The sequence below is a fragment of the Chamaea fasciata genome, unplaced genomic scaffold, assembly GCF_029207755.1.
Source record: "Chamaea fasciata isolate MVZ Bird 193981 ecotype frontalis unplaced genomic scaffold, bChaFas1.0.hap1 SCAF_3, whole genome shotgun sequence".
In the NCBI taxonomy this organism is placed as follows: Eukaryota; Metazoa; Chordata; class Aves; order Passeriformes; family Sylviidae; genus Chamaea; species Chamaea fasciata.
The window spans coordinates 7,786,008-7,857,669 of NW_027094088.1; the positions used below are offsets into that span (position 1 = coordinate 7,786,008).

At 44.8% G+C, this 71,662-nt stretch overlaps 1 long non-coding RNA gene across 1 annotated transcript; it reads left to right on the plus strand.

Annotated features, from left to right (window-relative positions):
• Positions 1-26,317: 26,317 nt before the first annotated feature.
• LOC136287582 (uncharacterized) lies at positions 26,318-57,204 on the plus strand. Its single transcript, XR_010720177.1, has 3 exons — positions 26,318-26,414; positions 56,239-56,353; positions 56,449-57,204. It is a non-coding gene; the product is annotated as an uncharacterized lncRNA (long non-coding RNA).
• Positions 57,205-71,662: the final 14,458 nt, after the last annotated feature.

Here is a 71,662-nt window from a genome sequence, read left to right on the forward strand (position 1 = left end):
AAATTAGTTCCCTGCTGGACGAGGCTTTGCTGGCAGTTTGCTCTGCGGGCCAGCCCTACCTTAGAGCAGGTCCTGCTGGGGAGTCACTCTGGCCAGGGGCAGACCCTCTCCCAGCCCATTGCACTGGGGGAGACACCACCCTCCAGGCCCAGGGCTGCATCCTCACGTGTGTTTTGGGGGGTGTGGGGAGTGACTGGCTCTGTCTGAACTAGCTGGACAAGAGGGTTGCAGTGAGGGTGAGCACATTTTGCCCCACGCTGAAGTGTCACCCAAAGGCAGCCTGCCCTTCCCTTCAGTGCTCCGTGTGGTGGGTTCTGCTGGTTGGATTAGAAGGACAAGGAAGGATGCTGTCCTGCTGTCGTGGGTCTGTCACTGCAAAGCTCCTAGCTCTTACACAGCTGCATGTGCTGGTGCCAAGATCTCTCTGCTTTCTTGTGCTGGACAAGGAGAAGGCGCCCAAAAGACCTCCTGGCTGGAAGAGCTGGTGCAGCAAGACTTTCGATGGGGCTGTGGGGCTCCATTCCTACACATAAAGATATGTACACAGATGTATTTCTTTTGATCATGGCAACAGCAAGTTTTTTCAAGTGTTGACTCGGTTGTTTTCCTGTTAATGCTTCCCTTGCATACGAAAGCAAGGTGTATTTAGTTTCTTCTTCCTTCTTTACAGGAATTGCTGTTTTTCAGGTGCAGTTAGCAGCTCTCCAATTCCAGCGGCCTGGTGTGTGGGTGTGGGAGAATAAATCAAAGACACCCCAATCTGTAAGAGGTGTCCTGAGCAGTTAAACACGGCTCAATCATTTTCTTCTCTGTGCGTTGAATCTGGTTCTGCCACTTTCACTCATGCTAAGAAGTATCACTCTCAGGGATCCATCCTATTTGTATTTGGAACTAATGAAAACACCATGGGAAATCAGGAATTCTTCAGGATCAGCCCCAAGTTGTAATAACAGAGTACATAAGTGTAAGGGGACTGGCTGTATTTGCTCAGATACCTCTGAAATTCTGTCCCCCTACCTTAAGTTCCCTGTGTTCAAAGACATTCTGCTCTGCTAATGCAAGTCACAGCCTAGTTTGCATGTTCAAAAGTTTACTCTGGATAATACTTTCTTCATCGTCATCTATAATGTCCAGTACTTCTACCCAGTGTCTTTAACCTGTGGATCAGTTCTAGGTGTTTTCAGGAAAGTATGAAAAAAAAGTTACAGATAATTATGCATGATTTCTGTCCGACTGTTGTGTTTATATCTGGAAATATTGGGACTTCTGTCTGCTTAGAAACAAGCTGGTCATCTGCATCCTTTTATTCTTACAGTTCTTGAGTCCTGTTTTGATGGTCTCGAGGTATTTGGTCACAGTGGCTTTCTATAGCAATGCATCTTCCAAGTAGCTGTATATGGAGGCATTGCTCTTTTTAAAATTTCCTTTTTTTTTTTTTCCATCTCTCTCAGTTTCACTGAGGGTTTTTTTGCCTTGTGTTAAGGGATGCGAATTGTGCATGAGATGCTCCCCCTCCCCTTCCACTCTTTAGAGGAATGCTCCTGTTGCATGCCCACTTACTCACCCTATTTGCAGATGAAACACACCTACACTTTTCAAACTCTCCCCCGAAACTTCTCTGTTGTTTGTCATTTCATTTCTTCTCCACACCCTCTTCTGAACCCATTACTGCTGTTCCTCAGCAATAAGGGTATGTTGGCAAATACGGTGAACAGCCTCCCTTTGGTCTGAGAGGTAAATCAATATTTAAGGCTTTGTAGGATGTTTTCCTTTAGGAGGAGCAATGGATGACACAAGCCAGGTATGCACCTTGACACAACCTGTTTATTTGCAAAGAATGCTCATGACTGCTGAGCCCCAAACACAACAGGAGCAAACAGTGGGAAGTCCTGTTGCTGGCAGGAGTCTGTCCTGCCAATCCTTTCTGAGCCACAGGGGTCTCTGGTGCTCTGCTCACCGTTTGCTCCTTTCCCTGCCACACACCCACTCGTAGACCTTGCCAAGCCGTGCCCACATCCATTCAGTAACAGCTGGGTTATCCCACCTCTGCCCAAAGATTTGTCTTGGGATCAGACCTTGGCAGGGACGGTGGCTCCTATTGTTCCCAGCTACCTCCCTACATAAATGATTTTCTCATTTCCCACACAAAAAAGGAGACATCTGACACCCTCTGGCTTTGTGCAGAGCTGTTATTTGCTACAGACCGATGACCCAGTTGAAGGCAGCCATTAACTCACATTAAAGAGACCCCATTACTAGAATATGTTCAGTCTGGTTTTCTGTCACATCCTTCTCCTTCTTAATACTTTATTTATTTATTTGGCTCACTGTACCAGGTATGGAGAATTTTCTTTCAGCTCTTTAAGCTAAGTTCTCCCTGGCCACAGACAGTGACAGGAAATATGTGTGCCAAATGCAAATTTTCCATTGTGCTTTGTAGGGGGAATTACCTACACTTGTCATCAGTGGAAGAACTTTTTCTTCCAATTCACCTGCTTGTTCTGAGTTTCCCTGTAGTCTTCACCTCTACTGATGATAATAAATCACTGTTCCCATTGACAAATTTTCTATCTGGCTGCTGACCCATTTTCTAGGAAGGTATGTCTGGATGAAAATAATGCCAGGTTTGGATGAAAGTCAGTTTCTGGACAAAACCATTTTATAGGATTGCCCTTTCTAGTGTTGAGGCTCTTCTGATGTGTAATGAGGTGTGTAATGGGACCTCCTCTCTGGTCAGATAGCAGAGCAAAGCTGTTTAGTTAGCAAAGTCTGAGGGAACAGAAGTGCAGTCTCGGGAGACTGGAGGTGTCCAGCTCAGCTCTGCAGCCCGGTCCCCCTGCAGGACTCGGCAAAGCCCTGCAGATTTCTCAGCCCATTCCCACTTCTCTGTCTCACAGGGTTCTCCCGAGCTTTAACCATCACAGACACATCATCTTTCTCTTGTACTGAAAGAAAGACTCTTCAGTATGTCTACATGGCAGAGCCCTAAATGAACAGAAGCGGCCTATGTGGAGCTGTGTGGCAGCGCTGCAGCACCAAGGACAAGTTACAGTGGCTGCCTAACCCTGACAGCTGTCACACTGCCTGCTTAATGCAAGGCACTATTCCTGCTACCAGCAGAGATGGCAACCAGCTCTCCTGTGTCCTCAAAGTTGCATTGGTTTTATATTGTCTCATATCTGGCAAATCTAACTGGTACCTTCTGCTGCTTGCTTTTTTTTCTTTTCCTAAAGTATTGGTTGGACTATGAAAAATGTTGTGGTTTCAGCTGAAGGTCAGGCAGCCCACAAAGCACAGAAAGAGCGCTGCTCAAATTCAGTCCCTCACCACATTTATTGCACTGAACTCACTTTCCCTTTTGCATTGGCCACTCAGGAGTAAATGAATATCCCATTCCATAAAACAGCAATCAAGAGCACAATTTTCACCTCCCCCTAAGAGTTATAGAGTAATAGGGTACAACAGCATTTTCACAGGGTATTAGAGTGAGATGGTAAAGGCATGTTTTAGCTCTCAGTTCAGAGGGAAGAGCTAAGTCCTGGGATGCTGAGACTCATGCTGAAGGTCACATACCTTCTTGTCATAGGGCTGAGACCAGATATCCTAAGTATTGACCTCTGCTCTCTCCGTAAGAGCACTCTTCCTTTCAAGACAGGAGCTGGTGAAAGCTGATCTCACACGTCCAGGTGAAATTTTCACCTAGCAGCTCCTTGGAAATATGAGTTATTCCTGTTGCTGGGAACAACTGAGGGTAGGACCTGGATTTCATGCTGCTCTTTTGGTATTAAAGTAAAAACAAAAACCTTGGGAAACTGTTGAAGCTGCTGACTCATAACCATACCCGTTATATGACTAGCTGCTTTCATCTCAAATTTCTTTACAGTAGGGACCAGAGGTTCTCCTCAAGCCGAGGTCTGAAAAGCAAGCACTGCTAGCTAAATGGAAGATCAACACCTTTAGCAGGAGGAGCCCCAGCACTTCCAGAGTGTTCCATCAGTGTGTGCCACCTGCTCCCAGCCGCTGGAGGTGCAGCAGCTCTGCAGGGTTACCTCAGTGACTATCTCTGTGCTGACACATTATTTTGTGGTATGGCTTCACCTTGGGTTTTCCTCATTTGTGCAAAGAGTGACAGCCTCCTGGAGTGGAATTTACTTTATAAAGGCTGAGAAGTGCCCAGCTGGTGTCAGCTCTGGGCCCTGGCCAAGAGGGAGTTCATGAACTGGTGAGCTTGTAACTGGCCCCAAAGCCGGTAAAATGCTGTGCAAAAACACAGCCCGTGAGCTCCTTCCTTGCACTGCAACCACATTTCACTGTTAGAGGACTAAAGTTTCCTGTCCCTTCCTCCTCTTCTTTTCATTCCAGGACACAGCTGCACTTCTAACTGCTCACTTGAAAAGGGTTGCTTGTCACCCTGAGGTGACATTTCTAGCTCAGAGCTAACAGAGCCATCGGCTGTGACATGCACAACATTTCAGGGGCTTCCATAGATCTGTTCGTATTTGGATATTTGTTACTGGAGGACTGGACTGTCCCACAAGCAGTTCTCCAAAGGGATGCAGTAGGAGGGGTGCTCTTGAGGAGCTCACAGTCCTTGCACACCAGGTGGATTCCAGCACAGTTGTGTTGCCTAAAATGAGGCGCACTGGGCAATGTGAAAGTCTGTGACATCGGGAACTTGGAGAAAAAATTTCTGTCCTTGCATCTGACGATGTGACTGCAGCCTTTTCTTTCAAAAATCTCAACCAATGCAATAGCTTCAAAGGATAAAAGGGTATCTGTGGCCTTCCAGCTTAGACTGGAAGTTTCTATGGGCAGCACTTAACAGCATCTAAACCTGTGAGAGCTTACTTCAGCTTCTGGGTGGTAAAACAGCACAAATGTGATTTCCTGAAGGGAATCTGAGCGGCTTATGGGGAATCATGTGTGGAGGGACTGGAGGAACTCCAGTGTTCTGCTGAACTGAGATTACCACTCTGTTCTCCCACCCCCTTTTGCCACACCACTGCAAATCTAGGTAGTAAAAATAATAGCGATGACCGAGGTCGTGTCTAGGGTAGAAATGCTTTACTGTGTGTGCTATAATGGCAAAGTCCTCCTTGCCTGAACGCAGCTACCCAGGGAAAGCTGTGCTTGGTATCCACACACTGTGAAACTCCTTGCTCACCCAGCCTGAAACCCAGCAGGCTGACCGATGTGCCACAGCCACAACTGCCCTCCCTGGCAGAAGCAGGGGTTTGGGAACACAGGAAGGCAGCCCAGGTCCCTCACATCCTGGTCAATTGAGTGATCACTGTGGCAAACAAATCCCCTCAGTAGCCTGAAAAAAATCTCAAGTGACTCATTCATTTTGTCAAGAGTCGCTATGACACAAATGCTTCCTTTAACCATGGGGAATAAAGGAGGTAACCATATCTGCTCGCATTTGAAAGACATAGACACTGTGGACTTATAATTGCATGCACTCGTTTAGTGTCATTATCTCCTCTCATTTTATCTTTTTTTTTCCATGAGAGCTTGCCCCACAGTGCCTTTCCACTGCCAAATCTGTAGCATTTACAGTAGAGCACTTTAACAAGACAGAAGTATGTGTCAGGATCTGCAGCTTGGATTGAGGTGACAGCTCTGGTTGGATTGTGCTCTCTCATCTCCTTTTGTGATCCTCTGTGGAGAAGGGTTTTATATATATATATATAATGATGGCATGAATCAGCTGTGAATTTCTCAGCCAGGTCTCTGTTTTTTTCACACCTGAGGACAAGGTTCAGGATGTCAGGATGCTCCCCAGAGCATCCCAGGATATTTAGAAATTCATCTAACTTGGATTTCAGGGAAGGAAGAGCCTCATTGTTTTGGAAGCACTTGCCCCACGTCTCTTCTATGAGCTTGCTCCAAAAGGTTTCTGCATGGGGGCATGTGGAGAAGCTGATATTTTTCAGAGAGCAAGAATAAGCCACTTTTATCGCTGATTATCTTAGATTCCCTTTTTAGAGGATGGATTACGGCATAAAATAGGGCAATATTACTACTGGTTGTTAAAACAAGATGAAAAGGGACAAACAACTGTTGCTCTTTTGGGGGACAAGACAAGTTTGTTCCTAGTGATGGTAACAACTTAAGCAGACTTTCCTATGCTCACTCTACTCATACCCTTTTCCATGACCATAAAGCAAAAAAGAGCTTTTTACAGGCAAAAAGGCAAAGGGCAAGGTGAAAGTTTTGCCAGCTGTCATTTTTCACTCGATTCCCTTATTTTCAACATCACTGTGTAAAACCTGGCTAGATAAGCCTATCATAAACAAGCCTGTGTTTGCATATGTGAGGGCATTTATGCACTAGTCAAATACTGATCCTCAGAGGCTTTGCTAAAGTATGGAAGGTTTACCACAACATATCTTGCTTTTGGAAGAACAAATGGGTATACAAACTTGAATCTGCTCCCAGTCCCAAAGACCCATTCCTTGTGTCAAAGGCTAAGAGGATAAGGGCATGGATTTCAGGTGCCAGTGCTGCATGACCTCATAGGTTGGGAATCGGCACAGACACCTAATGAAACTTTTCTCCCTAATCAAGTTGGAAATTGATGTTGAGATAACAGCAGTTTCCAGGGTCTGGTTAGTATTTTAAGCCTCTCAAAAGCCAAATTCAGTCCTCCCAGTCTGCCCTTGCCACCCACTATGTCTTGCAGAATAAATGAAATCAATCTGAGAACAAAATTTTACCTCACTATTAGTGAGTCCTTTAACTTAGTGGCAAAGCCTACGACAACAAAAGTAAAAGTTTGGGTATTTTTCAAATTGGAATGCTTTTCCATTATTATTCTTTTGCTTGTTATCATTGATGAGCTTATTACTGCAGTTTGAGGGAGGAAACCTGACAGCCGTTTGAGATTGCATTCATTTCTTTGCCGTGCCGATGGGGTTCCGGGGTTGTGTGGCACACCTCGGGATGCAGTTGGTCAGGAGCTGCCTCTGACAGGAGCCAAGAGAAACCATTTTTGGGAAGGTAAGTGTGCAATAGGTACACGAAAACCCATTCCCAAAGCAGTCAAACGTAGATTCTATGCCCTGAAAATTCAAAGGTTCTCTGCATTCAAAAGCTTTTGTTTGCTCATCATTTGTAGCTATTATATTTCTATAATATTACTCTTTGTATTGATTGTGTTTATTGTTTTCCTATGGATAGATGTGGAGTTAGTTGTTTTTTTTTTTTGTTCACTGTATTAATGATGGGAATGTAATTGTAGGGTGAAGAATTACACTTCGTAGATTTCTGTTCCATAGAAAAGTATTCCTTTCAGGTTGTGAGCTCACTGTTCATGCTATACACACAAAAAAAGGATAAATAATTCCAGCCTACTTTCCCAGCACTGCTCCTTATTTTATGTGCTTATATCATCTCCTGTCACTCATCTTCTCATTCACATTGTCTCTACCTAGAAAGTTACAGGCATTTGACACTGCTGGTGCATGAAAAGCTGTGCAGTCCTCTTGGAGTAGATGCAGGGCATATTCCAGGATCTTTTTTTTTTTTTTCTTTCCTCTTGAAACATGTTATGCTGATTTAAAGGAACTAAATGTTTTTAGGAGTTCAGCTTTAAGGTATGAATCAGCTTTAAGAGAAATTATGCCAGACATATTTACATTTTCCTAATGTTATCTGCATAAACTATAGAATTAGGAAGCTTCCTCCTAACCAACAGGAACAGGAATATCTATTTCTGCTGCCAGAAGAGCAGGACAGTGCTGATTACAGTCACTTAGGCTGCAAAAGAGAGATAGTCCTGAATCTCAGACCAAGCCTGGAATAAATTGTATAAATGCATTTGAATTCGTTTTCAGGTTTAGAAATGTACTATTTATAGTAGAACTGTGAGCCCGAGCACAAACTAGTCAGATTAATTGTACCCATAAACAACACATACACACTTAGGTGTATGCATGGGTTGCACATATATGTGTGCCTCAAAATGAGCCTGGTTTTAAAAGTTTTTTAAGGACTTCCCACCTAGGGAAAGCAGCAAAATAAATCTAAAAGGTGCATGAAAGCAGCAATCACTAATAAGCACTATCACCGATGAACACGCTTCTTCATGAGCTCTGCAGTGTCCACAGCTCAGAGGAGCTACTAATGAACCTTATCTTTGCGTGAGATAATGGTTAGGACCAAAAAGGGGAGGCGGAGGGGAATTTGACCACCCACAGAACAAATACCATTATCAAAGTGCAACTTATGCCCCCAAGCAAACGTACTTGCTGGAGTGACATTTCTTCTTGGCATTTCATCATCCTTGCTAGGTGAGGATCTTGGAGGAGGAGGGGAAGGAGAGAGGGAGGGAGAGAGGGGGAGAAAAATAGCCCGGCTGACATTTGAAGCAAATAAATAACCTCTGCGGGGAGGCAGCTTGAGTGGTGTTTCCACTGCTAACGTGTAATTCCCATGCCACTGGACATGGGTCGTGTGGAGCGGGGTGTGGAGGGAGAAGAGCAGGGCACTGTCCCCGTCCCTGTCCCCGTCCCTGTCCCCAGGGTGGGCTGGGGAGGCGCTCGGCAGAGCCGGAAATCAGAGATCAGCCTTGTCAGGTCACGTCTCATCAATAGCACAGCACTGCAGAAACAGCTATTTCATTCCCACTGAAGGTGCCATCACTTCCTGTGCGCCTTGGAACATGAAACTGGCTCAATTGAGTGAAAAATGCAACAGGTCCTTTCACTGCAAAAGGCCAGGATTTGATCACCCGTGACTATGTGGAGAAGTCAGTGGAGAGCAGTGCTCACTGCTTCAGGGGCGAAAGGAATGAACAGTCTCTCTTGGAGGTCCTGTAGGATTCTGAGAGCAGTTGGTTTCCCTGTGTGTGTTCAAAAGGAACATCTGCTTGTTTGTACCAGCCTAGGAATCCACCTCTATCTTGCAGCATCTCTCGAGAGGATACGTGCCCTTGTGAAGCAAAACATTGAAGTTGTGATCGGTTACCCATAACAGTGCAAAAGATGGAGATAAAACAAGGTGTCCCTGAAGGCACTGCACAGAGCAAATCATTTCTGTCTGAGATGGATAACCAGGAATAGCCCTGTCATCTCCCCATGAGACTCCATCAGATCCCAGATCCCTTTGGCATGGAGTTTTCCTTCCTTGACTGCCATGAAGCTGCACAAAACCAGTAACAAACATGTGCCAGTAGAAAACACAGTATCATTCTTCATATCTTCTAGCAGATATGAACGAAAATGAGGCTTGAGCTCTCAAAACACCATCAAAACAAATGTGAAATTAAGGTTATGCACAAGATTACTTGGAGGTATGTTTGTCTTAAACATATGAGTCTTAATTGGTGTATGAGCAGCAATTAGGCTCAGCACAGGTGAATCTGAGGATATTCTGCAGGAATTGTGCCCAGTGGCAGTACGGTAGTGGTACCACTCACATTATTTCTGCTAGAATAGTGCCCTGTCAGCTGCAGCTTCACAGAAAGGGTGGCAGTGATGCTGCACTGAAGAAAGAAAAATGGGAATATATTGGTCCAAAAAAGAAAGTGGACTGGGAATCGCTGGTTTGTGTACTTGGTACCATATCTGTCTTCTGCCTCCCATTCCTCTGTGCTTCTTGGAGCCATGAAGTAGCTTCCCACTCCCGTATTAGAGCTTTCAATAAGATGTTAATATCAAATTAAACTGAAATTTCTGGGACCTCTTGTTCTCTTCAGACTGCAAAGCTCACTTGGTTGCTTGCACTGTTCTGGTGATGTTATAGGGCTGCAGCGGTGTGTTAGTGGCATGAAATGCCATTCTTTACCCTCCTGTCTGGACCTCAGCAACGTGCTTCCATGGCAGTCAGCTCCTGGACACCGAGGATTAATAATATTTCAAACCAAAATGTGGTCCATATCGCAAAGCTCTTCCCCTGGGCCATGGCATGCCCCGTGCTCTGTGGAATGTTGTGAGCTGTGGCACAATGTCATGGGAATTTGCTCACCAGTGGGGCTCACTGAAATGGCTCACAGTGGAAGTTGCTGCAAACCAAGTCCCCTCCATGGATTCATGCAGTCATCATGAATCATTCTTTACTTGAGTAAATGTTCGTGATATTCAAAGGTCAGGAATTATCTTCCCCATCTTGTTTAAAGTCCTGTTCTGTGACAGTTTTAGAGCTGCTCAAACTAACCTTTAGTAGAAAATAGGTCTGAAAACTGGTAGCTTTCAGTGTTTGTTTTCTCTTTCTATGAAGCAAAAATGTGCTTATAAAATATTTTCAGGCTTTGCTAAACATTCGTACAATTCTAGTTGTTTCCCATTCATTCTTTCACACATTATGTTTGTTGTCTAAAGTAATGGTCGAATTGTTTCCCACTGGGAATATATTGACCCGCATGACTTTGAGAGAGCTAAAGATCACTCTTCATCCCAATGCAAAAATCTCACTTTTCTCAGCTAAAACAACAAACACCACTAGTGTGTGGAAATACCCAAGAACTGAGCATACCAATCGATGGAGCAAATGTTTTTGATGAGGAAATAATAATCATGAAAAGTTTGCTAAAGAAGGTAGTATCAACAAGGACTGTATCCTCCTGGGAATATTTTTTAACACATTGGAATTTCATTTGTTATATCTGATAGATATTTTACAGCCTCCACTATCCCAGCAGCTGCAAGTGTGTTATAGCTTCAGCAAAAATATACTTTCACTGGACAGCTTTCAAATTAATCTCTGACTCCGAGGAAATTGGGCTTGCTGCATTTCTGCAATTCTTCCCCCTTGAAAGGCAGCAATGAGGATATAATGAAACTCTCTTCATCTCTCTAATTTACCGTCTTGTGACCAAACAAGAGAGAGGCAGGAGTGGAAATACCCAACCCAGTTAGGTAATTGCCGATAATCACAAAGCTGCTTGAAAAACTGCAGGCTGAGGGCTCCGTACCTGTGCGGCCGCCTGGGGCTGCCGGGCCCGGTTATCTCCTCCACATTCTGCAGCGGGGCCAGGGGAGCCACCACCCTGCGTGCAGCAACACGGCCCCGGGGCACAGATCCAGGCATCCGGGCGGGGAAAAGCCTCTGGGGAAGAGCCGTGGGAGCTCAGGAACGCCGGGACACCCTTGTGTTGCTGGCTCCGTGCTGACCACCCATGGGGCTGCCAAGGGGATGGGGAGCTCAGCTGTGACTGAGCAGCCGTGGTTCCAAATGATCCCACCTACAGGAACTGGAATGGCTGGGGATCTCTGTCTCGGGGATTTACAGTGCTGACCCAAGTGGTTTCCCAAGAAAGGAGGCTGTGTTTGGGTGTGTTGGCAGCCCGTGGTGTTGCAGTGGGACTCCTGGCACTCCAGGATGGTGGGACAAGGAGAGGGTTGGAGATCAGTCCATGGCTTGCGGCCAGCAGTGACCAGGAACCAGATCAAGAGACAGACAGTAGTGCCCAGTACACATCATTAGAGTGAAGCAGCAAACAAGTGAGAATGTATTAAGGGACTCATTAAAAGAATGTCTCACTGAAGAAATGACTGAGGACGTTTGGCATCAAAATAATTCATCATTTTCTCCAAACATTTTAGATCTTCAGGCTGAGGACAGTATGTTCACCTGAAGTGGGAGTAAGTCCGTAGGAGTTATGTACAGACATTCTGTGAATAAACGCAGAAAATTACTCTAGATCTGTAGCTTCCTTTCCATATGCATCTTCCCATTTTCCATAATTCCATAACAGTCACATTGGGAGGAATCACAGCTGTCCAGAACTATTCTGCAGTGCCCTTAAACGTCTTTGGGAATCCTGAAGCAGAGCTGCTAACCCACAGAGAGCTGAAAGGTTGGTGCCTTGTCAGCAGTGTCATTCTTTGAGATAAGCAGGTGAACCTTAAGAAAGTCAAGCCCTTCCCCATCGTTTCCAAGCATTTCTGAGGAGCCTGTGCCACGGAGTGAGATTTCACTGATCCCAGTGAGGGAAGGAAAAACATTGTCCTCTCCAGAGTGGTATTGTACTGGGGATGGGGAGGCAGCTCTAATCTTCTGCATAAATCAGTGTGGTTGTTAAGCAGATCACTCTCACCGTGTTAGTCTGTTAAATACCTTTAAGTCAAGCACAGAAACAACAGTGCTTGATGTTGGTGAAGATGAGAAAATACCAAAAGTAATAGTGAGGGGGGCTTTTTGTTTTCCAGCATAAATCGTTTTCATCGCACAATTGACTCAGAGTCACTTCATGGACTCCTTTATCTGCAGAATTCCTTTAAAGTTTAACAGTGCAGAACTAATTTTGATGACTCAGTAGCTCGAAAATTGTTATTTTAAGTGCCGAAAAGGTATTTTCCCTGTGGATTTTCTAGCGCTGAGGCAACGTTCTGAATGTTTTGACTGCTACTTTGTCTGACAATGTAAACAGACAGGAATAATTTAATGATTAACTCGTTATCCTTGATGCATGCCTTGATGTCTCATCTTGTTATTAACAGTTTGCCCGTGTTTTGAAATATATATAATGTGAAGCAGAGCTAATTTTGCTCTGGAATGCTCTTTAATACCATTCCACAGCTTTTTCCACCCACTGTCTGAGCTTGGTCAGCGAAGACATTCTCTATTAACATCCCAGCAACTCACCCAGGCACTTTCAGTTGTATAAAACGAAACCCACTAATAAGAAACTTCATCAAAGAGCTTGAATATGTGCATAAGTCCATCCTTATTCAACCCACTCCTGTTTGAGTATATGCTTAACTTTACTACACACTTGCAAATCTTGCTGAAAGCAGTGAGACTCAGTTTTGCTGGTTGGGTCTTTGAAACACTTCCTAGCACCACATCCTGCTTCTGTCATCTTTATTGGTTACTTGTCTATTATTGCCGCTTCCTCACACGTTTCTCCTCAAAAAGCCTTTTGCAGAAAGATAAAAGATTTTGGAAAAATGACATTGAGCACAGGGCGTGCCGCCTTGTTTTCTGTACAAACTGGAGAGTCAAAACCTAACAGAATGCTTTTGCCATCAGAGAGATTTTTTTAATAAATTTTCACCCAAACTTTCAGTGTGACAATAGTATTATGTGCTGTTATTTTTCTCTTTGCATGTCACATTTATGAGATGATGTGTGTGCTGACTGTGAAGCATCGAACCCATTTAAAAAAAAAAACAAAACCAACATTAATTCATCCCATTAGCAACAAAACAGCAGCACTAACAGAGCCTACACTGTGAGTGACCTCACAGGGCAGGAAAATCCTAAGAATTTCTTTTTCAGGTCTTTGGAAAAACATTTTTTAAATGCATCCTCTGCTAGTATTATATGAACCAATGCACCTGAAAGCAATCAGGATGTGAAAAATGGAAACTCTGGCATTAAAATGAGTAGTAAAATAACTATAAAAACTAAAATAGGCGAAGTCCTAACACAGATTTCCATTCCCAGCAGATGGTGGTGTCAGCAATCCCTGGTCCTGACCTCAGCTCTCTCACTTCATGTGAATTTAGACTGGTGAAGCAAATAATGGTAGCACAGTTATTGGCACATTTCCTCCAGAAGCCACTAATAAAAAAATGCTTCCCCTGACATTTCCATTCTACACCAACCAAGCTCACAACTGTTACAGCAAGTTAGGGAAGTAAAATGAAAACAATGACCGAGCGTGATTTAATTCCTACCTGGCAACTGCCAGCCAATGGCCATATAAAAATATTTAAAAGGTAGAAAGAGAAATGCCACCGAATTGTTGAGAATGTGCAGCATCTTCTCTCCAAACACCTTGTGATATAAGCATCTGTTGCCAAAGCAGCACCTGCTCTCATGTTGTAATGTCTCCACTTAGTGCTGCTCTTATGCTGTTAGGATTTCTCCTTTACTTTGTTTTTCTTATAACTCAGGTTGGTAAAAATGTGTCTTTTGTGCATCTGTTAAATACCTTAATGGAGAGGAATAGGCTCTGCAGTTCTGTGCTGTGTGCAGACAGTAGCACTGTGCCCTGTGGGTGGGATGGGGGTCTGACAGAGGGAAACCCAGGGAGGGTGCAGAATTCATTATTTTTTATTTTCCCTGGTCCACATTATGGAAAACTCAAAGTAAAAGAGAAAGCTAAACAGGCAGTGCCAACCCCTCCATCCACAGGTATTGCCTGTAACTGAGATGAATGTATAAATATGACTCTACTCATCAATTATACTGATAGATGAAGTTATTATATAGATAGATGAATATATAACAAATACAACATCTATTTATGTTTGAAAAGTTTGCCCAAACAGCCTTGATTGAGAAGCAGGAGTCCCGTGTTTCAAAAGCACTTTTCCATGGCAGATTTCAATATCTGCAGAAATGTGGAATCACTAAAGCTCTCCTGATTTAAGATGAAGTCTCGGCTACCTTTTGGCGAGAAACCATCAGAGACCTGATATCTTTTAAAAGACTTTAAAGGCACTTCAGCTTTGTGGGAAGTTTAAAGGAATGTAAACTGTGCAGGAACTGTGGGAAACCACATTCAGTGCATCTCCTTCAGACACAAGCTGTCTTCTCCAGTGTTAGGCTATAAGTAGAGTCTCATCCCTCTTGGCTGGCTCGGGAAGTGCCCTGCTCTGCTTGGGAGAGGGATCCGGGCTGGGCGAGGGAGCTGAGGTGCTGAAAGTGAGCCGGTGCCAGCTGAAATCCGCCTGAAGCACTCCTCTCTCCGCAGGTGGGAAGATGGTCTGTCACAGACAAAGCCAGCTGAAAATGCATCTGGGGTAGCTCAGTGTTTGTTCTGCATTAGCTTCTGGCACGGCCTCTACTGTATTTATCCTTCCGCCCACCTTCCTTCCACAGAATGGGGATGTACTCAGTCACTGATCTTATCGCCGCCACGCTTTGATCCAGCTGGGATGTTAGGGCCTTCGGGAATTCCCCACGTTTGATAATTCCTGATAGTTACTTTTAAGAAAATACCAGCTGAAGGATGGGGAGGGATTCTTCAAATTCCAGCAGCTGAGTGAATGGTGGAATTTATCAGGCATCCGAGCCAGATTTCCTTGGAAAGAACACATTTATTTTCAAGTGTCACATTTTCATTGTATTTACTGAACAATATCACCTAAGGCCAGAGAAAGCCAGTGGAACAGGACATTACTGGGATTTTTAATAAGCACAGGAGCTGGCCGTGATAGAAACATTGTGAGACATATCCAAACTATGAATAGCTGAGGACTGGCTCTATCCTGAGCAGTAATTCATTACTCCTTCATGTTTAGCTTTCGAAATACCACCTCAAGAGAAACTTGACCCCAAGGAAATCTATTTCAGGAATGTGTGTGGCCCCCATCCCAGCAGGCTGTGACTGTCTTACCACCTTTATTGGTTTTTTCTCACCATCCTCCTGCGAGATAGAGCCCAACCATTACAGGGACTTTACCAAGAGCAAATGGAAAAATATTCATGCATCTCACGCCCATTAATATCCAAATTGTGGCAGTTAAGTGACTTTCCCAAGGCTGAGGAGGAAGTTTGTGGCAGAGCAGGGTACTTGGTGCTCTCTTGCCTGCCTGAACACAGGAGTAATTTTCTACTGGCAGGGTGCGGCTTCCCGCCCCCCAGTAGTAGCCAGGTTACTTGGCTGTCAGAAGGTGTGTGTGTGTGTGTGTTTGTTTGTTTTTCCATGGGGAGCATCAGGAGAAAATATCCATCATCTCCTGAGAGCAGAGGCATTCCTGAGTGAAAGTGTGGGCGGCTGCCGTGTCCCGCTGCGGATCTGGGGAGGTGTCTGCTCTGAGTTGCTCCCAGGCTGTGTCCAGCTGGGCCTGTGCAGGTTGGGGCTTGCAGACATGGAGGATCTTTCTGTGGCTTTGTCTGGCTCTTTGTAGGGCAAAAAAGGGAGAAAAATCAGCTGTATGGCTGCTTGTAGCTGGTGTGTGGATTTGGCTTGATAGACAAGCTCCAGATGCACTAATTCAGAAGATGTGAGATCCAAAGGGATTGTTGGGAAATCAGTTTTGACCTCACAAGAAACACAGGGCTTTCTGCCTTGTAATTCCTGGGTGAAATCTCTGGTGGCCAGGGTGGATTTGAGTTGGTGTCCCCACATCTGCCTTCATACTCCTGGCTGCTACGTGGATTCTTCCTCCATCCTAGAATGTGGGGACTGGAGATGAGGGTAGGAAAACTTGATTTATTCTGATAAAGACAATGCGCTATTGGGAAACAATCGAATTGGAAGAGTTGATTAGATACCACACACAAGGAAAAAGAAAACTAAAATAAGCAAATACTGTGAATTTTTAAGGGCTCTTTTTAGTGTCTCTCTTACCACTGTTGCTGTAGGAGATTTTTAGTGCTAGTCTAAAGGTTTCTTTGGGAGTCAGTGCCTTTTTTTTAGATGATAACTACATTCAAGCTACTGAAAACATTTATTCCATCATGCATGGCAAACAAATTAGAGGTTAGAGACCCAGCAGAGGGAAAGAAGAGCAAGTGGTGGTAAAGTGGGATGGAGGGATAGGTGTGCACAAGTCACTTGGTGGTCCCAGCCAGACCAGAGGGCAATAACTGGAATATTTTCCTTTGGTATTTGGTCATATTCACCGTCAGCTCCTGCCTTACCTAGGAAATATGTCTGAGAAACTCCTCCTTCCCAGCAGGGAGCAAACACCCATAGTCCTGGTCATTAGCAAAGAGCAAACAGAACCATTTCCCTCTGTCTATTCCCACGCAATTTCAGCACTACCTGCTTTTAATTGCTTGAGAAATGTTTTACAAGCATCTGCATCAGGTGAAACATCTTCATTGTGGGAGGCTTTCCTGAGGAGACTTCATAGGCTGCTGATCACAGGCCCCGCTTTAAAGCCCACTGGAGTCCATGGGAGGGATGCGCCTTTCCCGTGACTCCAGCAGCCTTTTGATTGTGTCCACTACATGAAAATGTTGTCCAGCACCCTGAAGTCAGCTCCTCCAAGGTGTGTGTTGTGTGTGTGCTGGGCCAGGCACTGCCAGCCACCCACCATGAGTGGGGAATGGTCTGTGGGACACTCAGGAGCAGCCACATCCGAGAGAACAATGGGTGACATGGGCATGATGTATTCCCTTCCAAACCTGTGTGAGGCACTGCAGAGTCCCAGAGCTCCATGGATGGGCAGTACCAGCCTCCCTGCCAGGAGCTGGTAGCTCAGGTGCTCACATTTTCTTGGCTTCCTGTCCTTGCTCAAACCTCTCAGTGGCTCCCAATCACCGATAGATACCAGGTCAGCCTCTTGTATAGAAGAAGAGGGATTTTTCCACTGGTTTATTTCACTGTGGAGCCTTGGTCCTGCTGCAGTTGGAATCATGGGAAGATGGAGGAGTATCTCATCTCCAAGATCGTGGCCTGGATGTAGGAGAGTATGATCCATTGCATGATTTTCCACTGTCTTGGAAACAAGCAAAGCGTTCAGGATATTCCCTGAAAAGCTAAGGCACAGTCCAAAGCTGAGGTGACACTCACCTGCTAAATCAGCAAGGTGTGGCTAGCACCCCTATTAAACCTGCCAGCATTTTTTTGCAAATACCACAGAACTCCTTTTCCCCACTGGAATTACTCACGCTAAGAAAATGTATGATGTCCCAAGGACTGACTCATTTGGCATCCACAGCTTCTAGCCTAGTATCTCTCCTGCCAGGACTTTTATATTATCAGTTCCATTCATTCCTCCCACAGGCTGATGGGGTATGATAAAGCAGATGGCCAAAGTCCCAGACAAAGGTCAGGCAGGACAATTAATGACAAGCCGACAGCCCCACAAAGGCCATGGGCCCGGGATAATGCTGGCTCTGGAGGGCTGCTGACAATAACATAAAGCTGCTCCCCTCACAATGGGGAGATAAGATACAGTGCTGTAATAGGAAAGCAATCATTGCAAAATGCCATCAATTATAGAAAAGCTGCACCAGCAGGGGACTGGTTCAATATTGGCTCTGTTGATGCCTCGACATCCCTTGGCTGCGCTTTCTGCGTGGCTTCTCACGGCGAGCCTGGTTGGGCACTGCAGCAGCTGAGGCTCCCTCACCCCAGTCCTTTCATCAGTTTTTGGCTGGTGAAATTACACCGAATAATATGCTTATTCAGGGTTTTATATCTGGGCACCTATTTTATTACCTTTTATAATGCATACAGGGTCAGATCAGCTTGCAGCAGAACAAAGCTAATTATACCTTTCATTACCTAAATATAGCATAATGACAGAGTGTCATTCAAGTGTGGCATTGAGCTGAGAAACCTCATGGCAGGCCAGGACAATGACAGAGGTTATTGAGCTCCACCTGAATTGCTGCCGGTGCAGTGAGAGTGGGGCAGGGTTAATAGACAGGTCATTCCATAAATTACAGTATTGAATGGGAACTGCAAAGGCTGAACGCTGCTCCCATCAGCCACTGGATCTCCAAGAGTCAGGAACCTCCAGAGCCAGCGTTAACCTCTTGCCTTCCTCTTGTTACCTCTGGAAGTGGGCACTCAAAACGTGTGTGTTGGTAGCCGTGAGAGCTGAGAACAAACCACTTGTTGAGGTGTAAAAGCAGCAGTGCTATGCTGAACCCTTTAGTTTTGGATCATCTTACCAGGGAGGCAGGATGGTTGGTTGCCATTTCCGGCATCTGCTCCCAGTCTGTTATGGTACTCTTGAAACTTGGTCAGAAGCTCATACTCCTGACCTGCACTGCAGGAGGTTCTGTGACTGAACTCCCTGCTGCCACCTGAATGCTGTCCCCAGTGATATGGCAGGGTCTCCCTTTGATTTTGGTTGGAAGCCACCTCCTCTACATCTCCACTGTCACTTAATGCAAACAGAGAGGTGATTTGCTTTTAGCTTATTCCTTTATATGTCTTTTAATGAGAAGCTTCCCTAGATTTTAATAAAGGGATGGTGAGAGCAAAGGCTGGTAAAAGCAGCGTTCATGAAAATTATCAGAAACTATTTAATGTCTGCCAAAGCAAGCAAATCACAGAAAGTTTCTGCTTTCCTTGGAGTGTTTCTGTGTTTCATCAAACCCAGAAAATGAGACATTTTAATTTGCAGATTTGTTCAGGAGTCGGAGAATATTCATTCCAGTTTTCTTAGGTTCTTACTGAGTACTTGTGTTGCGGTTAATGGGATTTTTTTCCTTATCTTTTTGGCTGAACAAAAAATATTTCTATCACAAGTCATCCTATCCCTCCCTAGTTTCTCCCCAAAAGGTGAAAGGCATTGCTGGGCTCTAATTCCACTGTAGCAGTACTGCCTACATGAAAAATTATCAGGGCCAAAAACCTGCAAGAGGAGACAAATGAGATTGTCTTAAGCCTTGGATGAATTTCTAGCTACCAAGAAGAGACACAGAATCTCCAGTACTTTGAAGGATGAGGCTGATACTGGTTTCATTTCTGAGTGCAGCAGAAATGTAGTTTATTTTCTTTTGACAGACTGATTGTTTTTTGACAAATTTGTTAGTGTCTGGTTTTCTTTACATTGGTTGAAGTCATCAGTTCCCTCTTCCTGTCTTTCTGATGTACTCACACTTCTCTTTACCAGGAGTTATATGCATTGGGAGACCCTTGAGTTAAAGGAGAGCTTGATGTGTTAAAATAGGTGCTCTTCACCCACCTTCTCCTTTACAAAGGTGAGGTGTTTGAAGAGTCGCAAGTAGAGATTGAACATTTAGAAATGTCTTCAATCCTTTGGTCCAGGATATCCTTCCAAAAGATGGAAGATAAAGTTTTCAGTGGCCACAGGATTATTTATTAATATTGATGTTATGCCACCTGTAGTGTCCATCAGAATAGACCCGACCATGGCTTACATTGAGATTTTGCTTCTTGTGCAAGTAGCATCTTCTTAGGCCACCCTGGCAGTTTTTGTTCTTTTTCATCTCCAAATTCCTCCTTGTTACTCAAGTTGTGCCTTTGCTTAGGGCTGGACACAAAGCAGCTCCAAAGCCCATGCAAAGACCTTCAGCTTTTGCTGGGAGCAGGGCCACAGCTGAAAGACAGCGAAATAGAATTTGCAAAAAACTGAAATCCAAGGTTTGGAGGAGCCAAGTGCTTTGAACAAGGTGGTAGGAAAAGTGTGTGATGGGATAAAAGCTGAACACGGTTTCCAGAGCTGTGGATAGCAACCCAGCAGCTGCTCCCATCTGCAGGCGATGCCAGGGCCATATCTCTGACCTGATCCAGCTCTAAGTGTTGCACAAATCTCTGCTGCCAGCCAAGTCCACATCTGGATGCAGCTCCTCCCTGTCCATACCACTGCGGCCTCCACCCTCCCTGAGCTGTTTGTGAGGCCCTGGGAAGGATCCAGCTTGACAAAAGTAGAGGTTAATCTCCTTTGGTGACTGCTCTCTGCAAACCAGCATTGTTTCTCACTCACTCACCTCAGTGCTTCCTGAGGGCAGCAAAGAAAAGTCTTACGCACATCCTTACAAGTGAACTTTGAAAGAGCTTCAGGGTGAACTTCTTAAGAGACCCTGGAACTGTTAATTACAGGGCACTTGGGCATTTTTTTTCAGGAATAACAAACTGAGAGGGTCCTGCTCAGCCCTGCTGCACGTCTCTGAGGCTCAGCAGGGCTGAGCTCCGTGCCCCTGTGAGCAGAGCAGGCACCCTCCACCCTCCAGCCTGGGATGCTGCTCTCTCTGGGTCCTCTCTCAGTCCCTCCAGCTCTCACCCTTGCCTGCTCCAAGGTCCCCTGTCTCCATGTCAAACCGGGACTGACTTTGCAGACTGGCTGGATCAGGGCATGCTGGTGGGGTTGGCAGGTTTTCACAGTCACTCTCTGAGCTTTAAATCAGCCAGGGAAATCCCAGCGGTTCCCAAAACACACATATGCTCTCTTTTTGCCCCTTTCTTTCCTCCTTTTTTTCTTTCCTTGGTCTGTGAAAGCCTCCCAGCCTCCTTTTTCATTTCCCTTTTTGCTCTCGCCTTTATCTCTCCCCACTGTTGTTGTTACATCCTCTGGTGATAACGGGAGTGACCCCGTGGGGTGACCCTGGAAGATGATTACATTGGCTGTAAATTTTGAGCCTGGGCCAGCCAATCCAGTAGGGATTGCAACTCCCATCCTCTAAGTGCAGGAGGATTAACGCTCGCCAACATAAGTCCCTTAAAGCACTCCACAGACACCAGCGACCATTCCTTTCTGTGCATATCTTTGGATTTCTGCCTTTAAGACCAGTTGGGGAATAGAGCTTTGCTGTTCCTGTTGAGGTGGTGAAGGGGAGGAAAAAGACAGCATTCATGACAGTTGGGGCAGAGCTGCATTAAATAAAGCCTCCATCTTTCATTCTTAAGCTCAGCTCCAGGTCCTTGATGAAGACAGATTTTTCAATTAGACAGGCAATGTTTGTTCTAATATTTTATACACGAACAGCTCAGCTGACATCTTATCCAGATTTATGAAGGAAATTGAATACAAATGGGAGGTTTAATATAAATTTATTATTCAAATTTATCACATATTTCCGCAAATAAAAATTATAGTCACCTCAAAGAACTCATTTTTTTTCCAAAAGAAAGAAAGAAGTTGATAAAGTTTCTTTCCACCCAGTGAATAACAATATTGTACGTTAAGAAAGATCTGTCATAATATAAATTATAACACACATGGAATACATTTCCCATTGAAGACAATATTTCTTTCTTATACAAATGTTGCACTCCTTCGTTGAACTGAAAGGAAGTTCAGGAAGGTTGGCAAAACAAAGTCCCCCGTTTTTAACACTCTACAGAACAAAGTGTATTCTGCTGCCAATTACCCTTAACTGAAAATGACTGCAGCTTCTGGGAGACACAGCCAAGGGTCAGGGGGTGCAACTGCTCCCCAAAGGAACAGAAATGTCAGGTGACATTCACACTTCTGCTATTTAAAGAAACGATGAAGAGAATTTGAAGGAATAAATGGCCCTGCAACATCCATTTTAGCCATGGGGAAATTACTGCAATTAATGCCAGGCCATTTATAGCCCACAATTCCATACTTTTCAGAGGGCATATCTAATTTAGGAAGGGATTAATAGGCCACAAGTTTTCATCTCCAGTCAGACTGAGAAGGAAATATGGGAAAATGCTTTTTTTTTCCTAAATCAAAATGAAGTACTAGACTGAAAGATTTATATATTTTGGTTTCTGAAAACCAAATTTTTGCTTCCTTATTCAGTTGTTGCATTGCTGTGGTTTAGCTGCAATTCCAGCCTCCTATTTTTCATTTAATTTTTTTCCTGTTTTCCCACTTTTTTTGACTGGAAAACAGGATGAGATGTGAAAGGTGATCAAAACACATCAGAATGCTTCCAATGTCTCTCCATTTTCAAGTAGGGAAAAAGTAAAAGAGGGGAAAGCCTGAAAGGTCCTAGTAGTAATGTCAAAACCATTTGTGTGTTCAGTGTTTCAGAAACCTAAAGGAAATAGAGAATCTCCAAGAATGTGTTTTGACTGTCAATGTGTTTCACTGGATTTCCGGTTTTCCTTGAATTCTGTTCTAATACACTCACTTATATCTGTGAATTTACCAGTTGTTCAGGTATTCCCATGAGAACTTGTGATGTTATTTGGTGCCCCAATGAACCAAACCCCAAGCAGATGCATACAAAGACGAAAGGTCGTATACTAATGTGTATAAGAGTTAATGTGTATTCATGAATATATAAATCAACAGCAGAAACTGCAGGGATAGCCAAAGCACAGGTGTGGCTAACCCTGCAGATTTCACTGGGATATGACATCCCTTCGGGAGGGAGAGGATCTGTCTCACCTAAATTTATCCACCTACAGAGGTTGATGTTCAGAGCCACATGGGAACCAGTGGTGCCCCTGATGCTCCCGTGACAGAGAAATGGGCTCTGAGCCCAGAGCTCTCCCTGAAATGGGACAAAGGAATCAGCTCCTAACAAAAGCATCTTTAGGTGGCCATGAAGTTGGGTGAGTTCAGCTGCAGAGCTCTGTGCTGGGGGTGGTGGCTCCCATCTGATTTTCCTATCTCTAATTAGCTGTGTCAGCAGGCACTGAAATAAATTAGCAGGCCCAAAGTTCCTGTCCCAAAGAGTCCAGATTTTAGGTCAAAGTGAGTGTTTTCTCCCAAGTCCCTAGGTCATATATTTGGATATTCCCTGCTCGGTGCTGCTAAAGCTGAAGGCCACCTTTCCTCACTGGGCAGAGGAAGATTTCCAGAAGGCACCTAAAACCCTTCCCAGAACCAAGTCTTTGAGCTTTTTAAGACAGTTCATTTCAGGATTGAAGTGTCCTCATTCAGTTGGAGGAAACACTCTCAGATCTGTATTGATGTGGGCACTAACTCCTACTGAGAGTAACAAAAGTATTATTTGAGGAGCTTTTGAAAATCATATTTACCTTCAATTTACAACTGTAGTGCGTCAAACACCTTTAAAAACACCACCTGAAATATGGGCAGCACAGAGCTGAGCCCTGCTTAAATACCTGTAAACCCCAGAGCGTGCTTAACTTAGAAGAACAGGACTATTCACAGGGCAGGTTTAGTGGCTTGAAATTAATTTCTACTGACTATGCCACATTTTATCACATATTTTATTTTTGTACAGGAACCACTTCTAATGTCAGTTGCAGCCATAAATCAGAGGAAGCTGTTGCTAAATCAATACACTGAGGTGTGACATGCAATGTGCGGGTGCAAAGCCAGACCTTCTGCCCTGAGATAACGGCATGGAGGAGCAGCAGTGAGGGGATTAGGGATCTCTGAGCTGTTTGCTTTCGTGCTGAGATGTGCTGTAAGGCAAAGCAGGCAAACAGAATCAGAAAAAAACAACCACAGGAAAGTTGCCGTGTGTATTGCAGAGTCTTTTAGATGAGTCTTTGAGATGTCCAGTTGTTTCCGCTTAGGCCATTGCGTGGCCTTGGGGTTACAGGCTTGGCTGGCACAGTCAAGAGCCTCTGTTCAGCTCAGACTGGGTATGCAGAGAGCTCCAAGGAGGAGAATTCCCTGGGAAGAAAAGGTCTGTAACAGCACTCAGGGCATCCAGCTGGCAGGTAGGGCTCCTGGCTTCTCATCCCAATTCCCAAGATTATTTTGCTAGGGTTTCATTTTGTTTTGGTTTGTTTTATGCCAGGGTTGTTTATTGTAAAATATGCGAACACTCCTGGGAGAACTTCCCCCACGCAGCTGAGAGCTCTGACCATGGGATGGTTGTGCAAAGGGCAGGGCATCCCCACCTGTGTCTGCAGCTGGGAGAAAACAAGCCATGAACACTGACCCTTCTGAGAAGGTTCTGGGCGTGAAGGGGCTGGAGGCACCTCCCCAGCTGCTCTGACTCAGGTGTGTTTGGCACACCAGTGGGGTGGCACTTCACGCACATCCCTGCTCAGCACCCTCTGAGCAGTGCCGCAGTCTTGGGCACCATCCTGTACCCCCTGCTCTGAGCAGGAACAGTTGGAGCAGTTTCCCAGACTCTCAGGTTTTCAATACCTGCATGGGTGGAGACTCCATAACCTCTCTGAGCAACCTGCTCCAGTGTCTGGTCACCCGCTGTATTCCTGGTCACCTGTAATTACCTGGACCTCTTGTATGCTTCCTTTTTATGGCTCAGTTTTGTCAGGAGCTCTGTGTTCCTCCACGCAGGCTCCTGCTGCCATTGTTTTGCAGATTGTTGGTATGGATAGTTCCTGAGTTTGAAGAAGGTTGTCCCTGAAAATCCACCAGCTTTTCTGGACTCCTTTCCTTTCCAGAGCCAGACAAGACCATCACTACTGAGAGAACAAGGCAATTACCTTTCTTGACCAATTTCAATCCCCAAAAAATCAGGGTTGAAGTAGTGGGTTTTAATCTCAGGAAGGATCTAGTTTGCTCCTGAAAGACATGAAAATTAGGAACGCATCGATCTTGCTTTGCTGGGCCGGTGCCTTTGTGCTTTGGTGGCAGCTATTTGTTGTCCAAACAAATGTAATATTTTCACGTGTCATATGTCCCAGGCAAGGCAAGTGGCTGAGGACAGGCTGCAGGAGCTCCCAGCTCCCATCTGTCTGGGGGCAGGAGTTGTTTACAGCGCTGCTCTGGCTGCCGGCACAGCCCCGGCCCTCACAGAGCCGTATTTTACTGCTGCTGGATGAATGGTCTTCAAAGCTGTGTGACATTCTGTGCTTTGCCAGGCTGCTCATCTGCAGGATTTTTTCAGTGTCCATAAAATTCATTATCATTGTAGCTCTGCCTAATTAGCCCATAAACGTTCCAGCGTAGTCCATAAATTACCCGGGCCTTAAAGGGCTTATCTGGTTGGTGTAATAAGTAGGTCTATACACTGGGGTTTTTTCTATTATAATAGTCAGAGTATTATTTATATGACTGGGACTGAACTATGCCTGAACTGTGAGAGAAGCACTACACTATAAATAAAGAGTATTTTACTGTCCAAAGACTTTAAACCTAGTTCAGGGCATGTTAGCATCTGCCTGAACCTTCTCATTTTGCTTACTCTCTGCTCCAAACAAGTAGAGAGTGGACAGACAAAGTATATCCAGAAATACTGAAGTACAGTGATCTACTGCACAGAGAGTCAGTGTTCGAGGTTCTGAGGGCATTTTGTATTTTGACAGGTCAGTGGGTGCACAATAACATCTTACAAGATTCCTGGAGCTCAGCAGGGGTGCTGAATTTTGTTGTGGAGCCACACCAGGTATGTTTTAACATATATATATAATTTTTTTGCCATGTTTTCTAAGTTGATCTGTAACTAACATGGGAGGAAAAGGAGTTTTGTTTCTAAAAATGTGAAGGAAAAAATTATCAGTGTTTTTCAAGCAGACTGATCTAAAATTGACACTTGTTAAGTGGTTAAAGTATAAACTCAGGTCAAATACAGAACATCCTGGCATTTTTTTATTTGAAAATTAGCACATCTAGCCAATTCTATTATTTTCATGTTTTGGTACTTTATTGGGAAGTCATTTTAGAGGGCTTTCACTTTTTTATTTGTATGAAAACAGCCTTGCAAAAGGGAGTTCCTCTGAGACATTCAAGGCCCCCTCCGAAGCCCAAATGCAGGTGGATGTCCAGGAGAGCGCACAGGGAGGGAGGCGGCTGGGTGGTGCCCCGGCTCCTTTCTGATCTCATAAGAAACACCTGCACACTCCATGAAAAGAGCCAGGGCACTCACCTGCACACTAAACAGGCTGAAGGAAAAGCTTTGGCCCCCGGCTGTGTTGCTGTGCCTTTAGGACAAATGAGCAGGGTCCAACCCAGCAGAGCAAATGCCCCCAGCTCCCAGATTCGGGGCTAACTCAGCAGCTGATCTCAGAGCAGTTGAGAAGTCGGCAGCCAAGGCTTGTGCCTCGTTAACTGCTCCAGGTGATGCACATTAAGGCGATTAACGGGCCCAGAGCAGGGAGTGCTGGCAGGCCGTGCCCTCCCAGCCCACCCGCAGCAGCTCCCGCGGCCATTTCTCCTCTTTGCTCCCGGAGACGTGTCCAGTGCTGGCGGCGGAGCGTGGAGCAGACCCTGGGGCTCGAGGTACAGTGCTGGAGAGGGGATGCCACCAGCCCTTGTGGCAGCTGTGCTGGGAAGGGCAAAAGGGGGAGACACGCCCTTGGCAGGCGCAATCTTAGAGTAAGGGGTGCTTTGGTGGCGACTGAGTGGGGTGGAAAGGAGTTTGCCTGGCTCTGTTGATGTCTCCAGGTAAAGCTTTACCTCAGCAGCTGGAAGGAAGCTGGGAGAGCCCTGTATTGAAATACAGGCCTAGTTATGTGTCTTAAATATAGGGAATACATGTTGCTCGTCTGAGGAATAGGCTTTGCTCTAGGTGCACAAATAACGCAAAGAGATGGGTTTTGTGTGAACACACGTCTGGCACCTGAGTTATTTCCCTACCTAGAAAGCATTTGTCTTCTGTGGTGAAGACAATTTGATGTGCAATAGCGGGCCCGGGTGTTGCTCTTGTTTCTGCCACAAGCCCCGTTTTTGACCACAGATAAGTTATTCTTTATCCTGTTTAATTTCTCCATTGATGAGCTGCAAAGAGTGGTGCCTCCCTGCCTGGCTGGCTGCTATAGGTGGTGAAAGCTTAAGGTCACGTGTTACCTGGGTTTGCTCTGCAGCATCACCCTGGGCTCTGGGGGACTGGGGTGTCTGCACATTAGGCACAAATAAAAGCAGGTCTCCTCAGCACCTGCTGCCAGTTACAACTCTCTTCCTAAGTTCATTTTGAAAGGCTGAAAAAATGGGATTTGTAGGGATGCTCATGTGGAGGTTGTTTCGCTCTTTAAAAACAAAATCAGTTTTGAAAGTAGCTCAACTATTGCTTCCTCAAGTGTGTTTCCTCTCTTTCCCTCCTTCCTCCTGACAAACTCACCCTCAGCTAACCCAAAGGGAATTAAGTTTTTCAAAGGAAATCTTTTTCTTTCGACTGGTGCTCCAAAACACGCATATTTTTGTTGCTGTGCGCACAATTATTTTACAACTATGAGCACCATCTCTGCAACCCAGGAGGACTTGTGGCCACACAAGTCTTGTGTTGTGGCTTGTCTGAGCCAAAATCTGCAGAGGAAGCTGCATCCAGCCACACACCTGCATTTCCTGTGCTGTTACCACTTAGCTGGGTGCCTTTATCCCCGTGTTAGGGCAGGATGGATATGTGTAGTTTGAGACTTGTGGTGGGGTTTTGTGAGTTGTTTGTTGTTTTTATGCAAGGAGCTCAGGAGAAAGATTGACACGCACAGGGTGCTTCTAACAAGCACAAAGAATTCTACAAAGAATCCACCTCAGGGGTGGAGAGAACTTGATGTGTTTCTCACCGTTTTTTTTCCTGGGTCTAAGAGGGCTGGGTTGTTACTGATTCAATTCAACAGCCATCCTTTCCTCCAGTGTAAACTACCTGTAGTTCTGGGGAGCACAGGATCATCCCAGTGTTCAGGAATAATTTTAACACACTGGAATGTCTTTTCTGGTCGTATCTATTAGCATTCCAGCATCTCCCACCTTCCAAGATGAACTTTGATTCTGCATGTTCTTGCCTGTGTGTGTGTTGGACTAAGGTGATTGTATATTGTGTAAGGTCTTGGGAGTTGTTGACTATAAACATGCAGAACTTTTTTGACTTCAGGCCTCAACACTACAAAAGAAGTTGGGTTAGGAGAAAACCATTTGAGCAATGTGAATTCACCAAGGCAGATTTTAAAGGTGGGGCTTTTAATTATTTGTAAACAAAATCAGACAGCATATCCCTGTTCAAGTATGCACCAAGTAGTGAAGATTCACTGTGGTTCCGCAGTTGGTGCTGTTTAAATCACCCAGCTGTGATTTTTGGTAACTGGAAAGGATTTATTTTCTTGAAGCAGAGTCTGGATTCTTCAATGAGAGGCCAGGTCGTGGCTCATTCAAGGCTTGCTGTTGTCTTGTCTGAGAAGTTGGTAGGTGTTAAGTTTTCATACCTTGGAATGAGGAAGACTTGTTGGGGATATGTTTAATATTCTTTGCTCCAGGGATGTGAACTATGAAGGTGTATGGTTTGAAGTTTAGATGCTGGATTTTATCTACTGTCTGGCAATACTTTTCCTGTCAGAGCTGAACCAAACATTAAGTTTTCGCCTCAAATCCTAGGTTTGGATCATAAAGACAAAAGTATTTATTCTGTAGGTAACATGGCCAGCTGCTGAACTGGCTTGACTGGGAGAAAATTATACTCTTGGTTTAATTTTCTCCTGTATCTTGTTAGCAAACCCGAACTCTGTGTTTTCCATCTGCTGCTCTCCAGCAGATCCATTAGCAACTTCTCCCAGAGAACAATTGTCACCTAAAAGTGGTTCTAAGCAGATGTTTCCCAACCTGTCTTCAGCAGTGAATATGTGTATGATTTAGAGAGTCTTGCTTCCTAGGAGGTGTTTCAGCTTTAAATGAGTGGCAAACCAATACATTAAAGCTACATGCTCTGATTGTGGCACCAAAATCACCCTCATTGCCTTCAGCAGGGCATGGGTAAACCTGTGGATTTTTGCCAGAGGAGTATGAACTGACTTTAGCACTTTGCTAACCTTTGGATTCCTGCAAAGACAGTACCACGGGACTGTTCTGTAACAGTGTGGATGGGTTGATTTCCTGGATTTCATTTCCCTTTGTTATTCCCTTCAGGATATCTTTGTGCTGAGCATCTCTCCTATCTGTTCTCTTCAGGTGCCATTGTGTGGTCAGAAGAGACTTTGCACAGGACAATGAGTCCCCCAGCCTTTGCTGTGTTGAAGTATTTTTGTTTCCAAAAGCCTTCAGCAGTGTCCCTGCTGCTGCCCACCAAGCGCACAGGAGTTACTCTAAGTTATCAGATTTCTCCCTCTGCTCCATTTGGGGTGACACTTTTATGGAGACTCCTCCATCCTGCCTACCTCCCCCGGGCTCACCAGCATCTTGTGAGCCTGCTGAGGAATGGATTGGTGCTCTGGAGTGGTCACTGAACCTTGACAAGTGGCTCCACACAGACTTGGGAGGCTGGAATGAGATCTGGTACTCGATTGCTGCCCTGACATTTAAAAATATAATGGGTGAGATCCCAGGCCTGCCTGAAGTCAGTGGGAATTTTGGCACCGACTTCATCACTGCCAGGATTTCACCAGGTTTATCTTGCAGCCTGCCAGTGCACGAGTGTGCCAGATCAGGCTCTCATCATGGTCCTGCTGTGGCACAGTCTGGAAGCCATTTGCTGAGTCTTGTGGAATTGTTCCTTGTTCTCAGTAATGAAATGCAGTGGGAATCCTTGCCTGTGCCTTCATAGGTTAGGAATCAGCTCTCAGCCACGTGGAGGGTGTACTGGGAAGCTGTGGAGGTGTTTACTTCTTGCAGAACGTTTGCTCCAGTGGGGATTTTTTGGGGTCTTACTTCTAACAGCATCTTTTGGAGCTTGTTCTATGTGGAGAAGAAGAATTTGGCCTTTACCACAAACCTGAACTCTGGCAGGGTGTGTGCACGTGTTAATGCCTTTTTTTTCTTTAGATATGCTTGATCCAAAAAATGTGGATTCTGGGATTTGGATGCTGTAAGTGAAGGATCTGGCTTGGGAGGCAGTGTTGATCCTGCCTGCTCCATGAACAGCTCTTAGCTGCCTCTTTCCTTGCCTCGTGGAGATGTTCATGAGGCCCGTTTTGTAGGGTCATTGTCCAGGTCTTGCTGTTGACTTCTTTAATAATACTGAAAATGCAGTTTAAAACGTTGTTACTTTGTCTAAGGAACTAGAATCAAACTAAACCAACAGAACCAGGAAAGTTCACTCTGAATTTCTGGGATGAGAGCCAGCTCTCAGCCACATGTTTTAACTGTTTTATTTATGTCCTTATTTATTGACTACATTGGCACCTAGAGCTCCCATCTCGGCCTGAGGCCCTGTTGCAGTACACATGAAAAGCGTAGTAAGGGTGAGTCCCTGGCTGTGCAGACCGTACAAGACACAACAAACACAAAAAAATCTTCCCATAAATCCCATTTTTCATAGCAGGAACTGAGGCTTCTCTTTGGCTAAGTTGCACAAAGAAATGAGAGTCCTCCTGCATCTCAGGTAGGGGCTTTATTGGAGTTCCAGCTCTAATAATGCTTCCTTGTCTCTTCTCTTTTCATTAAAGACATTCTCCTTTCTCCTGGATTCCGCTCTCCGTTGTCAGAAGCAGTGCCCCCTCTGGCACTGAGACTGAAAGGATTAAGGGAAGGGCAATGTCCCATTCCACATTTCCCTTGCTTCAGTGGTTGAGGGAAAATGTTAGTATTATATAAAAATAGTTTCTGGAATCAAAGCCAATTTGTTTCAGTCAGGCTGCAAATACATTCGAGAAAAAGAAAAGATAGACACCAGTTATTGTGTATTGCATCTTGGATTAGTATTTCCTACTGCTCAGGTACCTGTCATTTCTTCTGCCTTCCCTCTTCCCTGAGGCATTCAATCCCTTTCAGCCCCAGTTGAAGGTATGAACTTGGGTTTTCCCTAATAATGAAACACAATACCAACTTGAAGCTTCTTGAAGGGCTCACGAGGGAAATGCGCGAACATCTGGTTGACATTTAATCTAGAAATGTCAGGTCTCAGCATTTCCAGCCCAGGCTGACAGCTCCTTGAACACCAAAACGTGTTTTTTGAAAGAAGTGGGTGTAAGCTCTGTGTTTAGAAAGCTTTGTGTATTCCCGGTTGGAATGAGCATTACCGTGGAAAGAGGGCAGTTCGCTGTGGGGAAAACCAGGCTGAGGTTCTCTGTGAAGGTGGGGGTGTCCTCCTTCAAAAGCAATCCTTTTGTCATTTGACTGGGTCAAACCGTGCAGCAGCTGGCCAAAGCTGGCTCCAGGGCTGTGCAAATGGCAGGAGGTCCCCAAATCCTCTCTGCCACACTCAGGCACTTGTCGTCATAGCTGCTTCTGTCCCAGAGGTACCACATTTCTGCCCTGGAGCACACTTGACTTCTCAGAGTAGCAGAGGGTTTGATAGGATTGCAGGACCTGCATTCCACTGGCTCCCAGGATTGTCTAAGCCCAGCCTAATGGTACGTTGTGTCTTCCCAGAGCCCAGGATGATGCTTCCTGTGGGCTGGCTGTGGGCTCCTTGAGACTCATGGCCAATGCCGGGCTCAGCTCTCTTGGTGAGACTGAGGAGATTTAGTCGCCAAGTCCTGGAAAAGCCCAGGCTTAAATGCATGTTTAAATCCCAGTTAAATAAATGAAAATGAAATATCTGCCTAGAAAACGCACCTAGAAACTGCTCTGGAGACATGACTTGGACTCAAAAAGTCAGGCTTTAGTTCTGAGTGAAAAGTTCAGCAAAAGTTTCTCTGTCCTTTTCTAAGACAGAGGTTTTCTTTTCTCAAAAAGTAATATAAAAGCGAGAAACAAGCATCCCTGGGAAAGTACTGTTTTTAGCCGAGGTGATGGGGAATTTTTTAAGAATTTTTTTTTTTAACATTATCTAGTCTTTTGACTGCTTTCTTCTAGTTTTCACTTTCTTTATACTCCTCCATGTCTTTAATTCCTTCCAATATGCTCCATCTTAAGGAAAGAACGAGCAGATGTTCACATGTTATTCCAGGTGAGGTTCCACCATCTGCCTGTGATGTAACCAGGTTTGTATTACTTTACTTTCTGACCTCACATTCTCCTGGCTCTTTTCTCCCCTGCTGTCATGGCATAGCTGCTCCTCGTGCTGCAGGCAGGGATGACGCACACAATGTCCGGATTTCACGGTGACTCTTCATCCCAGAAGTCAGGCCCCCCGATGTGCTGTGTCTAGCAACAACCATCAGCGCTTCTCCTCCTCCACTGCCCATTCACCTTCCTTCAGAAAAGCTTTCCACTTAATGGGGTGTCCTGGTTCCGAGTGAAATAAATAATTTCACGTCCAATTTTCTTCTGCCCAAACATCCTGCTATAGAATGTCGTGTTTCTGATATCCAGCCACGGTAGATACAACAGGCAGGCTGGCTTTTGGAAGCGAAGATATAGGATCTGATCTGGTTTTTATTGGAATCAGTGATCAAGTTCTCACTTCAGCAAAACTCATGACTCACACATGGCTCACAGCATCTCATTTGCACCAGTGAATGCTCTGGGTTAAAACAAAGGTCATTAGAAAATGTACCCAAGAGATTAAGACCTGTTTAAACACACATTAAGGAATGTAATGTTTGAGGGAAGTGTTGTTAAACTGAGCAAACCTGATAGGAGACCATGTCTCCTCAACTTTTAAAGGATGCATCAGATTTTCTGGGCCTTTCTTTATTGTTGGCTGATCAATAAATGGGCTTGGCTTTGCTCTAGCAGGAATAGTGGGGTGGAGAGGGAATGGGAACAGTTTGTTTCAGGAAACAGTTTCATGTAAGCTCAGCTTGTAAGAATCTCAAATTGAAGATTTCACGTGACTGGAAGGCAAAATCTTCTGGCTGAGGGCCGAGTAGGGAAATGAGTGATGTTTGCTGGGGGAGCTTAACCCCGCCTGGGGACAGGAGGAGTGGCTGGTTGGGGAGATAAGCAAGAGAAACCCTCTAGAAAGGTTTCTACCTTTCTGAAGCCACTTTGCCTCTCCTCCTCCTGAGAAGACTGGATCTGTTGGTGGTGATCCCCAAAGTCCCTGTTTTCATTGTTATTTGTGCCCATGTGGAGGCTCTTCCTAGGAAAGGTTACTTGAGTACAAGCCATGAACATTGCTTTTGGTTGCTTGAGAATGACCCTTTCTAGGAGATACAGGAAACTGGGATGCGCAGTGCTGGGAGCTGTGGGATGAGCTGCTGCTGCTGCGGCCCTGTAGTGCTCCTGCCCATCTGACCGAGGCAGTGGCGTGGTGTTTCAAGGTGTGCAAAAGAACTTTTCCCTGGTCACAGTCATCCCCTGTTGCACAAGGCATCTCATTCTGCTTCTCCAAGAAGGAAAGGCTGAAAGGGATGGAGAACAGAGGGACTAATCCCTCTTTTTGTACCCTGGAGGGTGCGTTATTTAATTAGGTACAAAGGCTGTTAAAATCAAAAAATTAATTTGAAGGTCTGCTTGATTTATTACAGCCTCCAGCAAGAGGAGAGAGAGAAATTCTGAAAAATGTTCAGTTTTCGTTCTTATCTTTCAATCTGGGACAGAAAAGAAAGAAAGAAAGAAAGAAGCAGGAACTAACTTTCCATGTAAAATTCAGGGGTTTTTAAAGTTTTTCACTTTGGGATTTTGTTTTCATTAAATTACCAAATTACTGGGTTTAGTCAAACCTCCAAAGCTAAAAGGATTTAGAAGCTAATTACAGAACGTGGAAGAAAATATTTTTTGGTGGTGTTCTTTTCTTTGTATCTTTGCTAACTTGTTAAAAAAGAATTCCAAAATGAGAAATGTCTCCTTTTATCCATGTATATATATAAAAAAATTCCTTTTGAACTTCCATGCAAAATAATTGTAATTTTCCAACAAGTTATATGTCAGCTATTGGAAGCATTTTTTTCTCTTTTACCCTGAATTCCGTGTATATGTTAATACTCAGTCTGCCCTTTAAAAGTCACGTAGACCCAGGTTTACGTTTGTTTTCAGAATTTGGATGCGTTTTGGTGGGGAGCCGGGTTGAGCCCCAGCTCCAGGCACTCTCTTCCATATGGAAGCGCTTGCAGATGCGTGCTGGGGAATGTGCAGCTGAACCATGGCTCATCATCGAGGAGCGGTGCTGCCTGCTGAGCATGTTTGGAAATCCAGGGGTTTAGTTGAGCAGGATATCTATTTTCTAGGTCAAAAAGAGCATAATTTGGCACTTGGCTCTGGTGAAAAGTCGTGGAGAACTGGCTCCCCACCCGCCCTTTGTGACACTGAAAATGTGTTTCTGAATGAGTGAATTCAAGGGTTTAATGTTGGACATATGGGGTTTTACGGTCTTGGCCGAGCCTTCTTGTATAAAGAAACTGGAGGGTGGGTGCAGAGCTAGACACCAAAGCGGCAAGCTGTCACAAAAGGAGCTGGAGTGTCAGCAGTGGGTACAGCCACAGCAGAGAGAGCCTCTGCACATGGGCTGGTCCCATCACACCTCCTCCTCTCCATGTCCATCTCCATGAACTGCACACAGGGAATGCAGCTGTGACATCAGGAAGCCCCATCCTTGCACTACCAAAGCATCCAGCTTTGCCGTGTGCTAAGTGCAGGATGTTATCAGGCCCTTTATCTTTCACAAACTCTGTGCAGGCACATCCAGAGAGGCTCCCTGCAAGCCTCAGGCTCCCCAGCACTATTCATGAGGGCATGTGATGACAGGACAAAGGGGAATGGCTTAAAACCGGCAGAAAGTGGGGTTAGGTTGGATGTTAGGAAGAAATTCTTTGCTGTGAGGGTGGTGAGGCCCAGAGAAGCTGTGGCTGCCCCATTCCTGGAAGTGTCCAGTGCCAGGCTGATGGAGTTCTGAGCAACCTGGGATAGCGGAAGGTGTCTGCCCGTGGCAGGGAGGTTGCAATAAGATGAATTTTAAAGTCCCTTCCAACCCAGGCCATTCTGTGATTCGGTGGTGAAGGCTTTTTTGATTTGTGAGTCCTTTGAAATGCACAGACCGGAGATTCTAGAAGTACCACCTACGTGTACTGCTGGGCAGCCTGGGAAGACTTATCCTTTCAGTCCCTTTTGTGGGCTTCAAGTGTGGGAACATGCCTTGCCCTGAAGAGCTGCTGCTTTAGCACAGTGATACGTGGTGGTCACCTGTAGGGTGGGAGGAAGGGGCTTTTCAGGAGTCCAGCTGCCTTGAGTACACAGTGCTTCATCGTTTCGTTTGCTTAATTGAAAATTACCTTAGAAATGCACAGTAGATATTGTTAATGCTACTGCAAGAATGCGTCCAAGTTGATTCAATCCTGAAACCAGCTGGAAAAGCATCGGCACTTATGTCAGCCATGCTGGTGACTTATGCAATCAGAGGTGGTTTGCAGCACGCTTAGCAAAAGGTGGAATGAAGAATTCAACCTCTCTGGCTAAGCTAGGTCTAGATACAGCACTGAGCTCTTAAATGCACAGATATCAGGATTACATAGAAGAGCCCCACAGGTTTTCACACTTACGTGTACAATTTCCCCCCTTCTGGTACACTGAGGCTTGTGCTGTTTGACAACACGCACACGTGCAAAATCACCCCGCACTGTGCAGAATCAATCGGGGGATGCTGCTTGTGTCTGGACAAAAGTATTTAATCATTTTCCCAAAGATATCCCCCTGATATGAATGGTAACAGGATGTTTATAACAGAGATAAGGCTGGGATGAAATCCTATCCCTCTCTGGGAGCTAATAAAAGCAAAGATTTGGAATTAAGTATCACTTTCTCTGAGCTGCACACGAATGAGGAAATGGGGTCAGAAGGGCAAGCTGCAACATTGTAGGCACTTTATCTAAAACATAAACATTACTAGAGTGCATTCTGGCCAAATTAACTCTCTCAGATCTGCCATGTTAGCATTCCTGTAGTACTTAAGCCTGCCAGCTTTACTGCTCCGCTGACTGAGCGTTGAACTCCAAGTTGGGGTTGACACTTGGAAACAGGGCTCTGAGTGGGGAGGGTCTGTTGAGCCGTTCTGCAATTAAATATTCTCCAAAGAAATGCCAATGCCATTGTAAAAAAGAAAAGGAAAAAAAAAAAGGTGGGGTGGAGTCACAGAAATGTGATCTGCTCTGCTCAGTGCACAAACCCCTGAAAAGTGAAGTTTTCTTTGCACTAGCAGGAAAAGCAGGAGTATTTGCTTTGCTACTGTTCGCTCCAAAGCACTTGGATCAGAGAGGCAGGGCTTGAAATTGCAGCCTCCTTCAAGTCCCAAGTGAGCCTTTTGATGCCACACTGCGTAGGTTAGCCCTGGGGGATGTCAAAATCTGCCGAAAATCAGGATGCAACTTTGGAGTGGGAACACTCCGCAAAATCAGCATCGTCTGTGTTTGAGAGATGTCACACAGTTGCTGCAAGAGCTGCTCGCAGGTGCTGCAACCCAAAGCAAGATCCCCTTATGCCAGGCAATGTCCAGATGCCTCTCACAAAAACAGAAGGGCAGGAAGCACGTGTTACCCCTGCACGTGGTGGAGCTGATGCTATCTCCGCCGTGAAAGCAGAGGTGCAAAACTTGCAGAGAGGAGAAATAATATTAAAATTAGCACCTTCCCAGGATCAGATGAGCACTTGGGAGCTAAATTACTTCCTTGCTGTGCGAGGAGGAAGCAAAAGAGAGCAGAATGTGCTCCACACCTTTCCATGGAGCAGATGGCTCCTCACAGTAGTTATGGACCTCAGCCAGGAGGGATGGAGAGAGCTCTGCCCCAGGATTCTGTTCAGGCCTGGCTGCAGCTGGCTGAGTTTGGAGAATCTGTTCCACTTGAAATGCTGCCTTGTTTTAATATTTTTCTCAAGTTTTCATTCTAATTTGAGATTAAAATAGTATTTTCTAAATATACTGGGCAAGAAACCTTCTGCACCTTTTGCACAAATCAAGTCTTGCCAACTGCTTAGAGTAAAGGGACTGCTTTAGGCTTGGGGTGGGTTGGGTTGGGTTTGGTTCCTTTGGGTTTTTGGGGGGTTTTTTTGGTTTTGGGTTTTTTTTTGTGCGTGTGTGTGTTTTTGTTTGGGTTTTTTTGGAAGGAATAGACCCTCAGGATCTCCTAAATGCCTCCGTGGTAGTGTGACTTGCTTTTCTGTCTTCAGTTTTACAAAATCGTAAGGTTGTCCTAAATATCCTGTCTCTCTGGGAGTCTTATGGCACGGAGGTTGATGGGGCAGGGATTGCCACCTCCAGGGCACTGTGTACCATGAGGATGCTCTTGCAGGTACAAGACTGAGGAAACCTGGTGTCCTCGTAATTCCCTGGTAGGAACCCAAAGCCCTCAGCAATTGCCCTCAGCCCTGCAGGATTGTCTGCAGTTAATTATTCCAAAACCTATTCTGGGTATCAGAAGGAAGGCTATCAGTTTGAAATTCCATCTGTAAAATGGCGTTGTGTCAATAGAATGAGGCTTTGTGATCATAAAAGCATTTCTTAAATTACTGTTCTCTAATTTCCAGTCACAGAACTGTGACATTCAACGGTCCAGAGTTAAATGGATTGTCCAGAGTCTCGCAAGCAATTGGAAGGGTGACAACCCAGACTCAGAGTCCCAGCCCTTGCTTTTAGGACACCCAAACTACCTTTTTACCCAGTTCCTTCCTGAGAAACCTCTTGAGTTGTAAACTGCCTGGTTGGGTGCTTTTTTTTCCCTCTCTCTCTCTCTCTCTTTTTTTTTTTTTTTTTAACACAATCTCTTGAATTCTTATCATAATTCCTTATCTATGGCAAAGAGCAGTGTAAATACCTCAAGTAAAATCTCAGCTGTGCTGGGAACAGCTAGTCCTTGTTAGCTGATGGTGGTTTATGTTGCAGATAGCAGTTATCTGAGGAGGCTTTGCGCAGCAGTGTAAAGCCATTCCTTTGTCAGCTGAGGTCCATCAAAGTCCGGTGGAGGATTTGGCCGCCGGAGCATCCTGGTAGGGCACTGCTGTGCCACTGCAAGGTGCCTTGGCAGGAAATGAGGCAGCCATTCCCTTGAAATCTGAACTCTGTGTTGCTTTGAATTAGAGGGGAGTGTTGTCTCCAGCACCAGCTGCCAAGGGATCGTGCTGCCAGCTTACTCCTTTCCTCATTTTATTTCCCAGTGGACCAGCTTCCAGCTGGATCCCAGCCCTTCAGAAAGGGGAGGAGAGTGGAGGCTGTGATTTGCTAGGATCATTCATATAGGGGAAAATGAGAGTGGGTAAAAAGAGTTGGAAGAAGTTCCTAAAGTAGCTTATAAATCCACGTTGCTGTCTGGAAATGCTGCTGAGCATCCCATAAACCTATCCTTTTCCTTGTGCTGTTCCCTCTGCTCCTAGCATTGGACACAGAAACCATGTCAGATAGGTCACTTCACACTGGCCTTTTATTTTTTTTTTTAAGCACACAAGAGTTCCTAAGGTTTAAAATCATGCAGTGAAAGTGCATGTGACAAGGCTGTCAGTATTCGGGAGGAATTGCCAGCAGTGTGTTAATCCCAGCACTCACACGGATCTCCTTGGGTGAGATCTGCTCCCCTTCCAACACGTTCCTTCCAGTTTTCTTTCTAAACCACAATCAAAACTCTCCTGTATTTTGTCTGAGATTTGAAACAGCCAGAGGTTCATTGATTTCGCATAAAGGGCTTCTGTGCAGGGGATCGTGCATTCGTTAAACTCCTTAGAGCCAATCACCCTTCCTCATCCTAAGCCCTGCGAGGAGCTGGTGGGGTTTCCATTCCAGCCACCCTACGAGGGGAGGGGAGCAATGCTGGTGCTGCTGACTCTGCTGGGGCTTTGGGGTCTCACTGGGGGAACTCGTTGAGGCTGCTCAAATAGGTAGAGTCAGCCAGACTGGGGAAAAGGTCTTTATCCCTTTAGCCCTGTGGCTGCGGCAGAGACCTGGACTCCAGACAGACGCCCGTGGAAGTGTCCACCTCCTGCCTGTGGCTCCTCAGGCTGTGACATGTCCGGTGTGTTCTGGGCTCGATATCTGGTGCTCAAAGTGAACCTGAGGACTCCAGTCCTGTGTTACATCAGTTGTCTCTGTTAAAGTATCTTATATTTTGCAGCCCCCACTTTAAGAGAGGGGATTAAAATAGTCCAGTACAGCTTCCTAGCTTGCCTGGAAGCTGTGTGCTTGGTGAAGTCCCTGTGCCTTCACTTCCCCGCTCCTCTCTTCTCTCCCAGGGCAGCTCTTGTTCCCCATTTGGACCCATGTGGCTTTGAGGTAGCACAGCCTTGCTGGGCTGGGGTCAGAAACATCCCCTCTTCTCCACCACCTCCGAGGAGCTGTCAGAAACCTCTTTTAGAGCCTGGCAGTGCCCTGGGTAGGACGCCAAGCTCTGTGTCTGGAAAAATCTATACAGGATCCTGATAAATTGGTCTGTCTGAAGGTGCTTCTATATTTGGGGTTCTGTTCCTTGTGGTTGCACAGAAAGGTTTGAAAACATGCACTGGAGAGACCAGCAAAACATAAATCTATCTTACTTCGAATTTGCAATGGGTAAGGCAATCTCATCCCTCAGGGGCCAAGCAAGGATTTTTGAATGTGTCATTCTGGCAAAAATTAATACCTTATTATAGCTTCAGGGATAAGTTTGCACCAGCTTACCCTGAGTGACTGAATTAGTATGCAGGTCTGCAAAAAATATTTGGATTTTAAAAAATAATTTAAAACACTGTGTAGACATCATAGTTTTATTTGAGTGGGGCTGTGTTACACGACAGGCTTTCTACCCCAGCCACCTTTATTGCAGTAGCAGTAGGGCATGTTGGTTTCACTATGACTTGCAGGTTTTTTTTTTTCTCTTTTTGAACTGCATTCATGCACAAGTTTATGTGTATGGAAATCTCTCATTCTAAGCAGTGGTAGAAATTACAAAATTATAAATTTTAAGCCTTCTAAGCACCTTGGACTTAATGGAAATTGGAAAACAGTTGGGAACTCCAGCCCTAAGTTCTCACTCTACCAAAAATGTTGAAGACTCTTGATGGGCAGGAGCATCCAGTGAAGGTAACCAAGGTTAGTCTCAAGTGGGACCTGCTTCACTGTCACTTCTACAGAATCACCAGGTGACTTGTGCCGAGTCGAGTTATATCCAGCCTGGAGTCTGTTTTATCCCACTCACTTGTGGGCGTTTTCCCTGCAATATTTAGCCTGCTCTTCATTCAGCCCGAGAATGAGCTTTGGTCTCCCTGGCCTTTGGTTCTCCTGGTGCAAGAAGGTACTTCCTATCCAAAAATGCATTTTGACTGTAGGTGCTGGAAATTGTTGGTGGTTTGTCTCTGGATTTCTGTGCTCACACAGAGCCTGGCACAGAAGGGATCTCATGGGGGCAGAGAAAACTGAGTCCTGCCACTGAAAGCAGCAGTAATGATAACATGGGAACTGAGAAGTCACCATTTCCTCTTCTCCTGAGCTATTTCCAATTCTACTGACTAGGAAAAAGTCATTAATGCGTATCTATTATGTACAGTTTTGGATCCATTGCTTCTCTTTGCCTAAATGCACTTTTTATTTCAAGTCAAACCCTGACATGTGTTCCTACTAAATGTGTTTGAACATTTCCCTAATATTCTCCAAGGTGCCTGTCTATGAGGACTTTAGAACAGGTAAGCTTCCCAGAAAATATTGTAGTCGATGAGTTTTACATCACAGGCTCCCTCTTGCACTTTTTTCCTGGGGTTTTTTTTTTTCCTTTTGAAGTGGAAACTGTATTCATTTTCAAAGTAGACATGTACAGTCAGCAAGAAAGAAAATGAAGGTAACTGTCAAAAATCCTGCCAGAAGGGATTTCTCCACTTTAATTCCTGCTTATATTATTAAGACAAGTAAATTATCTTTTCATGGAATGTTTCCTTTTTTTCTGGAAACACTACTGATAAATGATGTAATATTCAAGGCCCTTCTCCACAGCTGCTGGAAGCCCAAAATTTCTATTTCCTTCACCACAAGAGGTGCAGATGCCAAGTAAAACCTTAACCTGACTTTCATGATGAAATGTGATGGTATTGCAGAGGGAAATGAGGAATCTACAAATATTATTCTGAAAGTAATGGACTGATTGAGCTCCTGTATTTTTTCCTGGGTATTTTTAGGAGCCTGCTCTTGTTGCTACAGGGATTAGGAAGAAGCCAGGCAGAGTTCTGAAATGGTAGCTGAGAGGGGCTTTCTCTGGCTGTGACCCGAAATACTATTTTAAAACCACCTTGACAGGAACAAGCTATAGCTGCTGTGTCAAAGCAGAAAGCTGCTATTTTTATCCCTGAATTTTTAACCAGTTCTCAGGAACGGCTCGCTTTCCACGCTGCTTTCAGGTTGTCACTTTCAAAACCGAGAGCGCTTCTTTGGTATCGTTTAGGAAGATGGAGTAGCTCAAGCAGAAAAACCTCGTCAACTGACAGGATAGTATAGTGCCTTTTTGTGAAAAGGGATCCTTTTTCTTCTGGTTTTTATCCTCCCCTAAGCTGTCCACCGAAACTTGAATAGTAGAGGCCACTTTTGCTCCATATCTAAAATAAATTAGGTCAGTTGTTGACATTTTAGCACAAGTAGCTTATCTTAGGGGTAAGAGCTGCTTAACCCATTGCAAGGGGGAATGAATACTTTTTCCCCCACCCCAACATAAACAGTTCCTGGACTTTCCAAACAGTGTTTGGGAAGGTCTCTTGACATCTGACACCGTGCAATTTACTACTCTTGTCAGGTGAGTGGTTTGTCTCTGGTGACCAAGGCTGGTCCCTGCTGCACTGGTGACCGGTGTTCTAATACCTCTAGCCAGCACCCACTGCTGCTTCTTTCCTCCCTCTGTGGACAGAAGTTCCAGCTGCCCATGAGCCATCTCTCATCTGCTAGAGGGCCATGTCCTTCGAAGATGAGAAAAATTACGCTATTTCATCGTGTAATTGGTTGGAGCCTCCTTGTTGCACTCTTTTATGTCTAAACGAGCAACCTTTAAGCGGAAAGTTGCTTTGTAAACTTGTGGCATTTTGAATTTAGGAGGTTATGGACACAGGGGAATTGAAAGGTGTCGGGTCACCTGAAAATTCTCATATAGTGACAGGAGGAATCAGCCCAGCTCCGGCTGTTGTTTTTCATGCTGAATATGCCACCTTCAACATCCCATCACTATGTACACAGCTGTGGATTGTCAAAGGGGATCTGGAAGGACAGGGAATTTTAGACCAGGATTCAATTGCATAAGGAGTGTGAACTTTGGATAAGGACCCAAGTATCTTGTACCTGGTACTTGTCTAATTTTTACTGCTGCTGCTCTTTGACTCCATTCCTCTGAGCAGTGCTTATTTTAAAAGGGGGTATTAAACTTGAGGGAAATACAGAAGGAATAGGTGAATCTTAAAGGTTCAGGGCTAGATAAAATTTATCAGGCTAACTAACAAGAAGAAAAGAAAGAAAAAACACTCTTTTTCTCTGGTATATGCATGGATGATTTGCAAGTTCCCAAATACCCTGGTGAGGTGTGTGAATGAGAAAATTTGACAGCAGAAAAGTATCTTTTAGAAGTACTCATTTATCCGAGTGCTATTTTTCAGTAAGAAAACATCATTTAAATGGGTTCAAGGAGGAAGGCACAGGTGGTTATTGTGATGGGCCTCTCGGAAAATATCCAAATCATACTTGTAGCCCAGTGAAAAAAGCCCCAGTGCTGCCTGAGTTCAAAAGCAAGTACCCGACTTGCCAAGGCCCTGCAGAACCACCTTCCGACCGGTGACACCCGGAGTTCCTGTGCCTCAGGAAGCAGTGGCCTCCAAAATGCACAGCCCTGTGTAAGATATACTCGGGAGAAGTTAGACACTGGGTTCTCCAGAGCAAACCAGAGAAGCTAAACAGGAGTGATTCACTGCAGTGAGGGAGGCTGGCTTTAGCTCGGGCTTGGAGGCGGCCGGCGTGGCTGCCTGGAGTGACCGTGCTTCCCAAGAAATCCTTACGTATTCTAGGTGGAGGTGCTGATTGCAGAGCATGAAGTCAAGCCATGTTTAGCAAGCCTTTGATGAGAGCACCATCCCTTCTGTCGGATCCTGAAGACATTACCTAACCATCTGCTTTCTGAATTCCTGGGAACTGCCCAGCTCAGGGCTAATGGAACCAACCAGACACATGCACACACCAAAAATGAGTTTTGCTTAACACCTGGGGCCAAGGCCTCAGCTGATATAAATGGGCAGCAGTGACACTAAGCTAATTTATGGCAGCCCTAGATTTGGCCCAGGAATACTATTATTTTTCTATTTAGAGACGTGCTAGCAGTTTGCAGGAGCTTGTTATTAGGAATGAGCCAACTATTTCAGAGGAAATTACAGAGTAATAATAACCACAGAACCTAAATTAGTTGTTTTTAAGTTATGAGAGCATAAAATAATAATATCTGACACCACTAACCACTATTCTTCTTTGCACTCTTTAAAACTTCAGCTGTGCTTTGCCAAACCAATTGTTTCCAGGTTCTGTCAAAAATATTGTCCTTGGGCAGAAAGCTTGGATGCTAAATTTCAACCCAGAATGATTTTTATGGCGGAGCGACAGAAACCTTGAAAAGGGGATTTATAACGAATACAACCTTAGCTACTGTGGCATGAATGGTGCTGCATTTCTCATTAGCTGAGCTTTTTTTTCCCTTTTTTCTCAGAATTTCAGAGGGTGGGGCTGGCCATAGGAAGTAGTCGACTTGTGTGTACACTTCTGTCATGGCAGGAAAGGAACTCGGCAGCTTCGCTTCCCCTTTCATCCCTGAACATCTGTCAGGGTTCAAAGATTCTGAAGCAATAGGATTTCGGGATGGTTTTTCATCTTGTGGCTGTGAGCGTGGGCAGCTGGTGTGACTGCGGTGTGTGAGCCGAGGGGTTTCAGCGTCAGGAGTTGACTCTTCTCCTCCTCTTTAATGAGGTTTATTCACTGGGGCACTGTGGAAAGGCTTTGAACCTGAAAAGAAGCCTCAGCAAATAATAAGGAGAGAGAGAGAGAGGAGCAAGTAGAGGATGTGCCAGGTTTGTGTCCTGCTTGGCTTTACTGCTCAAGTCCAGACTTTGGGTTGTGGGAGAAGGTGAGAGGCTCCTCTGTGTATGTTAAACACCAGGTGTGCAGTGTCGGGAAAGGGGAGTGGAGAGCTGGCTGGAGGATTTTTCTGTATGTTTGGACTTCTGTTTCCCATGAGCAGAGAGTTCCAGTCAGCAAGCTATTGCAAAAGGGCTTCATGGGCAGGAAGGTGCCCTTGGAAGGGCACCTTCATTTAAGGTATTTCCTCAGCACAGTGCAACATCCAAGGCAAAAAACCAAACCAAAAAACCCCCTTTAAAACCAGTTTGTTATAGAAACAGAGAATTTCTGACTGCACGTAGTCCCGAGGCAGCATTGTGCCCCTTGTTTGAAATTTCAATGTAAATATCATCTAAAGTATCCAACTCCCAAACTCTCGGGGTGGGATCTCGGCTGTGGTGGTGGAAACCACAGGGAAACCAAAAGCCCTAAAATAAGAAGTGATTTCTCTAGCCCACTGGGTCTCCCCAGGATGGTCTCCTGGGGCTGAAAGATGATACATGTGGTGAGTAATGTCATCATCATCCCAGAGCAGAAAACAAACCCAAGTTAAAGGTCTTAGAAGTCTTTCATCTCCACTTTCCCAAGCCACAAATGGCAAAATCTCCACATGGCTTGCTCAGATTCCTTTTGAAAGATGAGAACTGTCCTCCATGGGAGAGGCAGAATGGGAATGAAGTTGCTCTGTTAATGAAGAAGCCATTAATAATAATTGACCCTGCTAGAAGCTGTTCTTGTGGTGCCTTCTCTTGGTGTCTTTGATAGGGAGGGGGAAGATTTTGATGAGCTTACAAGATCTCTCCTCTCTCCCTTTGAAGCTGTTGAAATTCACTTAAGATAAAGAAAGAAGGTTCTTCCAAAATGAATATCCCAGTTGGCAGCTTCATTGGGCACGGGCTTTGCAGCAGATGGTGTGAAATGCTCTATGTGGTTGCTGGCGCAGTGACTTTTAGGAAGCATCTTTTTTTTCTGAATTGCTTTTTTTGAAAAAAGATTGAATTTCTTAAATACACACACACACGTATATGTGGATGTGGAGGTGTACTGTGTTTGAAGGTGGTGAGTTGAGTGTCATCACCCAGCCCTGGGTACCTAAATTCGTTGGAAGTACACAGGAGACCGAGGCTGGGGTGTACTCTGGCAGCCCACTGGAGGTTGTGCATACTCTGCTGCCATCTGGCTAACGCGGAATCCTTCCTCCCTGCCTTGGCGCTCCAACCAGGAAGTGTTCCTTGCCTTTCATTTGTGAGTGGCTGGGATATCACTTCATGCAATTATGTGAAAATGCTTGCAAATATCACCTCTCTGCTGTAGTGAAGCATCTCCCAGTACAACACTGATGTGCTCCATTCAGAAAGTGTGGTTTTTTGGTTTGGCTTTTTAGGTTGGGGGGTTTTTTTAGCCGGAAATAATAATTTAACTGTTTTCAGCGATTTTCTGTCTTCAGGGCTTGACCTACCATTTGGGGGGTTTAAATATCTGCTTGACTCTTCCTAAAGGTAGATGAAGAGAAAACACCTGCCAGCCCAAAGGTACATGCACTTTGTCTGGCCTCTTCTTTGGGTTCTCCTTTTCCATCTGTTCCATGTTTGTATAATCCAAAGCAAAGGCTGCGCCAAGCCAATGCAGGGCAAGGGGAAGGGAATAAACAGTCATGTTTGTTTTCCATCCTCTTGCTGTCAGATACAAAGGACAACTTCAAAGCAATACATAACGAAGTTGGGTGATACACCAACCATAATTAAAACACCCCTGCAGGAAGTCATGTCATTGAAACAACAACTGCTTCAGCACGCAATAATAGTTTTGTGCCAAAGGCATGTGAAAGAAACTGTTGTGTCTGGGCCGAGACTCCAAAAAAAAACCAGCTCTTGCTTTAATCCATCCCTGTGCAGGACAATTGAATTTAATTCTGAGACTGCACTGGTTACAGTGGGGCCGAATTTAAGCATGGACTGGCACAGTGTCAGTGAGCCTTCTCTGAGCAGAGGGACTTGTGTGAGGGAGCAGAGAGGTTGGAGGTGATCTCTGTGCCCGGGCAGAGTTCAGCCTCTCCAGCTCCCTCACACTCCATGGCTTTATCAAAGTTTGTGTCACTCACTGCCTGCAGCCAGGTCCTGCCCTGAGGGAATTAAAGCAGGGCATGGCACTAGTGAGTGCTGTACCCAGCTCTGGGGTCTCCAGCACAGGAAGGTCCAGGGGCCTGTTGGAGCCAAGCTCAAAGGAGGGACAGCAAATTGATTGTGGGATGGAGCACCCCTGCTCTGAGAGAAAGCTGAGAGAATTGGGATTGTTGAGCCTGGGAAAGAGAAGGTTTTGGATGACTTATTTATGGCCTTGCGGTGCCTGAAACAGCTAACAAGAAAGATGGAGAGAGATTTTTGACAAGGGCCTGGAGTGACAGGACAAGATGGGGAACAGCTTCAAACTGGAAGAGAGTGTGTTTAGATTAGATATTAGGAATTCTTTATGGTTGACGTGGTGAGGCCCTGGCACAGGTTGCCCAGAGGAGCTGTGGTTGCCCCATCCCTGGAAGTGTTCAAGGCCAAGCTGGATGGAGCTCTGAGCCACCTGGGATAGTGGAAAGTGTCCCAGCCCATGGCAGGGGTTGGAAGCAGGTGATCTCTAAGGTCCAAATCATTCTGTGACATGCAGGAAGAACTTGGAGTCAGCAGAAGGGTGGTGTGACCCTGCCACAGAGGAGAACAGTGAGGTCCCTTATGGTGCTGCTGAGTGTCTGTGTTATAATTCAGTGACACCCAGGTGGAAATGGTGAAAAGTTGCCCACACTCGGCATCATACTTGTGATGACTTGTGCAGAGGCAAAGGCATCCCCATCTGGACCAACACTGTCACTTCAGCACCGTACTGATTATTGGTGTCTTTGGTACAAACAAGGCACAGGGTCCACTAAAGCCGGCAAAAAGACCCTACTTGGCTCTGCGTCGTGCTTTGGTGCATTTCTCATCACTAGAAGAAATGCTCCTTCTGTAGTTATTGTGTGGAGGTTTTTAAATATTAATTAACGTTTTTGTGGAGTTTTTAAGTGTTAAATAATATCTGTGGTGCTGCTTTTTTCCTTTTCCTTTATGGCCAGGGTTGGAAAGGATAAATGCTGCCAAATGATTATGAAGTTGACTTTGGAAGACTTTATTTTAAAAGTCAAGTTACACTCCTTTATTTAGAGAGTAGTAATTCTAAAGTGGAAGCAAATTGTTGAATAGATTTACCTGTAGGAAAAGGGGAAAAGCAGCTGCTGCTTTCTATTTTATAAAAGTACCTTAAAATATGGATGATTAAAAAAAACCTGCAGCCCAAACCAAAAAAACCCCAAAACTCTCAGTGCAGGTCATTTTGAAGAGAGAAGTTATTCAGAGCTCGAGCAGTAAGCCCCAACAATGAATTTAAGCTACAGACAAAACCCATGTTTTATCAATCAACCACTACTTTCAAGTTTGACAACTTTTGTAAGCAGGAAAATGTCAATTACAGAAGATATTTGAACCTGTGGAAATAACCCATGGAAACACAAAATGTCTGTTCACACATCAAAATGATCCAGACTCGAAGGAAGTTAAAAACCAGAATGCACTAAGGAATTATCTGACGGAAAAATGGAAACTTTGTTATGAATTTTCAAGAAATATTGGCTAATTAATTTCTTTGGTGAGTTTATAAGGTTATTTAGGATTGGAGAAAATGAGGTAACTTCCGTATTTTTCCTGATGTGTAACAGCTATGGAAACACTTTGAAATGAGTGTCCCATCATTATGAATTCATTTGGTTATCCTTTTAATAACAATGATCATACTCAGGCATTTTATATGGATCTTACATCCCATCTCCTTCAGGTGCTGCTTGGTCACTTCACTGAGCACTTGTCAGCTGGGTCTTATTAAATTCCCATTAAGGAAGGAAGAGCTAAATACCCAGTAAAGAAGCTGAAAGGGGAAAAAATCTAAAAAACACGTAGGCTCAGGCCTGGAAAATTAGTTTGCGCAGAGCAGAAAATGTTCTATTTAAGCAAACAAAACACTGAAATTGACTGTTTGACATCCATTGCCGTGATAAAAAAAAAATTGTCCGGAACCTGGTTCTACAAAGCAGAATTAAATCAATGCTCACTTTCTGCAGCAAGATGTGCCCTTTGGTGATGTGTTTAGTTAAATGCAGCCAGTGTACCTGGAAAAAATAGACACAAACTTCAAGGCTTATGGTCTCCTCGGGTCTGAACTGAGTGATTTAATGTAGTGAGTTTTAGAGAGCCTCTTAAACCAAAGGCCAGTGTTTCCTAGGGCCAAGTAAGACCATCCACGTGGAGGTCTGATAACAAGTAGCAAGTTTGCTTGGACTTGAGTTCAAATGTCCCTTCACATTGCCTTTCATTTACAAGTTCAGGTGAACAAATTAGAATGATTTTATACCTGCACAAATGCCTGTATTGAGTTTTGACGCTGTTTTACTGGTCTGATGAAACTAAGCAATCTCCCATTAAAACTCCAGGCATATGAATGCTAAATTAGAGCCCAAAATTATATGGGCAGAGGAATGTGTTTCCAACAGTGAGGAGCACAGCTTGTTTCATAGATACATTAATAAGAAACGCTTTATTTTTTTTTCTCGTGAAATATTTAACATGATCATTAAAGACTAAACATTTTTAGTCTAACCCGGAATACTTTCAGTGTGGGGTTAAAATGGGCAAGTTTTCAGTTAGAACCTTTTGTGCTGTAAAAATTTCCTTTTTGCATTTTCTGTGAAAGGTTTCATTTAGTTAAACCAGACATTTTCTGTTTAAACCTAGAAATATTTCATTGCTTAATAAGGATTATTCTGTTTATGGAGGTAATAACCTAGATGGGCTAAGGAACCTCATGTTGCATGGGGGCCAAGCTTCACTGTTCACCCAAATCCTGCAGTCTTGCCTTTTCTTTCTTTTTGCTTCAAATTCCCCTCCTGCGAAGGGAGCAGTATTACATAGCCAAAATCCTTGGAAAGCCCCAACAGCCCAATGCTGCATGAGTAAGTGAGCATTAAACAATTAAAATACCACGTTGTTAACACCAAATACCATTTCTCAATGAAATTAAGACATTCCTGGAGTCCAACCGTGACTGCCCAAGACATTCTTTCCTTCATGCGGAGCTGGGTGTTGCCTGGGGCATGTGCAGTGCCCTTCCAGCAGCGTGGGGCCAGTGTGGCTTTGGGCAGGTGCTGCCAGGGGCGTAACGCCGTGGGTATCCGTGCTGTGCCCACCTGTCTCTTGGGCTGTTGGAGATGGGGAGCTCCCAAAGGCTCCATATGGCATATTCCTGCAGCTCCCCGGAGCATCTGTTGGAGCTCCTGGGAGAGGAGCACCAGCCCAGCCCTGTGTTGTGTCAGCCTTGATGGAAGGGTGGGCACGGGGCCACCCTCAGCCTCTGGGTTATGTGGGAGGTAACTGAGAAGTTATCCAGGGAGCCTTGGGACAGCTGATGCCGGGACAGCACTGCCACTCTGGGACCTCTTCTGTTACCTCTCGAGCCCATGTGCTGTGCTCCAGGAGTGCACCATCTCCTTCAGCGTGGTCCCAGCTCGCCGTGATCCCGGGTGTTCCAGCGGGAAGGGAACACCCAGGGCCACTTGCTTGGGACACTCGGTCATGTGAGCAGAGCCCTCCTGTGGAGCTCCAGGAGCCGGGCACGTGGCCTCATTAGCAGAGTTTGCAGAAATAACCCCTTCAGTTCATGAAATGTTCCTGGTCCTTCCTGCTGTCCATGGTGGCATTAACCACACCTCACTGTCTCTGAGGTGGATCCACTGGGAGGCTGTAGCTCCCCAGGGAAGAGCCTTTTTATGATCCCAAAGCACCAGCTCGAATAGTTGTCTTAAAATGAATTCCAAGCGAGTGGCCTGACACCACTGGATAGGATTACTGACACCTGTTTAGTAAACAGCAAAATTACATCACATCTTTTCAGCACCAGGTTATTAAAAGAGAGCTGGAGAGCAGATGTAGCCTCCAGAATGAATAGGAGAATTCATTAGGCTTCAAGGCCTTTAAACTCATCCGGGTTAAACAGTGATTTACCTCACACCATAACTGTTAGCAAGTGATTTAGTGACAAGGGATTGACAAGGTACATTTCCCTGGAGGGCACAGTAAATAATTTTTTCATCCCGAAGTGTTTTTGCAGAAATGTGTATGTATTTGAGTATTCAAAGTTAATTAATTTCCAGTAGTGTGACAGAAGGCACTTTTTTTTTTCTCAATGACCAACAAAATCTTGTGTGAGTTCATCTCTTTTTACAGTAGGATTTGGTGAACTTTTCCTGGATGATCTAATCTCACAGTGGAAAACCAAATAAGAAGGTGTCGGTAAGCAGGAATGAGTTCATCAGCCTGCTCAGCTGGTGTTATGGGTGAAGACAATGCTCTCACAATCTGGAAACAGTGCTTTTCCTTGGACCAGGAAACCACCGTGCTCATATGGATAAACCTGTGCCACGGGTGTCCTTAGGCAGGCCATCAATATGACCTTAGCTGTCTTTCAGACCCACTGTTTCTATTGTGGGTATTTAAATGGAAATATATTTAAATGGAAAAAAGAAACCTTCATCTGTTCTGGTTGTCTCACGGTATCTTTCCATTAGAGTTTGAAGTTGTGCACTGCCACCTCTTAGAGTTCTCCGGGGTTTTTTGGGCTTGTTTCAGTGGGGATTTGTTCAGGTATGAGTGATAAGGAGAAGCGACCATCAGAGAAGAGGCACATTCCTCCAGACGTCTTCCAAACAGCTCAAGGCCGTAGGATTTTGGTGTACTGGGTAGTGCAAGCAAAGAGCCCAGCTCATAAAAAAGAGAAAAAAATAAATTCAAGATTTTAGTGATCAAAACTTAGATTTGCATCAGGCAGCATGTCATTAGAGATGAATATGCTTGTGTGGGGTTTTTCCATTACTACTGAGCTGATTCAAAATGAAATATTTTGCTTTAAGGTGTTTTTCCATGATCTTTAGAGTTAACAAAGCGGAAATTTTCATGGAGAAATTTTTGGAGCTTTTCTCACTCCAAAATTTCTCCCAGTGGAGCATTTCCAGCAAGCTCTAGCTATTAATATATGTTAAAGCTAATGGCTGATTGAAGGGTATTTTAAACAGTCGTGTCAAGTTTTCAATGCTTAATTAAACAGCCCTTTGCTGTGTGCCCATTAAATTCAAATAATGCCACTCCAGCACTGATCTAAGGTTTTTAAATGGCAAAGGGTTTGGTCTGCAGCTTGACTTGTGGTTTTTAGTGACTTTCCATGCTGCCTTCCCTTCTCGGAGTTGTTTCAGTCTTCAGAATTCAAACGTTTTGCCTTTTCCGTTTTTCTACCTGTCCATGCTCCTGGCTAATACGTGAAGTCCTTTAGGAAAAGGACACAAATTCTCCTTCATTTCTGTCACTTCTGACACTGATTGAGGTTTATTTTCTTTTCTGCCAGGGTGCAAGCTATGCTGATTTTTTGCTAGGATGTTGGCATAGCAGCTCTTCCCATTCCTGGCGAAGGATTTCAGTCTCTGAGTTACAATAGCAAGGAGCTGGAAGATGGTAGGGGCTCAGGAAAGGGTCTCTTGCACATGGCTGGAGTTTTAGCAGTGGTAAAAGTCTTTCTGAAAATAGTTGCCTTAAAACCTTGTGTGGATTCCATATTAGAGCAGCAGTCTCCCACAGCAGGTCTAAAGCTGTTGAATGGCTTAAACAAAACACAAGGAGAGCCTGATCTTGTTTAACCAATTTTAAAGTATCTTGTTCTCTCTAGGACTGGTTGTTGAACTGAATCAGTAATTTTCTTGTATTATGTGAATGTCTCATTTTTTGTGTGCAAGTTCGGTGTTGGGGGTCGTGATTTTTTGGTGTGAATTTGTGTGTTGATTGTTTTGTGCACATGCAGTAAGTCACTTGTCCTAATGTGACCACTCCATCGCGTTGTCCCGATCTCATTTGGGATCTCCACATTTCCTGCCTTTGTGGTTGTTATCAGGCTCAGCTGCTGCTGTTTCAGCCCACTCTGCCCAGGAGTGGAGGTGTAGGGGTTGTGCTGGAGGACGTGGATTTCACAGGAGCATTCGCTCTCCTGCAGTATCTGTGCAGCAGGAATTTCCCTCTGTAAAATTCATCACCAACGACTCATTTCCACGGAAAGTTGCACTTCCAAGGGCCAGCCCCTGAATGTACCGAGGTACTGAAATCACTTTGCGGTGACTAAGCTCCTTTGAAAGCAAGATTTAAGCTTTTAAGGCCGTGTAAGTGTTTCTGCAAATCACATGTTGGTTCATGAAGTAACGGGTGCTGATGCTTTCTTTGGCAGTCACGCTGACGGTCGTGTTCAGAAAGCTTCAGCCCGGTGTTTTCCAGCGCTCACTAATATTTCGGGTCAACAGTCACGTCTGTCAAGCCTATCCTATGGCACTTGCAAGCCTGAGATACTTTGTACAATGTTAATGAGGATGGGAGAGGACTTTTCCTGTCCTGGGAGCAGGCTTAGCATAATAGTTTTCTTGTGTCTGTGTGAGATTTGTTCTGCCCACGGGGCGGAAAGGAAAAGCGCTCTGTAAAAATAGTGGTTTGATTTTGCTGCTCTCTCCACACGCATCCCAGTGTCAAATGACTTCTCTCCAGGTGAAAGCTCCTGGTGAAAGAAGAAAGCAAGAGAAGCACTGAGGTAATTTAGAGATGGTGAGGGAGGCATTCCTCCTTCCATGAGGAATTCCTCCCCCTGCCAGCCTGTCCAAATCCCTGCTGAAATACGGTGTATCATGTTTTAATCCCCAAAGGCTTCCTGCACTGTGTTATTTGTGTAGGCTGCGTTTTTTCCCCACCCACAAAAAGGAGGCAAGAAAACACAGGCTCCAGCCCTTACACAGATTGGCTTTTCCCAGGGATTTGGAGATTTTGATGGGACAAACTTCCCGCTCAGCTGACAGCCCCTTATTTGCAGGCCAAGCGCTTGGGTGGCAGGCGAAGGAACTGGCAAGTGAATGCAAATCCCAGCACTACCCAGAGTGGATGCTCCCGCTCAGCTGCCTTCTGAGGGTTGTTTAATGGCTTGTTTCCCAAGTGTCCTCCCAGGCAGGGACTGATGAGTACCTGTCCCATGATACCTGGCCTGATTTGTTTTCTAAGGTACACAAGCCCCAGAGTGAGGTCTTTTGAAAGCCTCTGAGGGGTTTAGCAACATGAACTGATTTTCAGCAAGATTTTTTTTCCTCTAAAGAGCGCCTGTAAAGGTAAAGTGAGTGAGTGACAAACTGAGTGCAAATATTCTTTCCAGTCCTGGGCAGCTGTTCGAATTGTGCACCTGGACCTTGGCTCATGAATGTCCATGGCATTCCCACCCAAACCCCTTGCCTGTGGTGCTGTGAGGCTGCTTCCTATGTTGGCCAGCCAGGAATTAGTAACTATTAATAATAATGAATAGCCAAAGTGAGCAGTCACTAACATGCCATAAGGTGTAATAGGTGAAATAGCTGATAAACTTGTGAATGAAATAGGATTTATTTTCTTACTTTTTCTAAGGTGGGTTAAAAAAAAAAGAAGAGGAATGAAACATCTAAAATACTTCACTTTTCTCTTTACTCTCATTTTTGTCAAATATTTGAATCGCATATAGACTTTACCTGGTGTTTTGAATATTCTGTTAAATAAGTGGGGGAAAATCATGCCTGTTTTAAGCAAGTTGTTTCTTTTTATTGCTTGCTTTTAAAAAATACACAAATTTATATTTTAAGAAATAATAGGTGGAAAAGGGCAGAATTGCCTGATTTTAAAGGAAAAAAAACCCCCAACCCTCTTAAATATACAATTGATATTCTGTGTTTAGGAAATTATGTTCAGATATATTTTTTCCTTAAAGATACAAGATTTATTTCTTTCTCTTTCATAAAAACACAGTTACAATATATTTGCAGTTATATGGGCCAGCAACCAGTTCATATCCCTGGAAGTTAAAATCCTGCGACTGAAGAACTTAAGATTAGATTTGCCCTTCATGGACATCGTTTTGGAAACCTGGGCCGTAACTGCAGTGCAGCCAGGCTGTCACCTACCTGTGCAGGACTTGGTGGCCCTGGCTTAGGCCTTATCCACAGTTTTTCTGTACGCATACAGGCACAGTCTGGTGCCTGGGTGACTTTATTGTAACCGGGGTCATTGTCATTACAGGATTTACTGGTGGTGTTCACCTCACATGCAACTTCCAGTTCAGCTGCAGGCAGCAGTAGCAGGGTTGAACAAAGGCCAGGTAGGCCTGCAGATCACACAAGCTAAAGGATGCTGGGTTTGAGATGTAGTCAGGCTTGTAAATGAGAAAGGAAAAGAAAAAAAAAGCCTAAAGAAACACCAAGCATAGATTATTTGCTACTTCTGGAGCGATGTGGCAATGGAGCACCATGAACACCTGCAGTATTTACCACACTTTGTGCGTCCATCAGGATTGGGCCACTGTGTTTGACTCTGGGGCTCTGCATCCGCTCTGCCCTCCCTTCGGTGATCAGTCTGTGACAGAACCTGGTTTAATACAGCAGGGTTTGATGGCACTTATTTTTGTAAAGCAAAAATTCTGCCATAAACAGGTTTCAGTCCTTGCTGGTTCCAGCCACAGTTGAACATTTGCTCAGCAATTGGCTCTGCTGCCTCTCAGCTCATTTTATCCAGCGCTGGTGAGGTTCAGCGCTCGTCTGGGTTATACCAGGTCAGCTTTTCATTTCTTTCTTCTTCTTTCTTTCTCTCTTTCCCTCTCTCTTTTTTTTTTTTTTTTTTTTTTTTTTAATCAAAAAGATTTTTATTGGTGCTCTGGAAAAATAAACACGACACACCGCTGTGAGTTTTGTAAGTGAACCAATAAAAAATGAAATTCACTGATGGATTCTTTAATAGCAGAGAGTGAGCCCGGGTTCCAAATGGATTTTATATTGTGTCATTATGTATAAACAACATGCAGTGTGATAGCCCTGGGCTGGGGCGGCTGTGCTCAGGACAGGGTGCCCCTGCAGGCCTCTTGCTCCCTGTCCCAAGGGGTTCAGGTGTGTTTTGGGGTTAAATACACTGAGGAAGGGGAGCTCTTGGGCCCAGGTGCCCTAAGCCTGCCTCAAGCCTTAGCAGCCATCCCATTTGGTGTCGCCTTCAGCGGTTGCTTTCCAGTCGCCCTGCTCGTGTCTGCTCCAGGTATTGCTTTCAGAGCCTCAGCCATTTTTATAAAAGCAGTTTTGAACGCTTTCATTTAATGAAACAGTCCCAGAGAAAACATTCAAAGCAAGGTTTTCAATTCCACTTAGGAACCTCCAGGCAGTCTAAGGTGCCAGCTTGGACTCCTGAAAGCATCGTAGTTTTTTCTACTCCCCATCATTTCTTTGAGGCCCTTCCCAGAGCACAGTGAGGATGAGGGACAAGCTCAGTCTGGCTTCAGGGGGAAGATCCTTGGGACCAATGCAGAGCAACACCTTCACTTTTTACTGGGCCTTGTCTTTGGCCAGAAGGAGCCCACAGGGGGCTGGTGTGCCCGGGAGCTCTCCTGCTTTCCCTGTGTTGGAAAAGGCCCTTCTACCTCCTAGCAGGCACCAGGACATGGAGCACAACAGTAAGTTCCTGAACATGTGTTGTCTGGCTCCAAAACAGAGAGATTTTTGTAGCCTTTAAAAACCAGTGTAAGATCTTGCTCCACAAAGTGCAGTGGGAGCTGCAGAAAGCACTGGCTGGCTGTTGGCAGGGCTGGTTTATAGGAAAATAACCGGGGTAAGTGCAGCTGTGAGTCCGTCTGTCAGTCCTGTGGTCCGAGGCTTGGCAGCATTGCCCTGAAGTGCAGCGTCAGGGCTCGTGTCTGTTCCCTGTCTCGGGTTTTCTTCCTCTACGTGTCTTGTGCTGAGAGGTGCTGAAAGGGAGCTGAGGAGGCCTGGTGGAGGGCTGCCCATCTCTCCAGCACACCTGGGGAGCAGGTGGGAAGGGGAGAGGGATGGGCAAAGGGCAGCGTGCTGAGAGTGGCTGTGTCGGGTGGAGGAAAACGGCTGTGAGAGAGGAGAGAGGCTCATCTCCCCCAGAGCACACTCTGCCAGCAAGAGCAGAGGGCCCTTGATTCCACAGCCCTGATCTGCCCCAAGATGTTTTGTTATCTGCACCGCGTTTTGCTCGGGCTTGGTCTGAAAAAAAATCCACAGAACAGCTGTGGGGCTGTGAAAATTATTTTCATCTGTTTGGCTTTTAAAAATGAATTTGCATCAGTCTTTCCATGGCTCCCTCCCACCCACACCCTCTTCTCTTGTCTCAGCTGTTCTTTCAGAGAGGTGAAGCAGAGTTGGTCCAGGGTACGTCCCCATGCTGCTCTTTTTCTGTCTCCTGTGTCACACCCAGAAAATGCCAAATGCTTTCCTGCGGTTGTTGAGGTGAGAGCTGTGCACAGGCTCTAGCAGAGCAGAGACTCTCCTCCCTGGTGAGATGTCACAGCTGGTTTTGGTCTTTTTCACTTTCCCCTCTGCAGAGAGGAAAGCAGGGAATTTATTGAAGACTTGCTGATGCTGCAAGCGAGAAGAGGTGGGGGAAGACGTTGCTGCATCTTCCATCTCCCTTGTCAGCAAAGAGATGTAAACAATGCCCAGAGGAATTTGATAGGTCTGCTCCTCAGGAGATGTTTTTGGGATCCATTGTGCCCTGATGGGGTGATGTGAGAGCTCTGGTGTGTTACACTCCTTCCTCTGCAGCACCCTGGGGCTGTCCAGTGTCTTTCTAAAGGAAATTTCCTGTGGCTTTGAGTTATTTCACAGCAGTTATTTATCTTTTATTTTAACAGTGTATTTTTCTTCGTGCCCTTAACCCAGTGAGAGCAGAGTTCTTCTCTCGGGTTCCTGTTAAAGCTGGCTGTGTGTGTATGTGTGTTTACATGTGTGTTGCACAGAAATAATCCCAGCCTGGAGAAGTTCTGCTGGCTTCAGGCAAAGCCATGTTTTTGCTCATGGCATTATTGAAATTCATCTCCTGTGGACTGTAATTCCTAGGGAGGGAAAAGAAAAATAGTATCAGGTGTTCTTTTTTTTTTTTTCCTTTTTTTTTTTTCCTTGTTAGAAGACTATTTAATCTTTGTTGTAGGGTGAGAAGGTGAAGCACCAGACCTCAAAGTAGGCTGCAATAGGATCCTGGCAAACTTCCCACGTTATAAACTCTGTCCATAGGCAACACTCATTTTGTGCCAAGTTTGCTTAGCTAAAAATGACTGGGCCTGAGTTTCAAAAGTGGATATTTGGCAACAACTAGCGCTGTATTATTTTTGTCCTAGCAAGGAAAGAATCAGATTGTGAATGACAAGGGGAAAAGTGTTATAAAGAGGTTTTCTGTGTCCAGATGAGATGTGTAAGGTGACAGCCTGGTACTGCTATCACAGGGCAGTAAGAGTAGCAAGCTCTCGTTCTTTATGCCACGCTCATCACCCTGCTCTCTAGGATCTGTTGAAGTCCGTGGAATTGTGCCAATTTTCCTTGGCTTATCTGTCTTCCTATCTTGTTTCTCAATTAGAGGAAGTAAATGATCCTTTTGTTTTTGTCTCCCCTTTCTTTGGGCAATGTTAAAGAAAGGTTTGGATTGCAGTGGAGCTGCATCATCACGGGGAGCCAGATGGTGGATGGGGGGACCTGGAGGCATTTCAGGAGCTCGGAGCTGATGCCTGGCTGGATGTGCACTGGGATTTCTTGTCTGCCCACTTCACTGTGGGGCTCCAGCTTTGCAGCCCTCTCCTGAACCAGAGCTCTGGAAGTAGGGGAGTCAGGTTCAAATCCCTTGCTCTCCTCACAACAGCACCTGTCTGTGATGCTCAGTAGGCCCGAAGAGTTGATATAATTAATTATATGTTATCTCTAGTCTGCCTTTGCAGGTGTTTTTATTTATTGAATAAAATGAATGAAAAAGAGGAATAAGTAAGTAGCAGGTTCTGGCCCTCACCCCGCATCACCCTTGGGTTATGCCGTCTTCTTAAATATTCAGTGCAAGCCTCTCAAGGTCACAGAACCTTTTGCCAGGCTTCTCTGGAGTGATAGGTGAGCTCAGGGAAGGAATGGAGGAGCAGGATAAATTAGCTCCAAGTTTCCGTGGTGAGATTGCTCCCAGTACCAGGCGGTCTGAAAGGAACTGATGCGCCCCATCACTGCTCACATTGCTGAACAAGGCACTTCCAGTTGTGGTTTCTCCTTATTTCTGATCATAAATGACCTTCCCAGGGTGCCAGCACATTGTGGTGGATGCTGGGAGCTTTCCCACTGCCTTGAGTGGGAGTTTGCTCTCAATGTGTGGAGAGGGATATGAAGGCCAAGACTTTCCATGCCTGGAGATGTGGGGTACTTTATTTTAAGGCACCAAAAATCCAGCTCTTTCAAGAGGCACGACCTGGGGGAGGGAAGGCAGTTGTTCAAGTTTTGTTAAAACCTCATCCTGCTGTAGGGTCTCAAGTCTGGCATTCAAAATCATTAGCACTCTTTAAATTTGGCCTAAAAATCCCTATGAAAAGTTACAGCACGTGCTGAGTAACTACTTTTCACAATGTAATAACTTGGCCCTTTCAAAGAGTAGGTTTTAGAAGCATATATTACTGACTAAAGGCTTGCCAAATTTCTTTTTTCCTTTCCAAACTCCACGTAATGACTCACGGAGACCTATCGATTTTGTTTCTAATAAGGTGCTGTTCTCCGGTACGTGAAACTGAGGGGAAACAGAGCGACGTTTTGAGGAAATATGTTTTGTCTAGGAGCTGAGGCATCCAAAGAAACACAAGAAAAGCATTTTGAGATTAAAAAACCCCATGTGGTGTTATGTTAAAAATGAGATTTTAATGTGAATTTAGCATTTGCAGAAGTTTAGGGCTGATTGCACTGAAGTCTAATGTGCTCTAAACAAAAGTAGATGAACCAACTATTTGCGTGTGTACACAGCACACTCATCTGACACCAACAGAGGGCTGGGCCCGCTGACGGGACTCAGGGAGTTCTCAGCCAGTGAGTTCATTCATGGTTTATTCATTAGTAAGAAGTTATTCATTAATAAAATCACTGCACCCTCTGATAGAACCTAGGACCTGCCCACTCGGAATGAGGACGGCAGCACTGCTTCTTGGTGCCAGCTCCTGGCAGCACTTACCTGCTGGGATGTTTCTTGGAGGCATCAAGTGTTGGAGCGTTGCATCCACATGGATCAGACTTGTCTGCTCACCTGGGCTGCATTTGGTGCTCCAAAGGAGAGTCCAGAAACACAGCAGGGCCAAATTCAGGGAAATGTAAAGTTCAAAAGTCCCTTCTAGCTTCTGTGTGAACCAGCTGAGGCTGTGGCAATGAAGAACTCTTCTCTGTCTCAGAGCCTTTTCTGATCCTCTGAGGGTGATTACTTGACGCAACAGCTCAGCTCATTATCTCTTCCTCATTCTTTGCAAGGTTCTGGTAACAAAACCTGACCCGAAGCTGTGTGGCTCCCTCTTCTCTGCAGTCTGCAAATGGCCAAGTCTACCTCTCTAACCATATTTTTTTGTGAAGTCTGTGACCAGCCAGGCAGTTTATTTCAGGGTATGATCAGATTCCAAGCCACAGTGTGAAAATGTCAAAGGTCCCTGGAAAATATGTAATTACATTTCAGATTTGGAGGAAACAATTAATGAAATGGAATTTCTTGGCCCTTCGCTCAGTCGGATGATATGTAGTGGCTTGCCTGTGAGCAGAACTCTGAGTACACTTATGGCGCAGAAGAGTTTTTATCATTTAAAAACTTAATTATATAGGCTGTAATTAAGCTATATACAAAATGTCTGGTTCTTTGAAGTATATTAATTTTGGGGAAGTTCTCAAGCACCCAGTAGCTGCAGAACAATCATGAAAGAAGACAAGGCTTGAATAATGATGACAGTTGCAAGCCACAAATAATAGGAACAACCTTTCCAAAACAAAGGGTTTCACATTTTCCAAAAGCATGAGCATTATTATTTGTGTGTATTTGCAATTTGTACATGCCTTGGAGGGACTAACCTCAACTATAGTGCTCAAAATAATTGTGGGATGACATAAATGGGCACTTCTCTATTGAGGCAATCGCTTTTCTTGCAGCACGCCAGTTTTTGTTTACTTTTTAAACAAAAAAAAAAATTCTCTCTAAATCTGCAATAATCAGGACATGATATGGAGCATAAATTAATTTGTTGGCTTTTCTTCTTTAGAGGAGGATTGGTTTTCAGAAGATGTTTCATGTATGGCTGGATGGTTGAGGGGCTCAGGAGGGGCTGCCTGTTGCTCTTTTTCTACACAGTGCCCGGCAAGAGTGATGTTCCTGTAAGTGAAACAAATATCTCTAGTCAATTTAGCACTGGAAACAAAAATACCTTCTCAGTTGTGTCAGCCTTTACTGTGTGGTCCGTATTTTAATAATGAGTTCCCCCACAACACTTTCATGCTTAGGTCTATCTGCAGTTGGAGATGAAGGTTTTTATTTCTTCATTTAAAGGGCTGCTGTGAGCTTTAAAATAAACACAACTAACTGTCCCTAGGAATTTTAACTATTTCATGTTCTCTTGGCCTGTGCCTGTAGCACATCTGGTGGGTCACCACGCCTGGGCCAGAGTCAGGATTTCAGGGTCTCGGTTTTCTCTCTCACCTGCTGCCCTCAGGTGCCCAGCACCCACCCAAGCACCTCTTCCTTTTTCCAGGCTGACTGACACCAGAGCTTTGCAGTCCCACAAATCTGCTCGCAGAATAAATGAGATGTGTTTTTCCTATGCTGCTTCAGGCAAAATCCTCAAGCTTCTGTGGCAAACAAAGATGGTTTGCAGACTCTTGAATGGCTCCCCCTGTGTGAGGAGGCTTTCCAAGTATGCCAAGGATCCTTCCAAGGATTCAGTTCCTGTCATCGACCCTTGTTGTGGGGTCTCCTCTTTACCTGCTTTTCTCCAGAAAGGTTGGCTCAGAATAACTTGTTTTTATTTGACTTCCTCAGAAACTACAGGATAAGTTTGGTTGAGGTGTGGCTTTATGAATAGTTCCCACTGTAAAAGATGTTCAGTCCAACGGGAGTCTCCCTAAAACTGAAGCAAGGTGTGGAGTGGGGAATCATTCCCCTTCCCCTCTGTCTGTGGAAACCACCACTCTCCTGCTTGCTCACAGCAACAGGGGAGTTAATGGACTGGCTTTCTCAGCCACATTTCCTAAAGGCAAGTTATAGCCTGGGAAATTGGCTGTCAAGCCAATAAAATCATGTGGTTGCATTTCACCTTTTTGCATTTACCAGGCTTAGAAACAGTGATAAACCCAGAGAAATGGAAAATTCTGTGGTTTAGAAACAGCCATTGTTATTTTTCTATCTTCTTTTCCTTTCTAAGGGAGTTTTCTGGAGCCTACCTTGATGTAGGAAAGGCAAAATCCTACCCAAGACTTTGACTTTAAACTGGAAGGGGGAGATGTTGAGAGTGCCTGTGGTACTCAGGTCACTGACTTAATCTGCACACTTCCAAAGTGCAGGAATGTTCTCAAAGCAGCAACTTAAATGGTCTCTTCAACCAGCGATGCCCTTTAGACAGAGTTCCATGCATTTCAAATCCATGCATGTTACCTCTGATGCGAGGAAGTCTGCAGGACCACGCTGGAGGTTTATTGTACGTGGAGTCACATCAGGGCAGCGCTCCGAATAGGAATGCACTTTGTTTCTAATTACAGACAGTGAGCAATTAATGCCCTCAAATGGAATGAAAAGGAGGGGCTCTTTGCAAAACCCCTGCTTTTTTCTCTCCCTATAACCCATAAATCACTTTTTAAAAAATCAAGGAACAGTTCAAAAATTGCCAAGAAGCTGGAGGAGATTAATAATAATGGCTCTGTTTTCATGGCGGCAAGCAGGAATTCTCCAAGTCGGGTCCATGTCCACCAGCGGCATCCTGCCGTGTGTCACTGGGGCTGCAGCAACTAATCCAGTCTTTTAGAGGAGTGTATAAAAATCTAAACCTTTTTAGTTCCCTTCCTAATTGGATTTATATAATTTTAGTTTCAGTGGGGGAGGTTTTGAAAGGGACAAATAGAAGCCAAGCACCCTTTTTTTAAAATATTTTTAATTGCCTCCAGTATGTTGTTACTTGCAGAGGTAAAACCCAAGCTGAAAGTCTCGCTGTGCCAGGAATGTTGAAAAGCACAGTTAAAGCAGTGGTGCTGCAGGAGCCTGGACTGTCTGTGGACATAAGGCAGACAGGGCTCTCAGGTACAGGTAATCTTCTTTGTTAGGTACAGCTGGAACAGTTTTGGGCACACAGACCCACACAGAAAAGGTTTGTGTGCCTGAAAATGGGATTATTTCTTCCAGCCGTTACAGCTCATGTAATTAAGGTTTGTGGGCAGAGTTACCTTTTTGCTCTGGCAAACAGAAAGAAAGAGCAAATAATACGTTTTTAAAACATTAGGAAACACTTAGCTGGACAATCCATATTTCTGGCCTACGGAATTTTGTTAGGTGTCGTTTGATTATGGAGCCCCATCCAGAAATCACCTCCCTGGTCTTGCCTCCAGATGGGAATTTATCAGCCCGTGGCAGGGAATCCTGGGCCATTGGCTGTTTGTTCTCATCACTGAATATCCCCGTCTCCATCTCAGTGTGTCTGGTCTCGACTCCAAACGTTGCCTCTCCCCCGTCCCACTGACAAGGATTAGTGCAATGCCATCTTCAGCTGAGGAGATGAGCCTATGAAAACTTATCACAAAATGGGTGCGCTGCTTTTTTTTGAGGGGGGGGGAGGAGTAAGATCTGAAATCTTTCCTACTTTCTTATTTTTTCTATGTGTTTCTTCTCATTTTTATTGAATGGCATAAACTTAACGTGGCTTCACAAACACCTGATCTGAACTTAGAGCTGGTCTGGATTAAAAACAGTATCAGTGCTTCGGAAGAAGGAACTGTTTCTAATGGCTCTACAGCAGATTAATTCAGGATTTTTGCAAAGACTTGAAGGACAGGTTGCTGACTCCACCAAGTAGGAGGCTTGGAAGTGGTTTTTCTGTGAGATGGCAGCTTGTGTTTGGGACAAAGGGATACCTGGCATATGGAAACCTAGTGTTGATCCATCCCTAATGATCTCAGAGGTGGAAAGGAGCAAGCAGATTGTAGAAGTTCACAGGGACTGTCCAAGTTGGGTGAGTTTTCTTCAAAGTGTGCTGTGGTTGGAAAATGCTGATGTGTCAAATCTGAAGTATCTTACAAGAAGAAGGTCAGTTTCAGTCATTTTTTCATCTGAAGAAAGAGCAAGGTAGCAAAGCTCAGAGTTGTCAAACAAAATTTTCTTGCATTTTTTAGACAAATATTATGCCTTTCCTGTCTAAAACAATATGGTGTATAAAACATTAATTCTCACTGCAATGAAAATATTGGAAAACGGTTGTGTGTTCAAATCTGAAGGAAACGTTACAGAAATGAAACATTTCAATTATTCTAAATTATGTCTTAAACTTCCACAGCACACAAAATTGCCAGGGTGGGGGTGGAGCTGTCGCTCGCGGCAGCCAATTGCCCTTGAAATTGGTGAGTGGGATTGAGGCAGGATGGACCTTCTGAGGCAATTCCTTTCTGTTTTACCTAGTGGGGAAGGAGAGTCTCATTCCCAGCAGGATCTGCCTGAAGCTGCACAAAACTCAGCTTTAGGGGAAGCTCCTTGCAGTCTCTCCCTGTCTAGATCACCAGGAAAGGGGTGTTTGTGTTCCACTGATGACCTGGTAAATTAACAGCTCTTGATCTGAGCCTAAAACAGTAAAGGTTAAACAAAAGCATTGTAGGGGAAGAGTGTGTTTGGGATGTTTGCTTGCTTTTTTAATGCCAAATTTAGTTAGGACGGACACTTAGTGGTTGTCTTAAGGAAAAGTGGTCCGTTAAAATATCTCAGGAACATTGTTTCGCTGTCATCAGTTACACGAGTTTAATAGCTCGAAGTTGTTTCAATATTACATTTTTTATTTAAATAATAAAGCCATGTGGGAATGGGATAGCATCACAAGGAGATAATTTGGTGCAGGGAACTGTTACTTTGTTTTGGAATGAGATTAAGCCATAAATAAACACTGCTTTGTCTTTAAGTTAGAAAATCGTTCCCATCCAAACAGCCTCCACAGACATTTTCCACCTGTTAGAGGACGTGTAGTATTGAGAGTCTTTCATAACAGTGGAAACTGGCTCAAACTTTCAACGGGTTTGTAAAAAATAAACCAGCCTTGATTTATGAGTTGAACTATGACAGGGAACATGTAAGCAAATAAAAACAATGAACTGAGAAAAAAGCAAATATACTGTTGATTTGGCACCGCATGAATCATGCAGGCAAATCTGAGAGGAACAGGAGGAATGAGCTCCAGAGTGATAGATTGGGAAAGGGGATCCGATCCCTGGGTAATGAAATGTGAGGGGGTCTTGCCTTATGCTGTTGACCCAGAGGTAGCCTGGAGGAAAGTGATTCCTTCTGACTATACAGTGTTAGTTAAAACAATCCCCTGGGCTCAAATATCAGCTATTAAAATAAATTCAGGAGACAGAGGAAGCGATGTTTATAAGTTGGAAGTTTGAGCTGCTTTTTAAACAATTGTGGATCTACAGATTCTGAACTGGAAACGTGATACGGCGGGAAGAGGGCAAGAGGAAATGACAAGAGGGTAAACTGGGGGTGAGGTGGTAAAGAGCATGGAATTGGGAGGGAAAGCAGGCTTTTTGGGGCTGGAGGGAAGAGGAATTCTCACAGGGCCGAGCAGAGAAACCCCCTACACATATTCTTGCTCCACTTCCTGCGTTCAAGGTGCCGTGGCTGTATATGAAGATGCCAGAGAAACTCAGACATCCCAAAGACAACAAGGGTTTATGGTGCCTCTGGATGTGTTTGGATTTTCAACTATAATTATAAGAGTTGGTCACTATTTTTCAACAGAACATTTTTCCTCCAGGAATGATTTGCATTGAAACTGAGATCTTCCATGGAAAAAATGATGTGGCTTAGCTCTGGAGAAAAAAAAAAAAAAATAGAAAAAAAAAAAAAGTTGAACTATTTATTTAATCAGTAATAAGACCAAGGATGTTAATCATCATAATAGAACCCTTTCAATTTAGTTGCAGCAGCAGCATTACCACCACTGAAAGAAATCTAACAACAAAAGGAATTTTTTAGTTGACCACTGACCAATTTTGGGTTTGGAACAAGAGCGTTTTTTATAAGAGTGACATTTCCCTTAAGTAATCACTTGAATTTCTGCATTACTCCGGAGCATTATTGGAAAACTGAGACTCTAATTTGGGTAGCAGCATGACCCAAACATTATGGCAATGCACTTCAAATAGCTTTGCCTCTGCTTTCCGGCATTACTCTGTGATACTAAAACAAGATGCTGTGCCTATTGCTTTAGCCTGGAATTTGGTTAATACAGAGGATTTCTTTCCTGCTGAATGAATGTTACGCAGAACTGGCCTTGTTTTGGTTTCTAACTACCATAGTTGTTTATAAATTTGTTACATAAGTTGTAAAAATGTAACTAGGAAATGTTATTGGTGTGTCTCTAGCAGGTGGATTTGGTTGTTATTCCTAATACAGTGAGCCTCTATGCCACAGCTTTCTTTTTCTTCTCCTCGTGCTGCTGGAGGTGTCCTGTGGCTTTTCCAAGTGACCTTTCACCATTTAACTTCTTGCTCGTGTCTGATAATGACACACAAGCAAATCCCCATCTGTTCCCATGCACATCCCTATTGGATCTTTTCTTGTACTTAATATTTCCACAGAGCTGCTCCAGTGGGGGAGTCTCATGCTGAGACTGTTCCTCTGCGATTTATGAGCAGGATTGGTGCCTGGAATTTCCCGAAGTGCCGGGTGAAAGACAGGCTCAGAGACCCCTTGTATACAATTCTGGAAAAAAAAAATGTGAAAGGCAATGAAATCTGAGCTCGGGCTTTCAGAGACAACTTGACAAGTCAATTGCCCTGTTAGGAGTTGACAACAGTGACCCTGATAGTAGAAATGATCCGTTTCCTCTGGTTTAATTTATCACCAGCAGGATTCTGAGTAGCTGCTCAGTAGCACAATTTTCAGATACTGATATAGCATCAATCCCAAATGGGACATTTTGTGAAGGGAGTTTTACTTACAGTCCTAAAAAGAAAAAAAAAACCCAAAACCAATCTCCAGGAAAAAAAAACGCCCCAGGAATGTTCAACACATTTATTGTTAAGAGCTGAACCTGATACACGTGAAGCCTCACGTTTTAAAATTCCTTATCCGGTATTGGATGCTGGTCCGTGGTGTTGCTCTCTTTTCTTAGGCATTTCAATGTTCTCAAATAATTTCATTCAAGAGATATAGGGAGCAGTGGTCTCAGTCATTCAGAACTAAAGATGGAAAAAAAGTCCTTGCAACCCATGTCTGGGGAAGAGCAAGAATAGAAGAATTTGAATTTACTTCAGTAGCATACGCGGCCTTTTCTTCACTTCAAAAACACTGACAGGAAAGATGTTTGGTTTTGGGGGCCTACTCCTGAAGCTCCAAAATTTTGTGACAATATTTTCACCAACGTCATCACAAGTACTTTTGCAGTGATGCTGTGTTTCACAAGATCCCGGGGATGACCATTGGGAGAGAAAAAAAGGCGGGGGGAGTGGAAGCAAATTGATTAAAAATATACTTGAAATATTTTTATTTTATAACTTTTTTTAATACCTGAAATTTGATAAATCACAGAAACCAAAGGAAAATTTTAAATCCAGGCTTTGGTCTCACCTGGTGCATCTCCTGCATCTGTCCTGAGCTCAAGCTCGGTTTGGGCACAACTTTCTTCTTGCCACTAATGCAGAAAATATTTCTCGGGTGAGAAACTGAACCCCAAGGATGTCAGAAGTGCAGAGGTGATATACTGGGAGCCTGTGCTCCCTGTCCAGCTGGGGAGTGCAGCTCTCCTAGAAGTGCACTGGATCCCCCCTCCAGCCCATCTCACTCCTCTGGCTCTAATGGAAGCCTGAGCTCTTTAATAGAGCCATTGAAATTCGATGTTTTGAGTTAGGTGGGTGAACTCCCCCCCGGAGCAGCACGTCCAGATTTATACAGGAAGTCTGTGGCAGAGGCAAGAATTGAACCCAGCTTTTCTGTGACTATCTTTTTATTCCCAAGCTTCCAGTTAAACTGTAATCCATCTTGAACCACTTACTGGAAATAGTTCCCTAAAAATAAATTGAAAGTCTAAGTGATCAGGAAGTTTACCTAAACTTCAGAGGCAGGTTAATGTGAGAGTACTTTGGGCTGATTCCTTGGAATGGCTCTTCTTGGAGAGGGCAGAGCATTATGGGTGCTCTCCACTCCTCCATGGAATTGCCTCGTTAGTCTGCTCCTGGAGATCAGTCATTCCTACCAGATACATCCTTCCAGATGTCATGAGAAAACAGGCATTGGTGAGGTTTGGGCAACTGATGAAAAAATTAAAATCGAGGGTCTCAGATAGGAGAAGGACACTTTGCGTATAGTACTGAAAAGCACCTTATCCCAACATATTGCCAAGTTGGATTTAGTTTCCCAGGAGCTGTAAGAAGGAGCATTCCCAACTCCCTGCAGCCAGCAGGAGGGTGATGTTTCTCATCAAGCCCTCATGACCAGGAGGGAGGCTTGCAGCCTGTCCTGGTCTTCCTCTGGCAGGGCTGAGTGGGAGCCAGTTTCCAAGGCAGCGTTTTATGCCTGTGACTATCCATAAGTGGCTTTGGAGTGGGTTTGCTGGGAGAAATGTCAGAAGTCTGACAAACTAGAGAAGTAATTTGGCCTCTTATATTTGAGCTGAATTACTCCTGAGCACAAAGTGTGTGCTGCTAACGAAGATGAGACTGTTAAATAAGGTGACAGGACAAAAGTCAGCTGATGTAATTAAACTGCTAAGATTTTGGCAGTTTAGGGGTTTAAAAAGAAAAAGGCCTCAGTTTGCAACAGTCTTGGAGGAGATGCAGGGAGGAGGGTGGGAGCAGCAGAAAAACCTGCTCTGCTGTGGAAGGGACTGGCATTGAAAACACGCTGATTAGGTGACAGTATTACTATAATGCGTTTTTATATATTTATTACACACATATATAGATATATACTTTTGTGCATGCATGTGGGTACAATATATTAAGATTATTGACTGTGGAAATACACGAAAGAGCTTCAGTTCCAGTAGGGTCATGAATTTCATTGCATTTTGTGGCTTCTGTCTGAAATAGCACGTTCCAGCTGTAGAATGGGCCAAAGGAGCACTTGGGCTTCATCCAGAGGCAGAGCTGTCCCTTTGAAAAGGAAGATCCTTAAACCGACTGAATCCGGTCTGGGTAAAGTCAGACATTGCCTAGAACTGGTCAGAAAACAACCACAGGGGGTTTTTTCACCCTAATGTATGTAAAATCTCCATGGGAATGTTTACATCAGACAAGTGCCTGTCAGCTTTACGAGGACAGCTAAATCCCATTGGGGACGTTGAATATCCCTGAGCCTGAGGTGAGTTCTCACCAGATCATGGTGCAGAGCATCCTGTTTCTTAAGGATGGTGAGCAAAGTAGTTTCGTTTTCAGGGATGCTACATCTTGGCATCCCGAGGAAATCTCAGGCCAGGAAGGTGGGTGGTTTTGCAGTTTAAATGCTACACAACAAACCCCATCCTGACAAAACACAAACCTCACTGAAGATAATGTGAAACCTGCATGAGCTGTAAACCTCTAAATCTGGACCCCAAAAATGCCATTCCCTCTGTTTCCTCTCCAGAGGCAACATCCTTTTTCTCATCCTGGGCTGCCTTTGGAGATCCAGATACCTGTGTGTCTGTATGCACAGGTATATACACAAAAAAGCTTTTCTGCAAGAAGAAACACCCCCAGCACTTTCTAACCCCTGTGCTGAGGGCAGCTCTCTTGTAGGGTTTAAACCTGCCCATGATAAATGTGCTGTAATTCTGGCTGCAGGTTTTTATTTCTGGGGATATCAATTGGATTCTTATTATGAAAGCAGAAAATTGGAGTTACATCTGGTGGCTGACGCATGTGACAGTATCACTGCGAGGAATTCCAGTTTCCTGAAGCTTTTCAATTAACTCGGAGCACTTTTCCTCAGGTGCTGCGCGCTCGGGTTTTCAGCGTGCGCCTGCTTCCAAGTTGTAAATCAAGGAGTGGGTTATTGTACTTTCCTAGGAGCTCTTGTGCCAGTAAAATGAAACAGCAAATAATAAACCCCAAGGAGATTTATATAGCCCGAGTTGATGAAACAATTACTTTCTCATTCCTAGGCTCGCTCAGAAAGGTGGGTTAAAAATAACTGAAAATTTACAAGAGCCTAAAACCGAATCTGAAAAGTACAACCTCAGCAACTTATTGGGCTCAGCCTAGTGAGCGCCAGATTTACTGTTTGCAATTTCTTCAACTTGTTCGGTCATTTTTATTATTTTTATTTTTTTTTTTCAACTGCCCCCTCCCCAGGCTGATGACAAGCCTTGGCAAAAACATCTGTGCAAATAAAGCAAGGGAGAGAGTGGAGGGACTCGGCCAAGAGCTCCCTGCATCTGCTATGGCAAAAATGTTTGATAAAAACATCCTTTCCCCTAAAGCCTCTGCGGTGGCATCTCGTGGTAGATGAAGACCCTGGTTGGGTCATGGGTAGCAGGAGCCTCAGCCGGGCTCCTCAGCACAGGGCTGAGAAACCTCCACTGTGCCCTTGGCGGTGAGCGAGGACCCAGACCTGGGCAGGGTGGTAGCATCTCCCCTGGGGTTCCAATCTCCATGCCCAGCACTGTTAACGGCTTGCTCACAGTGACTTTTTTCCCACTCAATGCCTGTGCAGTGGTGGGAGCAGAGGCCAGACCTGGTCTTGGAGAGCTGTCACCAGCTGGGCCTGACCCATGGAACGTTTCTGCCGACAAGGGCCCTGCGTGGAGGGTGTGGGTGAGGGTTCAGGAGACAGGAGCCTGCAGCAGTGAGCCCGGCAGATACCAGGGCACCAGCAAAACACCATCAGAGTGTCTGGGAGCTGGGCAGGGCAGAGGGAGACTGGCAGGGAGTTGGGAGCGATGGGAGGACTTAACTGCAGTGTTCCAAAGCACAGGCACTGATCCATCAGCTTGGTAAGTGCTCTGCTGACAGCATTGGGATTAAGGTGACAGCACTTTCCAGTCAAGACACATGGGGAGGTCCCACATTGAGCTGGGGCACTTGGGGTAAGAAAGGAGCAGGTCAGTGGCCATTTCCCTCTATCCCTGGTGATGGCAAATCTTTGAAATAGTGCACTGCCCCTGGGTTTTGCTGTGCTGATGCTGGTGAATACACCCAGGAGCGTGTCCTCCTGCACAGCCACGATGCCGTCATGTCCTGGTGTCCTGGTTGTCCTCTTCCTCTCTTTGACCTTCTCCAAGTCTGTCCTCTTTGTGAGTCGTTCCTGACTCATGGTCACATCAAGGGCATGCCAGGTCCCCACACACCTGGGGACAAACACGGGAGACTCTGTTTGTCTCTGTGTGACCCCCACCTTGGCCACGGGGCTTCAGACCCTTTGGAAACCACCTCACTCTCTGCTTCCTACTGTGACCTCCTGAGGAAATGATGTGCTCCAAAGCACTGCTTCAGGGAACAGGTTGGGGTTTTCAGCCTTTAAATAACATTTTTGTCCTGCTCTTCCTTTTCTCCTGCAATATGGGCGGGTGAATAGCGTGTTCCAGATTGGAGCAGTGAGCCTGCCCCTTCAGCTCTGCATCACACCATGTCCCACCTGCTCCCTCTATCCCAGCAGGACCATAGTGGCCAGCGGGGACACTGGCAGCTCCCTATCAAAGGCTACTAGTGACAAATCTTTAGCCTACATTTTCCAGTACAATTTTTGTAGAGTTCAATCCAAAGACAAGGTGGAACGAAGACATTTATTTGATTTCTAGAGTTGTTTTTGTGATAAATCAGGAAGAACACAAGAACATAGAAATGGGCTGTTAGATGGGCGTAGGAAATTTTGTTTCCCTTTGAAAGGAAAGTTCTTTCCCTCTACAAATGTGTTTGGGTTTTTAAAAATACTTTTTTTAACAAAGGAAATCATCAACACATTGCTTTCAGCTGCCTGGTGACATCCTTGTGAGTCTCCCCGGTGAAATTTGGCTCTCCCCAGCCAGAGGCCGTTCCCCAGCCACCATCGGGCCGCATCTGTCATTGCCACAAATCCTCTAATTAAAAATGGTGGCTAAAATAATGATACACATTTTAACGGACCAGTTTCCCCTCTGAAGGTTGGCATGTGATTCTTATTTGCTACATTATATAAATCTAAGGGTGGGATTTTTCAAAACCACTTGGTTCTGCCCTAATTCTTGTCTTGTTGAAGTCAGTGGGACTCTCTTACCCCTGGACTGTAATCGGAGCAGTTAAGCCAGCACTGAGAGCTTATGAAAACCACATCCTAACTATGCTCCCAGACCTCACCCAGTTTTCTGCTTTCATGGCATGAAATTTGTTTTCATCCTATTAGATGTTCTGGAATGCTGATGTCCAAAGGAAGCTCCCAGGGATTGAGTTGAATATTAATTCTGGCCAGGCTTGGCTTTGTGGGTTACGGCTGAAGCGTTTCCGTGAGCGTGGCGGGGCCGCTCCCCACACAAACAACATCAGCGGGGTCAGGACAAGTCTGAGCTGGGCATACCCTGCTCATCTCAGGGCCTCAGGGTTCCGGGAAGGCACAGGAAGCACCTTGGCCTCTAG